Source organism: Gobio gobio, assembly GCF_949357685.1.
Source record: "Gobio gobio genome assembly, chromosome: 10".
Classification (NCBI taxonomy): domain Eukaryota; kingdom Metazoa; phylum Chordata; class Actinopteri; order Cypriniformes; family Gobionidae; genus Gobio; species Gobio gobio.
The window spans coordinates 22,567,362-22,639,450 of record NC_137116.1 but is presented as its reverse complement, the minus strand read 5'-3'; the positions used below and the strand labels follow the sequence as shown (position 1 = coordinate 22,639,450).

Sequence of the window (72,089 nt, the reverse complement as noted above, 5' to 3'; positions counted from 1 at the left end):
GTTACAAACACTAACGTTAAAATCTCAACAGCGAACTTGGCATTAGTGTAAATGATTCTTTGATTAGAGCTTTTATGTATTATGTATCTACAGGCATGCTAAACATGGTTCTGTGTGTGATTTGGCTACTATAGTAAAGCCAGTGTTTAGTGTTTTGGGTTAATAGTTCTTGCGACAGATATTTGGCTATAATCGTTCTAAAAATACAAAAGTAACAGTGCCATTCAGTAGCGATCACTATAGATCTGCAGTCTTTACTCATTAGGACTGAACAGGTTCTGCTCGATCATCTTCACTAAAATGTTCTGGGTCTGATTCGGGCTCAGATTGGTGTGGTTTTATTGACGCCATCGTTTCTAATACTGACCACAGTCTACCGGTAAGGTAAGGGGCGTGACATTTCCGACAAACATACACTGCGGTTAGCGAATCACAACACACTGGGCCAGCTAACCAATCTGAGCCCATTGCGTATTTTTGAGGGACTGGCTTCATACAACCCGGAAAGCATCAGACCGTTTTAAAAGGAGGGACAGAGCAGTGTAGAATAAATGTCAAATATATGAAAAATAATGATTTTTTTAAAAAAACGAAGCATTAACACGTTACAGTGCACCCCACAAACACAATCAAGCCTTCAAAACAATGTGTTTTACCACCCCTTTAACATGCTTGCGATGCGATAGAGGAGTGAGGGGCCCACAGAGGTGTACGCGGCGGGGAAGCCTCACTGTAATCCTCAGGTCACCCAGGCTTATCAGCCAAAATAGCCCCCCCTCTGGTGCACCAGAAAAGAGACTAGATTGGGGTATAAGTGAAGGGATGCAACCCCGTTTGAGGTATCATAGTCTCGACCGCGCATCGGAGGCACCGAGTGACGCGCGCTGAGTTGCCATGGCAACCCGCGCTGTCACCCAGCAGCTAGACGGCACACGGCGCGCTGAACACTCAAACCCTCATGCGGAAGGTGAGATGACCAGCGCATCGACGTGATCCCGTTCCCCTGAGAGAACACGGATCACCCACGAACACAGTCTCAACATGTTTATGCGAGAGGGATCGTGGCCGTCAGGACAGGAAACAACCGCATCCAGAAACGCACGAGTGGAATGACGTCTTGAAAAAGACGCAGTGTCACACCCGTGTTGCTCTTTTATGTGGAAACGCTCTTTCAACAGTGCTGAAGCACTAGGGAAGACCGCGGCAACACACAGGCGGTAAGTGCAGTCCTGTGTATGCACTTACTGAAACAAACGCCCTCACCAAACCGACAGTTGCTGTGAGAACAGCAGTTTGTTATGCTGATGCAGCGGTGAGCATGCGGTCACGCTGATTGTGTCTTTTCGCCAACAAACTTTACAGTAATGGATCTTCTCTGCAGAGGATTAGGCATTTACATTTGTGAGTTTCATATGAAGAGTATAAATCTATAGTAAATTCTGCATGTACACTACTGTAACACAACTCAATGCAAAAACAGAATCTATTGCACACAACAGTACTCTTGAAAACATGATCAGGGTGTGAAGTTTTTTTATTTACTTTATTCACACCACAATCACTGTGCGGCATCATGTCGCTGAGCTGCATCGGGCCACATCACCTCATCCACATCTCAGGCTATATTGTCTCTTGCCAGGCACCGCGGGAAAAACGCCCTGGAATGGCGAATCCATCCTTGGAAGGCCTCCACTGGGATGTCAACACAGGCCAGCTCCATTGCCCTTAGGAGGTTCTCTCTAGTGTATGGTTGTCTGTCGTAAACCTTCCATCTCCACGATGAGAAGAACTCCTCTATAGGGTTCAGGAAAGGGGAGTAGGGTGGCAGACAGACATTTAAAAAGTGGTTACTGTGGACCACTCTCTGATTTGGTTTGTTCTGTGGAAGCGTACATTGTCCCAAATGATTACATAAATGTGATGTGCGGGCCCAGGATGGTGTTGTTGGCGGTCCAGGAGGATGTCTTTTAGCTCCTCTAGGAAGGTGAGGAGACGTTGGGTGTTGTAAGACCCAAGGACAGCATGCCGGTGGACAAGCCCCTCCAAACCCATGGCCGCACAAAGAGTAATATTACCCCCCCGTTGGCCAGGAACCTCCGTGATGGCTCTTTGGCCAATGATGTTACGGCCTCTTTGCCTTCGTTTCTGCAGGTTGAAGGCATCCTCATCCAGGAAGAGGTACTCATGAGGTCTGGCCATCGCATCCAACTGTAATATCCTCTGTGAAATGTGAAAGTGCACAGGTGTTCAGAACAACAGTCAATCAGGTAGCACAGTATTGTCCAGAAGTAATGTAGGCCACTGAGCAACACAGTATGTCCACTAACTGTACTGTGAACATGGATGTATACTTACTTGCACATACTTGTAACGTAGGTCTTTGTGTCGCACAGAGTTCTGCTCAAAAGGTTATCAGGAAATTTTCATTTTGGGCTGAAGTAATCCTTTAAGGTTTTGCAGAAAGAGGGATTTATTTGACAGATTGGTTTAGGCTGTTGAGAATTTGGATCAAAGAATGGGGTTTATTGTTTTAGCAATTCAGAAAAACTGTAACTTTGAGGACAAAATGTTCCCTTGCCTAATATATCCCACCCTCTAACAGGTGCTGTGATGAAGAGATAATCAGTGTCATTCACTTAACCTCAAGTCAAGTCAACTTTATTTATATAGCGCTTTTTACAATGCAGATTGTTTCAAAGCAGCTTCACAGTGTTACAGTTTTTCTCAATTGTTTACACAGAAATACTGGTACTTGAGACACAATGACCATAACATGTAACTCATGCACCAACCTCCTGAACCAATTCTGCTAAACTACAAGCACAATTCCTGCTTTACACTCAAATTGCAGTTCTAAAACACAATTTTTTAAAAACACTACACACAATTCTCTGCATTTGGCACAATTTCAATGCAGAACATCTCTTGTTTTCACAAGGAACACACTGCCATTCAAATATGCACACTGACTCATCACATGGGCAAACACCTGTCACACAGTTTTACAATTAGCAAACAGAGCTTTAGCATAAAAGGGCAACAGGTGAGCTCTTCTGTTTTGGAGCAGCATAGTTTTTATTTATTTTTGTTACTGTAACTGTGCAGTAAATTCTTCTGTAGTTTTGTATGTAGACCACTCTATGAATAGAATAAGAAATGCTTTGATGCATTTTTTATTAATTTCAAACCGTGTCTGAAAACTGAAATACTGTAAATATTCCAGAGAATACATGTAAACCAAAATACAGGAAAGTCTATTGGAGTATAAGACATAGCCACTACTGATACTCAGTCTCTTCTGTCGTGATGATGGGGCCTCATCCACATCACATTCAATATCCTTTCTTGCAATGCACCCAGGGAAAAATCTTCTTGCATGCCTTATCCAACCTTGACATTCCTCTTCACCTATTTCTTGGGCAGCAGCAGTCATTGCATTCAGCAAGGGCATTTGCTCATAGGGATGGTGATCATAAACCTTCCACCTCCAAGCACTGAAGAACTCTTCTATGGGATTAAAAATGGGGAATATGTCATCCACCTCGCACACAGACTCCTCTTCCTCTGACCCCTCTACCTCTTCCTCTCACTCTCATCCGCCTTAGACCTCCTCCATCCATGCTGGTAAAGAACAACACAGACGTGGCACCTTTTTTTTTTTATAAGGCCTGCAGACTGATTGCTAATTGAAGATTTTTGTAAAGGAGTGTCAAACAGGTGCTTCAGTGATTTCATACTGATCTAGGTAGTTTCTAATAGTTAGGAATAAATGGTTTCTATTTGGTTACCATAACTAAAACAATGGAGTTTGGACTGCTTGAATGACATCCGTGTTAACTGTTTTGCAAAAGAGTGGGGAAAATGTGTTAATCCAAAGAGAAAGGGTGAACACATTTGCAAGACGTGTCTTCTGCTCTGCTGAGATAGTGATGATGAAAACTGAGTGGATCCTAGTTTCTTTAACCAGGTCAAAGCAATCAAGAAAAACTGTAATTATGGTGGAATAATTAGAACCATTTAAATTACACTGGGTTACCATAGTGGAGAAGAGCGGAGCGATTGCTTAGGCTGTGGACTGACTCAGCAAATGTCATTGAAGAGCGTTTCATACTTAGCATGTATATGTTGTGCAATTGCTGGCAAATATGATGAAGGCTACTGAGTACATTGTTATAAATCAGTCAAATGACAACAAAAATAAGCTTGTGTGTTTTGATTAAAGAGGCAGGGTTTCAAAGCCCCCGTGTGCACCCCTGATGTTAAGGAGCCTTAATAAAATCATTGTGAGACTACTCAATTCAGTTACTTAAAGTTACTTTATTCCATTATGTTGGAATTATGTGAACAAATGCTGTTCCCTTTCAAAAGCTACACTCAATGCTGCATAAGCTTATGCAAATGGGGATGTCTTTGACATAACCAGCTGTGAAAATAGTGTGAAAACACGTCAATGAAATTGACCCGGGAGGTATTTATAGCCTCGGCTGGTGACGTCATAGGCGCACCTGCTGCACGAGGCTATAAATAGATGAGCTTCAGCTGGAGCAAACCAGGTCTTTTTGTTTTCAGACCAACTCTGTGTTATGGTGTGTTACAAAGTCTCTGAAAAAAAAAAAAAAAAATATCTCTCTCTTTCAAGACTCAACTCGAGATCTTTGTTAGGAGTTAGTTTTCAACATGGCAGTGTGCAGATTTCTCTCTCTTTCTCATCTCTGTTACAAAGAAACATTAGTGGAAAGAGTTCTAGTTAAATCTGATCAGTTGGAAACGAGTCAGCAGAGTAAAACGCTGTATATCCATGTTCTCTTTCAAATAACAGAACTGGATGCACACGTTTATTGCTGTGTGTGTTTGGGGAAGAGCATGCGATTGCTGCATTGAGTCAGACGAGTGCGAGCATTGCAAGCCTTTGCAGTTAGAATGCTTTATGCTCGTCTGGGCTACTTTCAGTCCGCACCAGTTTTAGGAGCTCTCGAATGGGTTTGTTGACGAGCAAGAGACGGGTCCGTCCCTTTCGCTTGCTCGCTCAACAAATGCATGTTTCCCCGCGTGATCCCGAAGCGCGCTCCGGCGTTTCTTCGGCTCGCGCGGGGAATGATGATGAATCTCTGGGTCCGCGGACCTCGAGCAGCTGCCTGCGATCGTTCCTCACATGATAGACGAGGAATTTATCGAGGTGGTTGTTCGCGCGGTGGCCAGGGCAGTTTGTCTGGTACCGTGAATGAGAGATCCCCGAACGCAGTGAGCTTGAGGTTTCTGTCTAGAAAAAACATTTACTTCACGTGTTTTTGTACCCTTGACGTCGACATTTTCGACTATCATGGGTGCGAAATCGCGTTGATATGTGAGAATACCCCAGGTGGGAGACGCTCACGAGCTATCTCTCGCCTGGGTCTGCATTTTCATTAAAGAGACATACCTCCCCACGAAGCCATGTAGAAAATAAACGTCGGCTGTCGTGGGCAAAGCTTATATATGTATGAATTATATATTGTATATTATTTTATATGGAATATATATATATAATATATATTGTATATGATTTATATAAGAATTATAAATATAAGGGGACAGGCTGGTGCTGTGCTGCACACAATGGCTGTCTTGCAGGCATATCAGTCTGACCTTCTGAAGGATTTGAGTGGTTCATTTGGTGACTCAGTTAACTCTGTAGTGGCCAGATTTAAAGGAGTGGAAGAAACATGAGGAAGTGTTCCCTCAGTTTCTTCCTCAATGCACTCAATGGGAGGGGCTGTCAGCCACATAACCTCTCTTCGGTCCTTCAAGATTCAGGGGGGTAATAAGCAGAGTGTGGCGAGTCGTGCTCTCCCTCGTAAAGACTGGGGACCAGCTCGTCATCCTCAACAACCTCTCAGGGCAGACCTCGGGACTGTCATCAATATAAGAAGTCCGGTGGTCAGGTGCCCAGTCTGCCCCCACGGGACAGGGCATGTCAAACATTTGCTTGCCCCACCCCGTTATCCTCAAAACCACTCCATCCCCGCCGCCTCTGGTGATTCGGGGGGGCAGTGGTTTCCAGTGAAATGTTAGACGTTCAGTGTTTAAATCCTGCTATCATCCAGGACATAGAACGTCTAACATCCCCTCAACAGGAAGTGTTAAAATTGTCACTCTCAGAGTCTCAGGCAGCGTGTGAACTTCTGCCAGGCGTTTCTGCATGGGTGTTAAGCACGGTAAAAATTAGTAAACTAATTTATTTGTCGTCCTCCGTGTTTGAACGGCGTGGTCTCCACTTCCGTGAAGGCGGAGTTGGCGTTCGTACTGTCACAAGTGACAGCAGTTACTTCCTGGTCCCCAGTAGGGTGGGGGGGGTGTCCAATCTTAGATCTTCGAGTCTTAAACCGTGAAGCAGTTAAAGTACTCAAGGTTAAGATGTTACAGTGAAGGCGGTCGTGTCGCATATTCAACATTGTGATTGGATTCGGCACGATTGATCCGAAGGACGCATGTATTCACATATAAAGACTGCCACAACACAGGAAGTTCCTGAGTTTCGCTCTTGGGGGCAAAAGCTTACCAATTTCGGGTCTTCCATTCGGCTAGCCTTGTAACCGCACGTAAACGAAATGTATGGATGTATTACCGGCTCCATTGGGATTCCGGGGCATTCAAATTTTGAATTACAGAGGCGATTGCTAAAATTAGCACAATCACATGAGATGGTGCTTCAACACAGTGTGTTAGCTCATCTAGTTTCTCTAGGGTTGAGACTCAACACCAAGAAAAGTGTTCTTTCTCCTGCCCAGAGAACGACTTATCTAGGGTTTGTTCGGTTTTTGGTCACCAACGTGACTTGAATCAAGACCATTCAGTATTCCCTGAGCAAAGTCAGGCTAGACCAAGATCTTACTGATCATCAGCACCAGAGTGTTAGGTCTAATGGCATCAGCATCCACGTGTTTCCCTTTGGGGTTGTTGCACATAAGATCGTTTCAGTTGTGGCTCAAAGCCAGAGGACTTAGGGCCAATCCTCAGGCAAATAAAGTGGCGCGCCATGTGGCTTCGTACACTAACTATGTGGTTCAGACCCCGGTTTTTGCCTTGGGTCCCACTCTAGGCGTACCTTGTCGTCGCAAGTTGCTAACGACGGACGCTTCCCTGACGGACTGGGGTGCGGCCTTAAGTGGTCGTCCAGCCCAACGGGAATGGGAGGGTCATCAACTCAGTTGGCACATCATCTGCCTTGAGTTGACGGCTGTATTTCTGGCCCTGAAATACTTTCTCCCCCAATTGAGGGGCTGTCATGTCCTAGTGCGGGTGGACAGTACAGCTAAATATCTCATATATAATCACCAGGGGGGTCTGTGCTCACGCTATCAGAATAGCGAGACAGATTTTTCTCTGGGCTCAGAACAAGTTCCTGTCACTCGAGCAGTGTACATTCAAGGGCGGTTGAATGTGGGAGCAGATTTACTGTCCAGACAGAGTTACAGATGGGGGGGTGGAAACTCCACCCAGAAGTAGTCAAGCAGATCTGGATCAGATTTTACAGAACTGACCACAGGGAGTGGACCTCTTCGCCTCTTCTCAGACAGCGCAATGTCCCTGCTTCTCTCTGTCACCCAGCCCCGCTGGGTCTGGATGTGATGGTTCATACATGGCCCAAAATGCGTCTGTATGCCCTCCTTCCAGTCGCTCTGCTCCTGGGAGTTCTAGCCGGGGTTCGCCAACAAGGGTCTTGCTTCTTATCAATAGCGCTGCGTTGGTCGAACAGGGTTTGGTTCTCGGAGATAGTGTCTCTCCTCAACGGCTCGCCTTGGGCGATTCCGGCGAGGAGGGACCTTCTGTCTCAGGCAGAGGGCACGATATTCCATTCCAGGCCCGACCTGTGAAACCTTCATGTTTGGCCCCTGAAGGGCACCAACTGAGGGACACGGGGCTTTCGCCTGCAGTTATTGAGACCATCCTAAGTGCTAGAGCTTCCTCCACTCGGAAAGTTTATGCTAATAAATGTGGTGTCTTTGAAAGGTGGTGTACGACACAATGTAGATTCAGTCAACTGCCAGGTAACTTCAGTTCTGGATTTTCTGCAAGAAAAGTTGTCATCAGGCACCTGCCCCTCCACTCTCAGGGTTCATGTGGCCGCTCTTTCGGCTTGCCACGCCTTGGTGGATGGGGTGCCGCTCGGGAGACATCCTCTACTCGCTCGCTTCATTCGTGGGGTAGGCGGTTGAGGCCACCTGTTAGAACCAAGATCCCTTCATGGGACTTAGCTTTAGTCCTCGAGGGTCTGGTTGAGACCCCCTTTGAAACATTAGCTTTCCCCTCCACTCTCAGGGTTTATGTGGCCGCTCTTTTGGCTTGCCATGCCCTGGTGGATGGGGTGCCGCTTGGGAGGCATCTTCTGCCTGCTCACTTTGTTGTGCCAGGCAGTTGTGGCCTCCATTAAGAGCCAAGATCCCTTCATGGGACTTAGTTTTAGCCCTCGAGGGTCTGGTTGAGACCCCCTTTGAACCTCTAGAATCAGCGTCTGACGAACTTCTGACTCTAAAGATGGTTTTTCTTATGGCTATAACTTCTCTGAAAAGAATTGGGGACATGCAGGCTCTGTCAATATCGCCATCCTGCTTAGACTTTGCCCCAGGTTTGGTGAAAGTGATTTTGCATCCCCACCCTGACTACCTGCCTAAGGTTCCTTTGTCGACTGTACATCCTGTCACTCTTGAAACCTTCTGCCCTCTGCCGTTCACAACGCCGGATCAGGAGAAACTTCATAGACTGTGTCCAGTCCATGCTCTTCAGGCCTACGTCCACCGCACTAGCCAGTGGCGTAAGTCAGAGTAACTGTTTGTTTGCCATGGGGGCCGTAACAGAGGTTCTGCCACCATCAAACAATGTCACATTGGGTCAGGGATGCTACTGCTCTTGCCTATGAGGCGCGCGGTCAAGCTTCACCTATAGGATTAAGGGCTCACTCCACCAGGGGAGTCGCCTCTTCTACTGCGTTAGCAAGGGGTGCTCCCTTACAAAGTGTTTGTGATGCGGCAGGTTGGTCCTCTCCGCACACATTCTTAAGACTTTATAGCTTGGATGCTCATGCCACTCTGGGCTCTCATGTCCTTGAGTCGACATCACAGGCTAATGCCTGAGGCTTCTTGCGTTCTTGTGCACACCTACACAACCGTAAGGGGTCCAGGCACCATCAAGCACGGCGGCGTGGGTATTCTCGTTCCCATTTGCATAAGCTTATGCAGCATTGAGTGTAGCTTTTGAAAGGGAACACTTGGGGTTACTTGACTGTAACCCTGTTCCCTGATAAAGCGGAACGAGATGCTGCATTGCTAGGCCGTGCTGATGATGCTTCAGGACTGGTCTTCAAACAAAGAAGATCTGGTTTGCTCCAGCTGAAGCTCATCTATTTATAGCCTCGTGCAGCAGGTGCGCCTATGACGTCACCAGCCGAGGCTATAAATACCTCCCGGGTCAATTTCATTGACGTGTTTTCACACTATTTTCACAGCTGGTTATGTCAAAGACATCCCCATTTGCATAAGCTTATGCAGCATCTCGTTCCGCTTTATCAGGGAACAGGGTTACAGTCAAGTAACCCCAAGTGTTTGTTTAACTTAATTGATTCAAGTGGAACCGATGTACATGATTAAATCATGTAAATCCAACACACCATTTTTTTCAGTGATGAATGGAGAAGAAGTGTTTTCCATTCATCATAGTGTTTTACATTGAGCACATCAGTGTTCAACTGGTTCTTATAAATGTCTAGTCATATAATGGTTTGTGTGTGTCATTTGAAAACAAAATACCATTTTGAGAAGAAATAACATTGTTTTGAATGTAAATTTTCATTTTGCAGGAGAATTGAGGGGTTTTGCCCATTGTGTGTGTGTTTTTTGATTTGTGTGTAGAGTTCTGAGAGTATGAGGCATGCTTTCAGAAAATGTGTGTAAACAATCGAGAAAAACTGTAAACAGGAAAATAATGCAACAGAATTTTATTTGGCCGTACAGCCAATCCGGAGAAAACGGTGATGTCATCTAGCTCATTTCAACTATCATACAGTGACAATGACAGTGACAAATCTTAATTAGATTTATTTGGATATTTAGTTGAACAGTTGGATATTTAGTGTCCCAAACTAAGCAAGCCAAGCCAAAGGCAACAGTGGCAAGGGACCTTGCAACATTATATTATGTTATCATAATGTTATGCCTGTTCGGTGTGTGTGTGTGCGTGTGTGTGCGTGCGCGTGTGTGTGTGTGTGTGTGTGTGTGCATGCGTGCATGCGTGCGTGTGTATGTATATATATGTAATTAAACACAAGAACTGTTAGTTTTGAGTAATGTGTCTAATGTAGAGAAATGTGTTTAGAGTTTTGCAAAATGTTTGTTTTACAATAGCAAACTGAGTTTAAAGCATGTAATGTGCTTATAGTTTTGCAGACTTGGTCTAAAGATTAGGTACATGAGTGAATGGTTTCACTAAGTGGGCCTCAAGTTCCACTTTTAGTGTTTAAGCACTTTGAAAAAACTGTAAACCAACAATATAGTTTCCTTTCAATATATTAAATGATTCCTGTCAGAACTGATTGAATGATAAATCCTTTCTGAATGTGTGTATTGGTTTGTATGTTATGGGGACCAAATGTCCCCACAAGGATAGTAATACCAGTCAATTTTGACCCTGTGGCGTGGGGACTTATAAATCATACAAAATTATGTTTTTGAAATTTACAGTTTTTTACAATCGTATGACATTTTTTTCAATACTTTTAACAAATTTCCTAAACTCTTAACGCACCAACACAACTACATCACGCAATTGCCAAAACGGTTAATTTTATGCTCAAAATCACACATTGTAAACTAAACTCCAAAACAAATTTCCATAATACAATAATTCACTAAAACCCTAACACATGTTCTCTTCCAACAGGAACATTTAGTCAATCATAGCACAATGTTATAAAAACATTAACAAGATGAAATTACAGAAACTGCATTATTTTATGTGTCAGGTCTGCCTTTATACAATAGACAGTATATTTTATTGATCATATAAAACCATTATGTCTATGGAGAGTCCCCACAGTAAACCTGTGTGTGTGTGTGTGCGTGCATGTGCGTGTGTGTGCGTGTGTGCTGAACATAGGGCAGGTGCTGGAAGATCACCCATCCATCTTCAAACCCTCAGGCTGCTTTACAAAAGCAAGCCATGTTCAGATAGACAGAGCAGCAGCAGACTCCAAGCCCTCAGGCATAAGCACATTCTTAACTCTTTTGTTCATGTCAGTGTTATTTTAGTATCATTAATATATATTATAGTTTTTGTTACAGTTCTTTTTATTCACTTTGGTACTATTTTCACAAGCAAGGTGTACATTTTCAAAACTCATAGTGCTAATATCACAACAGATCACCAAAAGTGCACTTTTTTCAAACATTTCAGCATATTTTAAATTGTGTTAGTACAATACACAAAACCACAAAGTATCCTTTTCACTACACAAAATAAGTGTTTTATCTTTATAAATGTTTCATTCACAGAAACTGCCTTTCATAAAGCTCTTACAATCAAACTTTTGATTTGCATCTCTTCTCTTTCAGTTTAATACATTTGTCTGTTATTTAATCCACTGATCTTAAAGGTTAATTAATCAATCATTCGGTACACCAATAGATTTCCATAGATAATGGATATCATATGAAAGGAATTATTTTTACATTACAGTTTTTTTTTACAGTTTTTTTTATTCGCTTTAGTACTATTTTCACAAGTAAGGTGTACATTTTCAAAACTCTTAGTGCAAAAATCCAAACTGATCACACTTGTAACACAGCTAGTCATTCTTTCAAAATCTGATCTCATGCTTTCATTCAGTTGCACATATTTTCAGTCCATGTAATCATTGTTTCAAACACAAGATTATTATAATATATAATGAGAACATTTGGTTTAATCACCGAAACACAACAGTGTGATCTTCTTTCAGTTTAGTACTTTTAACAATCAGTTCATCCAACAGAAAACAATATAAGATACATGTTTCAAATCTCCCTCGTTGCTGAATTATCTACTGTAACAGAGGCTACATTTGCCTCATTAGAAAATACACTAACATTACCTAACTTATGTCATTGAATCCATAATGTTTGTAATAGCATTATTCAGTGTTATCAAAAGGTGTGATGAAGTTATTACACAGCCATGATGCTCTGTGCTATAACAGAGTTTGCTGCCAATACAGTAAATGTTCTCACTGTACCATATTACTCGAATCTAAAGTTGAGCTTTATAAAGGTGAGTTACGGTATTGTGGCAGACTCTACCATGGTAATCTGTTTACAGTATCACATGGCATACATACTGTAATGTAAAATGTTATATTTGATGCCATCTGTCGCCCTTCTTCTGATTTCTGATCAGTCTGATGTTACACCGTCATTGACTATTTCCTCTCCCTTATACTCTTATAATCTGTCTGGGTATACGTAGGCATAATGGTTACAAGCTATACAAACTGTATATTCTCTCCCCTTACACTAACACTAACCCTAACCCCTAAACCTACCCATCACACAAAACTTTCTGCATTTTTACATTTTCAACAAAAAAAAAAACATTCTGTATCTATACGTTTCCTCATGGCCATGGGGACAAAAAAAATGTCCCCGCAAGGACAAGGATTTAGGATATTGCCATTTTTATGGGGACATTTTGTCCCCATAATGTAGAGTTTACCAGGCCCCACACACACACACACACACTTTGACAAAGTAGTTATAATCTAAGATAAATCGCTTGTAATGTAAAAAGAATTCATTACATATGGTTATCCATATCGGAAATTGCAAACAAAGTAGAAACTATGTCTATATAATCAATATCTATAGAAATCTATAGGTGTACCAAATGATTCATTGATTAACCATTAAGATCAGTTGGATTAAATAATAGACAAATGTTTTAAAGTGAACGAGAAGAGATGCAAATCAAAAGTTTGATTGTAAGAGCTTTATGAAAGGCAGTTACTGTGAATGAAACATTTATAAAGAGGAAACACTTATTTTGTGTAGTGAAAAGGATACTTTGTGGTTTTGTGTATTGTATTAACACATTTGAAAATATGCTGAAATGTTTGAAAAAAGTCCACTTTTGATGATCTGTTGTGATATTAGCACTATGAGTTTTGAAAATGTACACCTTGGTTGTGAAAATAGTACCAAAGCGAATAAAAAAAAATGTAATTCGCTTTGGTACTATTTTCACAAGTAAGGTGTACATTTTCAAAACTCATAGTACAAAAATCCAAACTGATCACACTTGTGACATAGCTAGTCATTCTTTCAAAACCTGATGTATTTTGTCTGTCTAAATGGGGAAAAATCAAAGATAACGTCAGTAGACTATGGGGTGCTGCAAGGATCCGTGCTAGGCCCTCTGCTATTCTCAATATATATGCTGCCACTTGGTAATATTATAAGAAAACATGGAATTAATTCCCACTGTTATGCTGATGACACTCAATTATATATTTCATCACGACCAGATGAAAACGCTAAATTATCTAAACTGACAGCATGTGTTGATGATATTAAATACTGGATGACGTGTAATTTTCTGCAATTAAATTCAGATAAAACGGAGGTATTACTTATTGGTCCAAAAAACTGCCCACAAAACCTCTCACAATACAACTTTAACTTGGAAGGATGTCCTGTCACTTTATCCACTACAGTAAAAGACCTGGGTGTTATATTAGACCGCAACTTGTCTTTCGAAAATCATATTTCATATGTTACAAGAACGGCATTTTTCCACCTTAGGAACATTGCTAAGCTACGTAACATGCTATCTATTTCTGATGCAGAAAAGAGACTAGATTACTGTAATGCTTTATTAGCTGGTTGTCCTGCATCCTCAATAAACAAGCTACAGTCAGTCCAAAACGCAGCTGCTAGAGTTCTTACTAGATCAAGAAAATATGATCATATAACACCAATTTTATCATCTCTACACTGGTTACCTATTAAGTTCCGTATCAATTACAAAGTATTGCTACTGACCTATAAAGCCCTAAATGGTTTGGCTCCAGTGTATTTAACGGATCTTCTATCGTCCTACAATCCATCGCGCTCTTTAAGATCACTAAACTCAAGGCTTCTGGTCATTCCTAGGATATCTAAGTCCACTAAAGGAGGGAGGGCATTTTCACATTTAGCTCCTAAACTCTGGAATAGTCTTCCTGATATTGTTCGAGGTTCAGACTCGCTGTCTAGATTAAAGACGCATCTCTTTAGCCAAGCATTCACATTATAAATACGTTTTATACTACAGTTAAATCGGATCAAAAGCATTAATATTCTGAACATGCTAATTATTTCCCATCTGCTTTTCTGTTGTTATCTCGGGACACTAGTCCCGAGGTAACTAGTTCGTCAGCTCCAGTTTGTATCCAGCCTCTCATGGAGACTTCAGATGCCCCAACACCTGTGATGAGACGACTCGACGCCTGTGAAGAGACGACTCAACGCCAGCGTTGTTATGGCCTAAATTAATACATGATTGATTAACTTATTCTAACATTTTTCTTTAACATTCTCTTTCTAACATTTTTCAATGTACATTTATGAAATGCACTTTCTGTAAAGCTGCTTTGAAACAATGTGTATTGTGAAAAGCGCTATACAAATAAATTTGAATTGAATTGAATTGAATTGAATGTAAGGCTTTCATTCAGTTGCACATATTTTCAATTTTCCACATAATCATTGTTTCAAACACAAGATTATTGTAATATGTAATGAGAACATTTGGATCACTGAAACACAACAGTGTGATCTTTTTTCAATTTAGTACTTTTAACAATCAGTTCACGAGTTCACACTTACATATAATTTATGGAGAGTAGTTTAAATGCGTATTTGGCGTGCTGTCCGGGGGGAGGGCTTCGAGCTCGGAATTTGGCCCGAACCCAGAGTACCCCCCGTGTATGTAAGTGGTTGATAAAATAAAAGTGTGGAGAAGGGGTGGTGGAGGAATGCTGGAAACTGTCAATGAATGGAGGTAAGACTGCTGCGTGTGTATATATACCTCTATTGTTGATTAGCTGAGTGCTCTCCACCTGTGTCAATTATCTGAACGTGCTCCTCCCGAACTTTGTTCATAAAACATCATTTCATTCAACAGCAAACAATGAAAGATACATGTTTCAAATCTCCCTCGTTGCTGAATTATCTACAGTATACAGTAACTCAGGCTACATATGCCTCATTAGAAAATACACTTACAGTTTTTTTCGATTGCTAAACGACAGTGGGCACAACTGGAGTCACATGTGCAAAACTCTAAATACAGTCTGCACAGCAGCAGTTCATGTGGACCAAACTCTAGTTCGTTTTTCATTGCTTGAACACAGTTTTCAAAACTCTACACACTTATCCCATGACTTTAACCACAACCTGCACAACACTGTGGATTTACAGCACTTTGTTCAAATGCTAACACTGCTGTCAAAACTGTGAACCACACATTCAAAACATAATAGATTTCAGCCTTGTGCCTTTCAAACACTGCTGATTGCAATTTCAGCTGAAAGGCTAAGCAGGTGTCTTGTTTTAGACTTTTTAGTGAACACACACACACACACACACACACACACACACACACACACACACACACACACACACACACACACACACACACACACACACACACACACACACACACACACACACACACACACACACACACACACACACACACACACACACACACACACACACACACACACACACACACATATATATATTGTTTATCTCATTACTGTAATTCCGTAAATTACTACAGACTATTGAAGCAAACTGCTAATTTTCATTTACCTTAAAGAATTGTTATGTTCTAAAAAATTTAATAAATCATGTGAAAGAATGTCACTCTGTTCTTTGAAGAAAATATTACTTTGTATGAAGTCACAGAAATTGTTCAAACTGTAGTCAAGTCAAGTCAACTTTATTTATTTTAGAAAAATTTAGAGTCCCCAACTAAGCACGCCAAGCCAGAGGCAACAGTGGCAAGGAAACCAAAACCCCATTAGGTGACCTAATGGAGAAAAATAAACCTTGGCAGAAACCAGGCTCAGTCGGGGTGCCAGTTCTCCTTTGGCCAATTAACAAGCAGTGTATGATTATTATTCTGGAAACTTTACAGGTCAGAGGTCATAATAGATCGGAATATTCGATGGATCGGAGGCAACACGCCAGAGACGGGTTTATTGAGGATGATGTGTTGATTAAATACTTATTAAAGTGCAATATTCGAAAGATCGGAGGCAACACGCTGGAGACGGGTTTATTGAGGATGACATATCGATTTAAGTATTATTAAATTGTAATATTCGAACAATCGGTGTCATCACGCCGGAGACGGGTTTATTGAGGATGCTGTGTCGACGATGCAATTTCAGGGGAGTCTAATTGACACGGTCTCTGCAGACACTTCAGGGTCCTGTGTTGGTCTTCTCTGGGCGCAGGTCCACCATCTGATCTGGATACGGCCCGGATCCGGCTGACTGCAGTAAACCTCTGGATAAAACAGAGAGACTATCATTAGCGTAGATGCCATTCTTCTGATGATGTAACGAGTACATCAGGTGTTATGGGAAGTGTTCCCGGTTCCGGCTGACCTAGTTAATGCAGCCTAACAATCATTTCATTGAAAAAGTGTTTTATGTGTATGCCATAGTAAAGAGATGTGTTTTTAGTCTAGATTTGATGACAGAGTGTGTCTGCTTCCCGTACAATGTTAGGAAGACTGTTCCAGAGTTTAGGTGCTAAATAGGAAAAGGATCGACCGCCTGCAGTTGATTTGGATATTCTCTGTATTATCAACTGGCCAGAATTTTGAGGCCGCAGTAGACGTAATGGAGTATAATATGTATAGAGCTCGCTCAAGTATTGTGGAGCTAAACCATTTAGTGCTTTGTAAGTAATAAGCAAGATTTTAAAATGTATGCGATGTTTAATAGGCAGCCAGTGCAGTGTTGACAGAACTGGGGTAATATGGTCATACTTCCTGGTACTAGTAAGAACTCGAGCTGCTGCATTTTGAAGAAGCACATTCTTAACTCTTTTGTTCATGTCAGTGTTATTTTAGTATCATTAATATATATTATAGTTTTTGTTACAGTTCTTTTTATTCGCTTTGGTACTATTTTCACAAGCAAGGTGTACATTTTCAAAACTCATAGTGCTAATATCACAACAGATCACCAAAAGTGCACTTTTTTCAAACATTTCAGCATATTTTAAATTGTATTAGTACAATACACAAAACCACAAAGTATCCTTTTCACTACACAAAATAAGTGTTTTATCTTTATAAATGTTTCATTCACAGAAACTGCCTTTCATAAAGCTCTTACAATCATACTTCTGATTTGCATCTCTTCTCTTTCAGTTTAATACATTTGTCTGTTATTTAATCCACTGATCTTAAAGGTTAATTAATCAATCATTTGGTACACCAATAGATTTCCATAGATAATGGATAACCATATGAAATGAGTTATTTTTACATTACAGTTTTTTTTAATTCGCTTTGGTACTATTTTCACAAGTAAGGTGTACATTTTCAAAACTCATTGTACAAAAATCCAAACTGATCACACTTGTGACATAGCTAGTCATTCTTTCAAAACCTGATGTATTTTGTCTGTCTAAATGGGGAAAACTGGCCAGAATTTTGAGGCCGCAGTAGACGTAATGGAGTATAATATGTTAAGAGCTCGCTCAAGTATTGGGGAGCTAAACCATTTAGTGCTTTGTAAGTAATAAGCAAGTAAATAAGCATTTTAAAATGTATGCGATGTTTAATAGGCAGCCAGTGCAGTGTTGACAGAACTGGGCTAATATGGTCATACTTCCTGGTTCTAGTAAGAACTCGAGCTGCTGCATTTTGGACCAGCTGGAGATTATTTATTAAGCGAGCAGGGCAACCACCCAGTAGAGCATTACAATAATATAACCTTGAGGTCATGAACGCATGAACTAACTGTTCAGTATTTTGCATTGAGAGCATGTGCCATAATTTAGATATATTTTTAAGATGGTAGAATGCAGTTTTACAGATGCTAGAAATGTGCCTTTCAAACGAAAGATTGGTATCAAAGAGCACACCCAGGTTCCTCACTGACGACGAGGACTTGACAGAGCAGCCATCAAGTGTTAGACAGTATTCTAGGTTACTATTTGTGGAGCTTTTTTGTCCAATTATTAAAAATGCATTTTTTTTCTGAATTGAGTTGCAGGAAATTACTGGTCATCCAATGTGTTATATCAGCTATGCATTCCGTTAATTTTGTGAATTGGTAAGTTTCTTCAGGGCGTGAAGAAATATAGAGCTGAGTATTGTCAGCATAACAATGAAAACTAACGCCATGCTTCCTAATCAGGGCTCGACATTAAAGCTTGTCCGCTTTTTTCCAGGACAAGTGGATTTTTTGAAGGGGCAAGTGAAAAAGAATTTTACTTGCCCGACGGACAAGTATCCTGGTTAAAACAAAAAATAACCAGGGAATCACCAAAGTGATATAATGATTCTGCATTCAGTTAGTGCAAGTGGAGATTGATAGTGAATAATAATATAAAACGAACTGACGCTAACAAGGTTATGCTGTTGAGGCTTGCGCAGCCTCTCGATGAGAAAATTGAAAACAAATGAGCGCCGCTCATACAAAGAAACTCAGTTAACATACACGGTTCAAATTGTGTAGTTTTTATATTTATAACATATGATGCAGTTAAGCAACATCACACAAACAAGAGTGTTGTTTTCCTGAATACCATCACGATGACGCTGATTTCATATGACAGTTCCATAAACAATTAAATAACATTAAGTCGCTTACATTTTAGATGCAATATGGACTGTTTTTGTTCTATTTCAGCAGCGAAAATAGTTCCAAACAAATATCACAATAGAAACGTAACGCCCGTTTCACACATACTCCGTCTGCAGTGCGTATGCGGTGCGTGTTGCGGTGTGTATGTGGTGCAGGAGCAGCACGCGCTGTTGTGCTTTCATATATGCTGCGTTTGCAGCGCGCAACTGATCCGCGCTTGTATACCACAAACACAGCATTTATTCATTATTTTTTTATTTAAAATCCAAAAGTTGTTACTGAACATGGCTTGTCAGAATTGCAATTCTCTTTGTTTACACTTTCATAGATGTCACGTTTTAACCTAGTACATTTAAACAACGTTTTATTCAATTAATTACTTTATATTTATATAGCCTATACTTTAGATTTCGCTCAAACAAGTGGCAAAACATTTAAATATAACTTATAGCCTATAAACATTTTAAATTAGAAACTTACAATAGGCTATATACAAAAACAGCTCTCGTCTTTTCTTTCGTTTTTAAACCCTTTTAAAAGCAGGTCATAAAGACCTTTGTTCCCTTTCGTTCAGTCACTACGACGTAACGTTAGTGACTAACGAATGGGGGTTTCGCTTAGAAGCCTATCATCTTCGAGCTTAGAGAAAACGCCCAATGGCGTGCCAATTCCATAGGGCATGCGGAATTTGCATACGTAACTCCGCCTCACCGCGTGAGTATATAAGGAAGTACGTGGCAATATTGCATTATGTTTCTGCTTTCGGAGCCAAGAGAACCTACCTCTTCACTCCTACAGCCTTCTGAGACTCTGTCAGCTTCTTCGAGACGAGCAGCTTTCCAGTCGGTGTTGGTGTAACGGCGCGTTCCAGTGATCGCATACTTCCTGCCTGCTGATCTGCGCAGTGGTCCGTTTGACAGCTGGTGTGTGTTTCCCAGGGCGCTTCGGCATCGACTGCGAGGCTTTCCTCTCACAAAAAGAGCTTGCGCGTGGCACGTCTTTTTCAAGACGGCTCGCCCGTGCACTTCCGGGTGCGATCGATTTCCGCTGCTGTCTATGGGCGCATTCACTGCTCGAGCGTGTTTGGGCTTCAGCACGTTCGGGCAGTGTTTGCGGATGTGTCACGTTTCCATTGCGGGAACGTGACCATCGCGATGTCACGGTCGAGACTCAATGATCTCCGTGAGGAGAGAGAGTCCCCTCTGCCACACCCCAATCTACCGTTCCCGAGTGAGATGGTACTTTGGCTGGTGGCCAGGGTGACCTGAGGGCGGTGCTGTGGTATTAAGAACCCCGACGTTCATTCCTCGGGCCACGCCCCCCTCTTACACATCGCTTCCCGCGAGTGTTGGACTGAATCAACGGCCCGTCTCTGACGCCCCGTTCGTTCAGTTCACGCTCCGGATAGCAGTGAGATGTCGATCGCCGCATCCCAAGGTGGGCTGGAGTCCTTTGGGGATGACGATTAGGTTGTGCTCCGCCTCCGGGTGTGTCAGCACTGCCTGATCCGACCTAAAGTTGACAGCCATGTTATCTCGGGCAGCCGCGAGTCTCGTGGGTGCTCGTGGTTGCGCGATTGGTTTTTGGGGGCGGCACCCGACAGCTGTTGGGCCCCGCCCCCAATGCCTTTCGCTCCCGGGGTGCATGAGAAGATCACGCGGTCCCGGAAGTCCCCGTGCTTCCCGCGACCGTTTGGTGGCCTCCTCCGCCTTCTCTGTCCTTGATGGGGCCGCGGCCTAGGGTACACTGGGGCCCCTCCCCCCCACTGTTGAACTCTCTGTTGCGCACTACGGTGTCCACAGAGGGCTTTGACGTGGCATGGTGTGGCTGTCCTAAGCACCCTCCCAAAGCCTGTGGGCTCGTCTACTTCGGTGGCGTGGTCCTGCAGAGCTACGGGCAGGCCGCCGCCCCTTTGTACATGCACAAGGGTGGAGCCGACCCAGGGCTCTTCATTGAGCTGCGTGCCGCAACTGATCCCGCCCCCGGGCGGTGAAGGTGGCCACACGCCCCCGGGCGGTGAAGGTGGCCACACGCCCCCTGGGTCGGGCGATGTCCACAGCTGTGGTCCGGGAGAACACCTGGCCTTACCTGGTGATGTGGAGGACGTTGAGCGGGCCCGCCTCCTCAACTCACCCATATCCCAGACTGGCCTCTTCGGCGGCGCGGCTGAGAACTGCGCCCAATGGTTCTCGGCCGCCCCAGAGCAGACTGAGGCTGTAACACGTACTGCCCCGGCGGCCAGCTGCTGCACCAGCCGCCGGCTCAGTCGCCTCAGTCGGAGTCCGCCATACCGTGACCGGGGCCCATGCCCCCGTCATGCGTGCGGAGATTGCCACCTTGCTGGCGAAGGGTGCGATCGAGCCTGTCCCTCCAGCCGAAATGAAGTCGGGGTTCTACAGCCCCTACTTCATTGTACCCAATAAGACCGGTGGGTTAAGACCAATCCTGGACCTGCGCATCTTGAACCGTTACCCACACAGGTTTCCGTTCGAGATGTTGACAGCCTACGCCTTTTCGAATGCGTTCGTCCGGTCGATTGGTTGCAGCGATCGACCTGAAGGACGCCTACTTCCATGTCTCCTCCTACCTCGACCCAGACCGTTCCTACGGTTTGCTTTCGAGGGGCGGGCATGTCAGTACGCGGTCCTCCCATTCGGGCTATCTCTGTCCCCTCGCGTCTTTACGAAGATTGTCGAGGCAGCCCTTGCGCCCCTCCGGCAGCACGGGGTTCGCATCCTGAGTTCCTTGACGACTGGCTCTTATTGAGTCACTCTCGAGAGCAGGTTCGCGGACACAGAGATCTGGTTCTCCACCACTTAGCCTGTCTGGGCCTTCGGGTCAACTGGGAAAAGAGTACTTTGCCCCGTGCAGAGGATCTCTTTTCTCGGGTTGGAGTTTGACTCGGTCGCCATGTGCGCGCAGCTTACGAGCGAGCGCGCGCAGTCTCTGCTGACTTGCCTCCGTCAAATCAAGAGCAAGAGTGCGGTTCCACGGAACTATTCAGAGGCTCCTGGGGCATATGGCATCTGCAGCCGCGGTGATGCTGCTCGGATTGCTTCATATGAGACCGCTTCAGCACTGGCTTCGCGATCGAGTCCCGAGATGGGCATGGCAGTCTGGCACGCTCCGGGTCCAAGTGACTCGGGCCTGCTTACAGACGCTCACCCCGTGGTCGAACCTCAGTTTTCTACGGGCCGGTGTGCCCTTAGAACGAGTTTCCAGGCATGTTGTTGTATCAACGGATGCCTCTGCCACGGGCTGGGGTGCCATGTGCAATGGACAAGCAGCCGCGGGCTCATTGAAAAGGACCCCAGCGCCTTCTGCATGTCAATTGCCTCGAGTTGCTGGCAGTACGGTTCGCCCTGCACCGCTTCCGAGCGTTGCTTATGGGTCAACACGTGCTTGTCCGGACAGACAACACAGCCGTAGTAGCGTACATCAACCACCTGGGCGGTCTACGCTCCCGCCGTATGTCTCAAACTCGCCCGCCATCTCGTTCTATGGAGTCAGAAGCGCCTGAGGTCCCTTCATGCTGTCCATATTCCGGGAGTCCTGAACCACGCAGCCGACGAGCTCTCGCGGGTTTCAGCCTCTCCCGGGAGAATGGAGACTCCATCCCCAGACGGTCCAGCTGATTTGGGAACAGTTCGGGGACGCGCAGGTAGATCTGTTTGCCTCCCACGACTCTTCCCACTGCAGCCTGTTCTATTCCCTGACCGAGGGCACGCTCGGCTCGGATGCACTGGCGCACAGCTGGCCGCGGGGCCTACGCAATTATGCGTCCCCCCCAGTGAGCCTACTCGCACAGCTTGTGCAAGATCAGGGAGGACAAGGAGCAGGTCCTTTTGGTCGCCCTGTACTGGCACGGCCGGACCTGGTTCCCCGAACTCATACTCCTTGCGACAGCCCCTCCCTGGCCTATTCCTCTGAGACTCCTTACTCAGAGACGGGGCACCCTATGGCACCCGCGTCCCGACCTGTGCGTGTGGCTCCTGGCCGGGACGCGGCAGGTTTGAGTGGCCTGCCACCTACGGTGGTCGCCACCATCACTTCCGCTAGGGCAGAGTCCACTCGGCATGCCTATGCGTTGAAGTGGAACCTCTTCGTCACCTGGTGCTCTTCCTGCCAAGAAGACCCCTGGAAATGCCCGATCGGGTCCGTGCTTGAGTTTCTCCAGGAGGGGTTGGAGCGAAGGCTGTCTCCCTCCACCCTCAAAGTTTATGTGGCCGCAATATCTGCCCACCACGATCTCTTGGAGAACAAAAAGGTAAGTCAGCACGACCTGGTCATCAGGTTCCTGAGGGGGGCGAGGAGACTGAATCCTCCTCGCTCTCCTCTCGTACCCTCTTGGGACCTCGCAGTAGTTTTAAGTGCTCTGCAGAGGCCTCCCTTTGAGCCTTTGCGGTCGGTTGATATTAAGTTCCTGTCTATGAAGGCGGCTCTGCTGACCGCATTGGCCTCAGTTAAGAGGGTCGGGGACCTGCAGGCATTTTCGGTTGACGAAGCGTGCCTGGAGTTCGGGCCGGCTAACTCTCACGTGATCCTGAGACCCCGGCCTGGATATGTGCCCAAGGTTCCCACCACTCCGTTTAAGGACCAGGTGGTGAACCTGCAAGCGCTGCCTTTGGAGGAGGCAGACCCAGCCTTGGCATTGCTCTGTCCAGTACGCGCTCTCCGCGCCTACGTAGACATGACGCAGTGTTTCAGGACCTCAGACCAGCTCTTTGTCTGTTATGGTGGAGAGCGGAAGGGAAGTGCTCTCTCAAAGCAAAGCACTATCTCACTGGATAGTGGACACCATTGTTTTGGCTTACCAGCAGCAAGGTCGACCATGTCCCCTTGGTGTGAGGGCACACTCCACTCGGAGTGTGGCCTCCTCTTGGGCTCTAGCGCATGGCGCCTCGCTAACAGACATCTGCAGAGCTGCAGGCTGGGCGACACCTAACACATTCGCCAGATTCTACAATCTCCGGGTGGAGCCAGTGTCTGACTATGTACTCGCCCCCCCGAGGGGCCGGTAATGGACCAGGCTCAGGTGTCTTTGCTTGCTCGCCATTCCACTCCATGGACTGGATACGTGCGATTATTCCTCAGGTGAGCTCCCCGAGAGCCCTGAGCTCCTCCAGCACTGTCGACGCCGACATCAGTTCAGTCTGCCCTTTCGAGCCCAGACCCTCATGTCTGGCCAGGTGCCCCGTGTGCATGGTTCCCCTCCGGCGACCCCCACACGTGTATTTCACCGTAAGTCTCCGCAGTGAGCGGGTTTCTTCCCTTGGCGTGTCCCCACCACCCCTAGGGTTAAAAATCCACCTTCGGCTGGTACCCTAGAGTTTTCCCATATGCAGCCCTTAGCGGGTCATATGTGTACTCTCTAAGTCCTCCCTACGGGTAGGCATCTTGGCATTTCCTCACTGGAATATGCATCCCAGTGTACCTTGGTATTCCTGTGATAAGTGGGAGTCCTTCGTCCGTACTAGTCTTACGACAGGGTACTCACACTTACGAAGGGCACTGGAAGACAGCTGAGTGGCGGGATTATATTGGGACGCCCATTCGTTAGTCACTAACGTTACGTCGTAGTGACTGAACGAAAGGGAACGTCTCGGTTACGGATGTAACCCTCGTTCCCTGAGGAGGGAACGGAGACGTAACGTCCCGTTGCCACATCAGCTGTGCTACCTGGAACGCAGGAGTTCAGTCTTGGCTCCTCAAGCAGGTAACATAATGCGATATTGCCACGTACTTCCTTATATATTCACGCGGTGAGGCGGAGTTACGTATGCAAATTCCGCATGCCCTATGGCATTGGCACGCCATTGGGTGTTTTCTCTAAGCTCGAAGATGATAGGCTTCTAAGCGAAACCCCCATTCGTTAGTCACTAACGTTACGTCTCCGTTCCCTCCTCAGGGAACGAGGGTTACATCCGTAACCGAGACGTTTTTCCACTTCCAGGAACGTACGTGCTCTCCATTATTTAAATTTTTTTAAACCTAAATGCCAGGTAAGGTGTCGTTTCCTTGCTTTACCCGAGAAAAAAAGCCATGTGTTGACTTTGAAACAGAGTATATTTTAAATTATATGCATCTGAGCTAAAATTACTAGATTTTCGCGTCTGTACATGTTTATTTTAAAGCGAACAATATGCTGTCACTTTAATTCCGCAGTGCAGCACAGCAAAAAATAGACTCGGTACGGAAACGATCGCCGGACTGCTGCAGACGCACCGCACCTGGAACAGACTGACGGACAGTATCCGTGCGCAGTGTGAAAGCTGTAATCCGTTAACATGGGTAAAGGAAAAAAATACGCACCGCATACGCACTGCAAACGGAGTATGTGTGAAACGGGCGTAACGCATCTCACAGCAACACGTGTTAGTGAATGATTCAGCGTTTTAATTAATCTATTCTATATAATTAATGACCAATACATAAACGACCGCCTAATTCTGGAATGAATCAGCTGTTTGAACGAATCGACTCAATGACTCGCTCATTGAGATGGTCACATGCTGCCACCTACTGGTGGTTTAGTTTCATCTTTCCAACATTTCTTATTTGTATATTCAAAACAATTTAAAATAATCTCAAAACATTATTTAATGCAGTTGTAATTTTTCAGTGTAAATTATTTAATTTGATTGGTAACAGCCTATAGTGTCTTATTCTAATTTAATTTATAGATCAAATTTAAAAATATAAAATGAAAGCTGAAGCATAGCCTATATTTAATAAGATTATTGAAAAATGCCTTTTATAAAAATGTAAAAATATCACAAATATGCATAATTAAATATGTCAAAGCTGATTGAACACTGGTGAGAATAATGCTTCAGAATAGATTATATTTAAAAAAAAAAAAGAAGGAAAAATCCGGACAAGCAAATGTTTTACTCGGACAAGTGAATGACAGATTTTCTTGTCCGAAGGACAAGCATGTGAACAGGCTTAATGTCGAGCCCTGCTAATGATATATCCCAGTGGTAGCATGTACAGGGTGGAGAGCAGCGGTCCTAGCACTGAGCCCTGCGGTACTCCATACTGAAATGGAAGCTTCAGCTTAAGTTCTGCCAGGAAGACTTAATCACTTCGTCACTTATTAATTTCATCTATATCCAATCACGTCTTCATATTTTCTGTATAAAGGTCGTACTTACACATGTTTGAGTTCGCAGATGCCGATGCGACAACAATATCCACCCTCCCCACCACCACCAGGATGGTTCCGTCCATACCTCTAAAGGGGGGTCGGCTGCGCCCCTGCCTTCATCTTCAGGCAGGGATATGCTGATCCGCTACCCTCGGATTACTAACTATGGACAGGGCCTATGCCAAAACTTTATTATGCTTGCTGGGCTGTTAATAAATGTATGCTTCATTCATCATCTATCTCAGAGTCTTTCTGGTAGAACTTGTGATCGGTGTGACATCTCTTCATTTACTGCTACAAAATGATAACGGTCACATAGGTATGATTTAAACCATGACAAAGCAATTCCACTAATACCTACATAATTTTCGAGTCTATTTAAAAGAATGTTGTGGTCGATAGTATCAAATGCAGCGCTAAGATCGAGTAACACTAATAGAGAGATACAGCCACGATCGGATGATAAGAGTAAATCATTTGTAACTCTGATGAGAGCAGTCTCAGTACTATGATACGGTCTAAATCCTGACTGGAAATCCTCACAGATACCATTTCTTTCTAAAAAGGAACATAATTGTGAAGACACTGCCTTTTCAAGTATTTTTGACAGAAAGGGTAGATTTGAGATTGGTGTATAATTGACTAATTCTGTTGGATCAAGTTGCGTTTTTTTAATAAGTGGTTTAATAATAGCCAACTTAAATGTTTTCGGTACATATCCTAATGACAAAGATGAATTAATGATATTAAGAAGAGGATCTATGACCTTTGGTAGCATCTCTTTTAATAGCCTAGTCGGTATAGGGTTTGAGCATACATGTTGTTGATTTTGATGATTTAACGAGTTTAGCCAATTCTTCTTCTCCTATAGCAGTGAATGAGTGTAATTTTTCCTCAGTGACACTACAATGCTCTGTCTGATGTGATACTGTAGTAGACGGCTGCATGGTTAAAATTTTCTTCCTAATATTATCAATCTTACATGTAAAGAAGTTCATAAAGTCATTACTGCTGTGCTGTTTACAAACATCAGAAGTTGAAGCTTTATTTTTGGTTAATTTAGCCACTGTATCGAATAAATACCTAGGGTTGTGTTTGTTTTCTTCCAAGAGTGTTGAGAAACAAGCAGATCTAGCAGTTTTTACGGCCTTTCTGTATGCGATCATGTGCTCTTTCCGCGAATTACGAAAGACCTCTAGTTTTGTTTTCTTCCAGCTGCGCTCCATTTTTCTGGCTGCTGTTTTAAGGGCCCGAGTGTGCTCGTTGTACCACGGCGTTGGACTATTATCTTTAATCTTCTTTAAGCGCAGGGGAGCAACTGTGTCTAAAGTACTGGAACAGAGAGAGTCAATAGTTTCTGTTGCAACATCGAGTTCTTCTAAGCTATCTGGGATACTGAGGAGATGATACTGATGAGGAAGATTATTTAAAAAGCAATCTTTAGTGGCGGTAGTGATTGTCTTGCCATTTTTGAAGCGAGGAGGCGGCTTTGCAACCTTAGCTAAAATAAGTATACATGATACTAGGTAATGATCTGAGATGTCATCGTTCTGCTGCAGAATTTCAACGGTATCAACATTTATTCCATGTGACAATATTAGGTCTAAAGTATGATTATGGCGATGAGTGGGTCCTGACACGTGTTGCCTAACTCCAAAAGAGTTTACAGTTTTTTACAATCGCTATGACAATTTTTCCAACACTTTTAACATATTTCCTAAACTCTTAAACGGTCAAAACGGTTAATTTCATGTTCAAAATCACAGATTTTAAACTAAACTCTAACACTTATTTTCTAAATAAAATAACACACTAACATAATACACTAACACATGTTCTCTTCCAACAGGAACATTTAGTCAATCATAGCACAATGTTATAAAAACACTAACACTAGATGGAATTACAGAAACTGCATTATTTTTTTGTCAGGTCTGTCTTTATACAATAGACTGTATATTTTATTGATCATAGATTGTGTGTTGTTTGAAGACTCTCCACATTTGTGTTTTGTTGGGTTTAGTAAATGCATGCATTTTGTTTCTTTTGCTGCAGAAATTCTATACAAAAAATGAATAACCAATCTCAGGGTAGCTTTATAGAATGCCCTTCAGTTTTATTTTATTATCAGCAATCACCATGTTGACAATATCAAGTTCCATGTTCTTCATTTAGGAGCTTTCCTCTGCCCCCTGAGGGAGGTAGATGTTGAATCCTTAGAGGGACAAAATACAGTTACATATTAGAGACCAGAGACATACAGTCACTGAAATACATGGTAAAAGTATTTACACTTTGCAGAAGGAGAAGCCCTTATACAATATCATACCTGTTGGTTTCTGGAAAAAAATCTGGAAAATGGATGCCACTGTGTCCCGGCTGAGATTTGGCTGTTCTCGTTCACCAGCCCCTCTGATAGCCAGTGGTTTATGACATTGTCTATGATAGTAGGTCTTATTTAATCAGTTACCCTAATTCTGGCCCTTCTTTGAATGTCACCATGCATTCACCCTCCTCAATCTCTACCTTGCCCTTGCCCAGGCCTTCCTCTCCCTTGCTCTTGTGCCATTCCTCTCCCTTGTCCTGGTACTCATCTTCCTCTCCCTCATAAAGGCATTTTTCTTACTTTCTTTGTGTTGCTCTATATTCCTTTTCCACACAAGATCAGCCCAAAGATGTCCTCTTTTACTGTATACCATATGGTCATGAGATTGAAAGAACATCAACACCTGAACAATTCCTAGATGGGAATCAGCTGGGATTTATATATTTGCATAACTTCCCTCAGCTGTTTCTCAGTAACAATGGAATAAAATACAGGGGATGTATTCGTGTTTCAATTCTCAATATAAACAGCTGTTCACTTTTACTTTAGTCTATAAGGTTAGGGTTTAGAACATGGTGTTATCTGTTCTGACATACCGTGTTAAAGCATTGGTAAATTTGGCAGTGCAAATCTATTGTTTTGGTATTGGTTGAGCTTGTGTGTATAAGAAGTTCAAGCATTTTAAATTTGTATGCATTTTGTGTAAAAGCAACAATAAATGTGTTCATTGTATAGCCTACACAGACAGATGTTGTGCTAACTGCGTTAAGAGTTTAGGAAATTTGTTAAAAGTATTGAAAAAATTGTCATAGCGACTGTAAAAAACTGTAAAATGTCTTTAAATGCTAATCCCAATGCGTCTTTTTCGTTGTCTACATGGATATTAAAATCACCAACAATTAGTACTTTATCTAAGGCCAGTACTAACTCAGTACTAAATCAGCAAATTCTTTGATAAAGTCTGTATTATGCCCTGGTGGCCTGTATACAGTAGCTAACACAAATGTTAATCTGGGTTTATCATGTACACTACATAACGTTACATAAAGCACCAAAACTTCTAAGGAATTATATTTGAAACTAGACTTCTGAGTAATATTAAGATATTTTTATAAATTACAGCAACCCCTCCCCCTTTACCTTTCAGACGCAAGCCATGTTTATAACAATAATATTGGGGGGTGGACTCATTTAAAGTAATGTAGTCGTCAGGTTTTAGCCAGCTTTCTGTCAAACACAGCACATCTACATTATTATCTGTAATGATATCATTAACAATAAGCGCTTTTGGGGAAAGGGATCGAATATTCAGCAACCCAAGCTTTATCAATTGTTCATCTGTATTATATCTGTTGTTTATTTTTTGGACATCAATACATTTTTTACTGTTGAATGGTTTTGATGTTTTTTTGTATTTACTAATTCGGGGAACAGACACAGTCTCTATATGATAATATCTAGGTGAAAGAGTCTCTATGTGCTGGGATTTATCTGACTCCGGTGACGTGAAATAGCTAGCAGATGGTCGGTTTAGCCAGTTTGTCTGCTTCCTGACCTGGGCCCTAGTGAGTCAAGGTTTAGCTCTAAGACTATGTGCCAAATTACTAGAGGGAAGAGCGGAACCACCCCAGGAGGGATGGATGCCATCCTTCTTCAACAGGTCAGGTCTGCCCCAAAAACTTTTCCAATTGTCTATGAACCCTATGTTATTTTGCGGACACCACATAGACAACCAGCCATTGAGTGATGATAGTCTGCTAACTATCTCATCACTCCTTTTAACAGGGAGCGGTCCAGAACAATAAACTACGGTGACCGAGAAGTGCAAAACAAAATAACAAATTATAAACGCAATGACAAGTCCAAAAACAAATTAACAAGTTAGAAAACACAATAACATTTCCAGAAACAAAATAACAAATCAGAAAACACAATGACAAATCTGAAAACAAAATTGCAAGTCAGAAAACACAACGACAAGTCGGACAAAACGGAAAAGGTAGGTATATGTGGTGAATGGAATACTGACCGCTTATTGGAAGAGACATCTGTCAATCAAGTCATGCAGAACGTAGCTATGGCTACAGCAGGCTGCGGCAGGAGAAAGTTGATTCGCAAGCGCATGTATAAATATAAGAGCGTCTCTTTTTTAAAGGCTAATTTAGTGCGATTAATTATGGAAAAAGAAAAACTTTCATATTAAATATGCCTACCACTGTCTGGTTGAACCCGATCTGATAAGTGAGAGAGCAAGCAAGTTCGAGTCTCCCTTTTCCCATCCCTTTATCTTTCATATACCCATCGCTTATCAGCTTGGAGAGGGCGAGGGGCATTTCATTTTAAATAAAAATAAAGTGTCTAACAGGTAGCCTACTTAATAGACCTACAATATGATAATCTATTTGCACTAAATGGCATCTAGAATCTAGAATGACATCTAGAATAGCCTATTCCGGCCGCGGGTTCGAGCCCCGCTCAGAACAGGATTCTAACATGATGATAAATAAGCCTACATTACATTATATAGTTAATGCTAAATAGATTTCATTGCGGGTATAATTAGTATGTACATTAGTATGTTTGTACTGTTATTTGTCTATTGTTATCATAATTACACATTATTCTTGTGTACTGCTATTATTCTTGTGTATTGTTATTTACTATTTTTTTATGTATATTTTCAGAACCACAAACTTGCACCATTTATAGTGGAGAATAGGAAGAAACATCAGAGTCCTTATTGCATTCTAACTGGATGTGCCATAGTGATTGCAATCAATTACAACGAGCCAAACTACACTCCAGAATATATAAATCATGAAATGTTTCCATTGGCAAGGAAAGGGAATTTACACAATGCATGTACACTGCATGCTATAAGAGTAATGTTTTGTTTTGTTTTATTGAGTATTGATATGTGAAATTATAAAAACGGAATGACACAAACGTCCATAAACGATACTTTGATTATATCAACATGCAATATCGTTGAGGAAAAAAGACGAGACGAAACGATCTTAGATCAAACGTAGTTATAAATGAGACCCCTGGAATGTTGGGACATTATAACTGCTTTCTAATAGTGTTTGTGTTTGTTTTTTGCAAAGTGAGTGACATAATAATTTTAGCTTGCAGCTTTGCAGATCATAAAAAAACTATTATTATCGTGACAATTTATCTCTAAAATTTACACATGCACACGCAAACTTTCTCCTGCCGCAGCCTGCTGTAGCTACGTTCTGCATGACTTGATTGACAGATGTCTCGTCCAATCAGCGGTCAGTATTCCATTCGCCACATATACCTACCTTTTCCGTTTTTGTCCGACTTATCGTTGTGTTTTCTGACTTGTAATTTTGTTTTCAGAAATGTCATTGTTTTTTCTGATTTGTTATTTCGTTTTTAGATTTGTCATTGTGTTTTCTGATTTGTTATTTTGTTTCCGGAAATGTTATTGTGTTTTCTAACTTGTTAATTTGTTTTTGGACTTGTCATTGCGTTTATAATTTGTTATTTTGTTTTTGGAATTGTGATTTGTTTTGCACTTCTCGGCCACCGTAATAAACAGCCTCTGACATCGTACTAGCGAGTTCACACACCTCTTTAATGTTAATTTTGGTGATCTCCGACTGGCGAAGTCAAACATCATTAGTGCCGATGTGAATAATAATATTAGAGAATTTACGATTAGCTTTAGCCAACACTTTTAAATTTGCTTTGATGTCAGGCGCTCTGGCTCCCGGTAAACATGTGACTATGGTGGCTGGTGTCTCTATTTTCACGTTCCGTGTAATAGAATCACCAATGACTAGGACACTTTCAACAGGATACTCAGTGAGTGCTTCACTGAGAGGGGAGAACCTGTTTGATGTTCTAACAGGAACGGAAAAGTGTTTTTTTGATCCGCGACTATGCCGTCTCACCGTTACCCAGTTTCCCTGCTGCGGGGGCCCTGCAGCCGGAACCGAAGAATGTACAGAGTTCACTAAGATAATTTGCATCCAAATCAGTATCTAAAGCAGTTACATCCTCACTACTCTCAGATAAAGTATGGATGCGTGTTTCTAATTCTGAAATCTTCTCCGTCAGCCTAACTATCTCCTTACATTTATCACATGTGAAGCCCTGTTCGCCAGCGGAGAAGCGATACTGAACATGCAGCAATGCAGTGCAAGTGACAATGACAGGAGATGACATGACTTACCGTGTTTGTTGATTAATCCAACTTACCACAATTGTTTGCTGGACACTATTTACTAATCCAACTAATGAACTCAGAAAACAGGAGCCCGGGTGCAGAGATGATAAGCTAACAGGCTAGCGAAATGCTAACGTGTGATGGTGATTTAGATTCAAAGCTAGCGATGTCAAATTTAACGTGATAGGCAATATTTAAACAATGTATGGTGATGAGTAAGTTATATTTAGCAGTAGAACAAAGAAGATATATCAAAATAGAGATTCAAACGCAAGCAAGGCTGTACAGAGCTACAAACAAGGCAGGAGGCAAACAGGAGACAGGAGCAATCGATCAGGAGAAAAGATGTAAAGATGAAAAGTTTGTATTTTATGTATTGGTGTTTGATGCTAGTGTTTTTACTCTCAGTGTGTTCTGAGTGACAGTGTGTGTTATCTCAGTGAGGGTTGTGCATAGTGTTTGGCTGCACTGAGCCTGTTTTGAGCCATGTGTTAAGAGTTGTGTTGCTTGGAATGAGTTTTGCAGGTGATGTGAACTGTTTAGCTCAGGTTACTGTTGGTAGTGCAGACTGTAGTTAGAGTTTTGCACATGTAGCTCCAGTTGTGCTCACAGTCGTTTAGCAATCGAAAAAAACTGTAAATTACCTAACTTATGTAATTGAATCCATGATGTTTGTAATAGTATTTAGTGTAAGTAGTAAAATGTATTTGTATAGCACATTTCACAGATAAAAATCACAAAGTGCTTCACAACAGTACAGTACCTAATCAAACAAGTGTAATAAGCCTCGTAGAAATCCCTGCACGTATGTCACAGAATCTCAACAACAACCAGTTGTCTTGGAATTATTATTTTATTTCCAGAAGAACAATCAAGTTAATACTATAGGCACAGGTAACGTTCAATATGCAGGCGGGGAAAAGAAACACGGGACAACCGGCAATACACCACAACAATTCATCGGCACACCGTGAGTTTCATGCTCCATGCATCAAATGTCTCATACTCAAAACAGCACGTCAGCCTACAGTACACAGCACACAGTGAATAATTCAGGCGGGTGTCTCCGTTAACTATTCCCCGACATCCCTCCCACACCTGCTGCCGTCATACAATCTACAGTACAAATACTACATGAATGAATCAATGTGAAGGTAATGAATGAATTAAAACACTTCCCTCTCCCAAAGGCGAGGAGACCCATCCGTAGATGGTTAGGAGTGTCACACAGTATCGTTGGCACGGGAGCGCACATCCACGATGAGGCCGCACTTGAATCAGCAGTTCATTGAAAGTCCGGCAGGCAAAGAAGTTAGTGGCCTGGCAGGGGCAGTTTATAGGCACCAACAGAGCTGTCCTCACTAGATGTAACTTCTCTATCCAGCTAGACAGACAGTGAAAAGGCGAGATGTTGGTTCAAGGCTGTTAATCTTCCAGTAGATTGAATCATATCTTGTTTAATTTTAATATTGTAAAACTGTAAACAAACAGAAAATACAGCAATTAGATTGTTCTCAACTTATATTCAAAGTGCAAAGTACATATTCAACTGAGCAGTATTTACTGCCAAAATAGGCATTCAAAGAAACATTAAATCTACACATTATGCACTAAACGTCACATTGTCATATGCATGTGGTAATTATATTCGTATATTGTACAATTTTTAAGTAATTGCTCGACATCACAACTCCAAATTAGCCTAATAATCATAACAAAAGACCGCTAGCATATGGCGCTACCTAATGCTCATACTTTGCACTTTACATTTAGTTTTTAGCAACATTAATAATCTCTAGATAGATACATTTACTGTCAAACATCTTAAACATCTTAAACCTACTAAACGTCATGTTTATGTGACAAATAATAGTGACTTACAGCCTTATGAGGCCACGACTTCACCGCACGAGCCGCTCTTCAGCCATGACGCATACATAATGAAGTGAACTCAACTCAACACGAGTCATAGGCTGCGGAAGTTACCATACACAATCTTTGCCACAAGAGGGCGCTTGAAGGTCAGCATATAACCACAATCACCTTTTTACAATTAAAATGAACCGTTACAGCGGTGTTCCGAGGGATTGGTGACACTAAAGTAAATTCCCCCCTCTAACTCCACTCTCTCACACAAGGTCAACTACCGGACTATCTGTCTTCATCTCCGGAGAGCCTATTGCCCCCGGGAGACCGTTAAGCATACCCCACAAGTCACCACCTCTGAAAAACCCACACGCTCTCCACTGCGCCCCTTTTTAAAATCTCTCTGTGCGCTCCTCCACAGGTGGATGCAATCAAAGTCATGTGATCACCCAGTGACTACACTACAGTATTCCCCCTCTAATTCAGAAGAACTCGTCCTCGAGTCGAGGTGATAATCTTTAGCCCACACTGGTAACTTCCTCTGTCGTGGATGTCGAGCCATCTCCGCAGAAGAAGTTAAGGCATTTCGCATAGGACCTCCATCATCAGCAGCCGATTCAGACACTGACCCAGGACTATACTCCAAATTGGCTCTGGCTGCTGCACTGAAGGAACTGATGACTGATGATCCAAGATTGTCCCTCTGTATCATCTTGTCTCTCAGGTACGACAGGGGGCATTCGTTGAAGGGTCGGCTGATCGACCAATCGCTGTACCGGCGGTTGTTCAGACTCATTGCTTCCCTCCTGTCTCTCTGAAAAAGATTGAGAAACATCAAGGTTTTAAGCGATTGTAATGAACCACTACAGTAGCACCACTGTCGACTGACTGTAACTGATACAGTACATCAGACAGTCGCTCAACCACCTTGAAGGGACCCTTGTAATTTCTCTGCAATTTAAAACAAACTCCTTTCTTCCGAGCCTTGTTTCGAACCCAGACTAGCTCTCCAACCGAATAATACTGTACCTGGGCCCGAAAATCAAAATACTTTTTCTGCTGAGAAGAAGCATGTAACTGATGTTGCTGTACTGCCCCCACCACAGTGGACAAAGTCTCAGACATACGCTGCACAAATACACTTGGAGATTCGAAAGCCTCCTCCAAGTTTACATTCAACATAACATCCACGGGCAATACCATCTCCCTCCCAAACACAACTTTATACGGGGTAAAGCCAGTAGTGGCGTGGACACTACTACGATACGCCATCATCACATAAGGTAACAATGAATCCCAATTCTGTTGGTTCTTATCCACAAAAAGTGCCAGCATAGAAAGCAAGGTCCTATTAAAACGCTCAATGAGCCCATCTGACTGAGGGTGGTAAGGAGTGGTATGCGTTTTATTGATCTCTAATAACCGGCATAGTTCCTGAAAAAGAGAAGACTCAAAATTTCGGCCTTGATCAGAATGCAGGCTCCGAGGGACACCATAACGGCAAACCCACTGCTCAACTAAAACTCTTGCAACTGATCGCGCTTCTTGATTGGGCAATGCAAACGCTTCGGTCCACTTAGAAAAATAATCTCCCACAACCAAAATATAGCGATTTTTATCCATGGTTTCTGGAAGCGGACCCAAAATATCCAGAGCAACACGCTCATATGGGCGAGACATAACAGAAGGACATAACGGAGCCTTAGGGTTGCGAGCTGGAAGCTTCCTTGAGGCACAATCTGAGCATTCTGTACACGACCTCCTCACATTTTATCCTCACACCAATAAGCGAGACACGATAGACATAGACACGATAGAGAGAGGGGCGGGCTCGGTAGACCAGGAGCCCGCCCCTCTCTCTATCGTGTCTATGTCTATGTCTAACCTCCCGTTTCCCGACACATATGGACAATCTTTCTTAAAATGACGAGTACACCCACACTCCCAAAGGCGAGGAGACCCATCGGTAGATGGTTAGGAGTGTCACACAGTATCGTTGGCACGGGAGCGCACATCCACGATGAGGCCGCACTTGAATCAGCAGTTCATTGAAAGTCCGACAGGCAAAGAAGTTAGTGGCCTGGCAGGGGCAGTTTATAGGCACCAACAGAGCGGTGTTCCGAGGGATTGGTGACACTAAAGTAAATTCCCCCCTCTAACTCCACTCTCTCACACAAGGTCAAGGTCTACCTGACTATCTGTCTTCATCTCCGGAGAGCCTATTGCCCCCGGGAGACCGTTAAGCGTACCCCACAAGTCACCACCTCCGAAAAACCCACACGCTCTCCACTGCGCCCCTTTTTAAAATCTCTCTGTGCGCTCCTCCACAGGTGGATGCAATCAAAGTCATGTGATCACCCAGTGACTACACTACACAAGTAACAAAAACAATAAATTGATAAGAAAAATAAACAGAAATACACAAAAGACCGACCTAACCACCCTACAGTCTAGGTGAAAGCCTCTTTAAATAGAAGAGTTTTCAACTGTGTTTTAAAATTTTCCACTGAGTCGAGGCAGCGTAAGGAAGGTGGCAATGCATTCCACAGCCTAGGTTCCATAGCTTGAAATGAACGGTCCCTAAAGTTATGACACAGCCATGAGGTTCTGTAGTATATCAGAGTTTGCTGCCAATAAATGTTCTCACTGTACCATATGACTGAATCTACTGTAGTTGAGCTTTATAAGGGTGAGTTACAGTAATGTGACATTCTCTACCATGGTAATCTGTTTTCAGTATCACATGGCATATATACTGTAATGTAAAATGCTATATTTGATACCATCGGTCTCCCTTCTTCTAATTTCTGATCAGTCTGATGTTACACCGTCATTGACTATTTCCACTCCCTTTTACTCTATTCTGCTCTATTCACAAATTGCAAAGTCCTTAACCCCCCCCCCCCCCCCCCCAACACACACACACACACCTTATAATCTAAGATAAATCACTTATAAATGTAAAAGTAATTCATTTCATATGGTTATCCATTTCGGAAATTGCAAACAAAATATAAACTATGTCTATATAATCAATAATTATAGAAATCTATTGGTGTACCAAATGATTGATTGATTAACCATTAAGATCAGTGGATTAAATAACAGACAAATGTATTAAACTGAACAAGAAGAGATGCAAATCAAAAGTTTGATTGTAAGAGCTTTACGAAACGCAGTCTCTGTGAATGAAACATTTATAAAGATGAAACAGTTATTTTGTGTAGTGAAAAGGATGCTTTGTGGTTTTGTGTATTGTAACACAATTTAAAATATGCTGAAATGTTTGAAAAAAGTGCACTTTTGATGATCTGTTGTGACATTAGCACTATGACTTTTGAAAATGTACATCTTGCTTGTGAAAATAGTACCAAAGCGAATAAAAAAAACTGTATAAGTGATTTATCTTAGATTATAAGGTGTGTGTGTGTGTGTGGCCTGGTAAACTCTACATTATGGGGACAAAATGTCCCCATAAAGATGGCAATATCCTACGTAATATCCCTTGCGGGGATATTTTATGGTCAAGCTTATAAATCATACAGAATGAGTTTTTTTGAAAATGTAAAAATGCTGAAATTTTTCTGTGATGGGTAGGTTTAGTGTAAGGGGAGAGAATATAGTGTTTGTACAGTATAAAAATCATAATGTCTATGGAGAGTCTATGGACTGTGTGTGTTTAGGGGGGGGGGGTGTATGGAAGGTAGGTAAGACAAAAATATTTGCAATTTGTGAATAGAGCAGAATAGAGTAAGGGAGGGGAAATAGTCAATGACGGTGTAACATAAGACTGATCAGAAATCAGAAGAAGGGAGAAAGATGGTATCAAATATAGCATTTTACATTACAGCCATGTGATACTGAAAACAGATTACCATGGTAGAGACAGTCACATTACTGTAACTCACCCTTATAAAGCTTAACTACAGTAGATTCAGTCATATGGTACAGTGAGAACATTTATTGGCAGCAAACTCTGATATAGCACAGAACCTCATGGCTGTGTCATAACTTTATCACATCAGATAACACACTGAATACTATTACAAACATTATGGATTCAATTACATAAATTAGGTAATTTAAGTGTATTTTCTAATGAGGCATATATAGTCTGTGTTACTGTAGATACTGTAGCTAATTCAGCAACGAGGGAGATTTGAAACATGTATCTTTTATTGTTTGCTGTTGGATGAACTGATTGTTAACTGAAAGAAGATCACACTGTTGTGTTTCGGTGATTAAACCAAATGTTCTCATTACAAATTACAATAATCTTGTGCTTGAAACAATGATTATGTTGACTGAAGATATGTGCAACTGAATGAAAGCATTACATCAGGTTTTGAAAGAATGACTAGCTGTGTTACAAGTGTGATCAGTTTGGATGTTTGTACTAAGAGTTTTGAAAATGTACACCTTACTTGTGAAAATAGTACCAAAGAGAATAAAAAGACCTGTAATATTTAGATTTTTATTTGTATATTTTGTTATTTTTAAATTGTGTTGTGTTTTATTATTAAGAAAATATAGAATATACAGTTTGTACAGTATACAAATCAATATGTCAATGCATAGTCTTCATAATGATATAAAAATAAGTGTGTGTGTGTGTGTGTGTGTGTGTGTGTGTGTGTGTGCGCGCGCGTGTGTGTGTGTGTGTGTGTGTGTGTGTGTGTGTTTTCAGATATTTGAATTACCACAGATGGCATAGGGCAAAGGTGAAATCTATTGAGTCATTTAACATTTTCCATAGATCTTCAGTGGCTGAATACATTAACATTACACAGGAAATTAAACTGACAGGTTACAATGGATCTGTAACAGGAAATGCATTGTCACTCTATTACATATACAGACTTTTGATATTATTGTGAAGACCTTTGTGTGGCAAATAATGAGCAATCACTGTTGGTTTCATATTCCAACAATTAGGTCGCCGTTGTAACCTGACTGTGCAGTATTCACAACTGAAAAGTAGCAGTGGCTGCTGATTGTGTGTGTTGAGGCTGGATGAGAGATCACAGATAAAGGCTCATTGTGTTGAAAAGAAGCCTGCAGGTCATTCACCTACCCAATAAAGAGCAGCAGATGCACACAATTACTTGTTATGACGCAGTGTTTGTTTGTGTGTGCGTGTACATGTACATGTCTGTATATTTCCCTCAACAAATTACATGCGGCAGTGGACACAGCCACCTCCCTTCCTTTAGCAACACCCACAAATCCAACAACTGACCCCTGCATCACGCACACCTGCACTGAATACACTCCTGCACTGAAGAGAATGCATCCAAAGGTAAAACTATCTTTAAAAGTAATGATTAATATATTTAATTTATATTAGGGAGTGATCAGAAACAGATTATGGATTACATGTTTTATTTTAATTGTGTTTTGTGTTTTATGATGGATCTTCATATATTATATTGTTTACATTTTGTTTTATAATGTCAGAAAAGTGTTTTATTATGGATTGTCTTGTCTTGCTTTTCAGCAAGTATTAAAAAACATGGTTGGTAGTTACCAAAATACTAATAGGTTAATGGTCAAGTTAAAACACACAGAAACCCCTCTCTTTAAGAAGTGTTGAAAGTTTGGGAACACAAAATGGAAATAATGTGGAATGGTAATGTGGCTAATGTTGTAAACACATCGCAAAGCATAGTCTCAGTTAACAAGTAGGGCACATCGCAAACATTTTCTCGGTTAACAAGCTGGACAAAGGTGTTGACTTGTGGATCTGCTCTTTGTTTTATGCGCTTATGCCTGTGAACAGGAACAGAGTGAAAGTCTTATGTTGACCATTTATTTGACCAAAACTACAACAAAAACAGTAATATTGTAAAATAGTGCTGCAATTTAAAATACCCTTTTTATTTATTTTATGTATTTCATAATGTAATTTATTCTTGTGATGGCAAAGCTGAATTTTCAGCATCATTACTCATATTACGTTTTCACTGTCAAATAATGTTTCATAAATCAATTTAAGATGCTGATTTTCAGATGCATTAGATTGTTTTAGGATTAATTGATGAATAGAAGGTTCAAAAGAACCCGCATTTATTTTAAAATATATATATATTTTCTTTTTTGTTTTTGTTTTGTAATATTATAGATGTCTTTACAGTCACTTTTGATAAGTTTATTGTCTCCTTGCTAAGTGTATTACATTACTTAAATTAAAATTGTTTATACATTTGTTTTTAAAAAACGTACTATTTTTGAAGAAGAGTAGTGTATTAATACAATGTTAGCATTAGCATTCGTCACACCATATGACATAGGCATATAATACATTATCTTTATGTTATGTACACAAGACAAGAAAATCGTAACCAGTCACAAATTACTGTCCATTTTTCCAAGTGCAAAATAGATAAGACATTGACAGTCAACGATAAAAGGAGCGTTTTGAAACAGTGATGCTGTTCCTCATGTGCCCTACAGCAGCGGTAATCATATTGTTGAAACTCAATCACACAGCACGTAATTCCTGCCCTGCCAAAAGAGCCTATCAAGACTAAACCTCTCTCCTCAAGACATCCCAGAAGACTGTAAAGAGACCTGCTCTATTTTGAATCCCTGTTGGATGTTAGATGGATGTGAATTACCTGTTGTACCTGAATCATTTAAAATGTATAGCCTACAAATATTCCATGTTGTCTCTTAATTAATATGAGGTCATCATTGCTAGTATGATAATTAACAATTGTGAAAATACACGCCGTGCTAATTGGACCAATAATTGTGTGTCCAGTGACAGAGGTCAATTATGGCTATGCTGAACCCTATGGACTGGATCAGCGAGAGCAGGGGCTCTCCTCGTCTGGTGCTTGTAGTTGTATGTGTGGCCCTGCTACTGGATAACATGCTACTAACAGTTGTTGGTAAGTAAACAGCCATACTAAACAAATGATAGATGTTGGATCATGGATGAAGGGATTTGCTGCCATTTAGACACATTAAATGTAGCCTATATTTTATGTACCTGTATGTGTAGCTGATCTTTCTGATTACAAGGTGTCCACATACTTTTGACCATGTACATCATTGGTTTCCCTTTGAGTCTATTCTGTATATGCAAAAAGTCAAAACATTAGAGGAAATGTACAGCAGGATGAGTGTATGCTGGACAAGCGACTCTGCTCTCAACAAGCCCATGACATTTACCTGCTTGCATCGGCTTGACCTCTGCCGAAAACAGACTGCAGAAGGCATAGGGGAAGGGCTATTTGCAAACACGCACTCTGGCACAGGTACCGGCTCTTCCTCTTCCCATCCTCACGTCACCTCTCATTCTCCCCAGTTCCCATCATCCCAACCTTCCTATATGCCATCGAGCACCAGACACAAGAGCGCCTGTCTTCTGAGGCTCAGCCCACCTATACCTCCATCCTCTCTCTGTACGACAATACCACCTACACCATCACAGTCACCACTGCCAACTTCACCATTTCCTCCAGTGAACTAAGCACTAATGGAAGTGCAGGGGTCAACAGAAGTTCTGCAGACCGACATGGGTGTGAAGAGGACAGTGAGTTTTTGGAAGAGGAGAATGTGAGGGTTGGGCTGCTGTTTGCTTCCAAAGCCCTGGTGCAACTCATGGTCAACCCATTTGTAGGCCCACTCACTAACAGGTACATACACGACATGCTTAGATCAAATAATCTAAAGTGACTGTTATTTATCTGAAGTTATGATAATAGAGGACTGAATAGATTAATTAAACTGACGTCTGACACTTGTCTTTTATAGGATTGGATATCACATACCAATGTTTGCTGGGTTTATCATCATGTTTGTCTCCACAATATGTAAGTCATATGATGTAAGTAATAAATTATGACAGGTGGTGCAATGGTTCTCAGGCCCAGGATCATGAACAGACAGAACCGGGCTAATATGTTCATACTTTCTGGTTATAGTAAGAACTCTAGGTGCTGCATTTTGCACCAGCTGGCGTTTGTTTATTAAAGGTGGGGTAGGTAAGAATGATCTAAAACACTTTTGTCCAAATTTGTTTAAACTTTCTTTATATGTCAATACATAATTAAAATTTAAGTACTCTGAAAAAGAGAGTATAAAAATCGAGTGACTCTAGACTTTTTAATCTGCAATAAACACCGCTCATTATTTTCGTTCGGGCCGAAACAAGTGATTGGCTTGGGCGACTGTCACTCTCTCTCGCTACCATGGCTACCACCGCTTTTGCTCCAGGATCTGCTCACATGCGCGCGTCCCAGTGTTGCCAAGTCGGGCTACTTCAAACACTGTTGCCGCGGGCTGTTTTTCATGTCCGCGGGTTGAAGCGACCCCAATTATGTGATATTTTGCCCCGGGATTTGCGAATTTTAGCAGGCAGTCCTACCAAAAAGACACATATTTTACCCCCCAAACGCGTTTTTTACCGGAGAAACACGATTGGGCTTGTTTTGGGCTAGTTTTGAGTAGCAATTGGGCCGATTTTGTTGTGAAAACATGGCAACCCTGGCGCACCCGTTTGATTTGAGTTCAAGAGGCTGTATTTCTGCTGGACAGGTAATCTTTCATTTTGATTATACATTTTTTTGGTTTATGTTTTCATGAAGCATGTCTCACTAGCACACGTAGCTGCCTAATATAGCTAACATAACATTACTTAGCATAAAGTTACAATGTTATACACTTAGCGAACCATTAGTAGAGATGATAAATACTCAATATGCCTAGCTCAAGTTGATCGCTGTCGTGTTGAATTTCGCAAAATATAACTTTAGATAACAAAATGCATGTGTAAAAGCTAGTACACCGCATCCAGGAACTTTTTTTTAGAACTAAGTTAGCTTTAGCTACTACCCTCTGTCTAAACTCTTTTACCATGTTCACCGGGAACTTTACCTGCACGTTTATTTCGGCCCTTGGTTTGTTTTTATATACTCTACCAATGTTTATGTTGATGTTTTTATCTTGTATCTGTGTGTGTCGAAGACACTGTGTTGTGTGTGTATTTTAAACTTTACCAGTATCGTTATTCTAGCTTGATAGTGAGTACTAAAAGACATCTTATTTGTTTATATTCATAATGATAAAGTTTGATTTTTTATTACATGTGATTCTGACATGATGTCACTACATGCACGTCTTCTCCGCTCGCCTCAGGTAAATAATGCGTCTTTCAGCTGAGCTGATCGTGGTCGGCGTAGCGCGTTCATGTGTTTTGGGGGCGTGGCTTTGGAAAGAGCCCAGAAGGGAGAAGGTGGAGTGAATGGAAATAATGAGCTGTCTTTCAAACAGTCGTGAGAGGTCTACAGACACTCAATTTTTATACTTTCTTTTTTTGAGTACTTACATTTTAATTATGTATTGATATATAAAGAAAGTTTAAACAAATTTGGAAAAAAAAGTTTTTTAACCAAATCCTACCTACCCTACCTTTAAGCGTGCAGGGCAACCAGTATTACAATAATCTAGCCCTGAGGTCATGAACGCATGAACTATAAAGGCCAATTTATACTTCTGCGTCGAGTGCACGCAGAGGGTACGGCGTACCCTACGCATAGACGCGTTGGATACGCCGTACCCTACGCCGTAGCCTGACGCGCACCTCTCCAAAAATGTAACAACGCGTCAATTCTACGCGGACCGCAAGCGCTGTGATTGGTCTGCCAGAACCCTTCCCTCAGGTCAATAAATAAATAAAAAATCTGCGATAGGAGTGTGTGTGTGTGTGTCCAGAAATTGGATGATAGTTCCTTACGTCTGCTATAACACACTATTTTGCAGTCCAGCGATTCTTTATGGTAGTAAATAAATACATAGATCCGCTGAATATAGTTTATTTATTTTCTCATTAAAACCAAAGATGTTAATCAGTAATTGTATATCAAGAACAGGGACACATTAGGGTATATTTCGTGAATGAAGTCTCCGCAACAACAATCGCTTGCTGAGCCACCGCTGCTGAAAACAGCGGCCACGAGCTCCGCATAGTTTCACAAATGCATTCCAGCACCAGATCTCCTTATTTAACTTTACTAATCAACTAGAGATGCTAAATTTGTATTAGATACAACAACTCAAGCTGCAAGAAAAGCCGCTCTCTCACTGCTGCTGATATTCCGACATGAATGTACAGATTCTACACATCAAGCTGCTTCTTCTAAAAAAAAAAAAAAAAAAAAACAAAAAAAAACCTGCTTCTTCTTCGGCTGTTGTCTTGATTACACCAACATGCCCGAGGACACTGCCTCCTAGCGTCTGCATGTGGAATTGCACATTGACGCAGACAACAGCGCAGATGCTTACACTCGACGCAGAAGTATAAATGGGCCTTAAACTGTTCCGCATTTTCCTGTGAAATGACAGACTTTTCTCTCCTATCATTTAGTCCAACTTAAACTGCCCCTATTTTACAATCATCTGCCTCCATCCAATCAACAAATGAATAGGACCAAGACCCCACCCAACATTTTTTTTTCTTTTCCAATAATCCGTTTGACATGGATATATATGGCACATTACAGAAGAAACAACCTGTCACTACATCATAATTTTAAGGTCTTTTAAGTCATATTACAAGTCATATTATTAGTTATGTTACTTAAATTATATTTACATAAAACATACATCATATATACATTAACATACATAAAACCGAATCAGAGTCTATTTGCCCTACTCTACGTAAGAGAAGCTGTGACAGTTGAGTGCAAAATTCTAAATTAATTAAATGCATCATCTGGGAATTTGAAGTACATTTCTTCGGTAACACTTTACAATAAGGTTCATTAGTAAACATGAACTAATAATGAACTGCACTTATAAAGCATTTATTTATCTTTGTTAATGTTAATTTCAACATTTACTAACACTTTATTAAAATATTGTTAACATTAGTTAATGCACCGTGAACTAACATGAACAAACCATGAAGAGCTGTATTTTTATTAACTATAACGTTAACCAAGATGAACAAATACAGTAACAAATGCAGCTATTGCTCATGGTTAGTTCATGTTTGTTAATACATCAACTAATGTTAACTAATGAAACCTTATTGTAAAGTGTTACCATTTCTTCTTGTTATTATAATATAGTTTCAATATAAATATTTATGACTTCAGTTCTTTAGTTTCAAACGTTCAAACCCTAAAGCTTTAACTTTACAAATCCTCAAGCTTTTATTCTGGGGGATTGGTTGTGAAATACTCAAATGACCTTCCTCGAAAATGATGGCAATTTTGTGAATGTAAATAAATTGAACCTAGGACACATTGCATTTCCAAATGTGCGTTAAACTCCCAGCGGTTACAGAGATGGAGTTCATGAGTTGAGGTTGTTTTACTCCCCATATTGTGAGGATCCCCCTGCCTCTCTGTGATCCTAAAATATATTTTTATGCACACACTGTAGGACTTACCTTTATTTCTCCACAACTAAATATCTTAATCAACATAATATAAACTGGCATAACATAAATATCTCAACTGAAAGTAGAAAAAGTTGATTTTTTTAATCAAAAATCATAGCAAATATTTTCTACTCATAATGCGACTGATTTATGCCTCAAACTTTGTTAAGTGCATTCACTTGTGGTTTAGCAGATCTTGCACCCACTGCCTCTAAGGATTTGTCAATTCAAGTCACCTTTATTTTGTAGTGCTTTATACAATACAGATTCAAAGCATCTTAACAATAATAAAAATAAATAATTATCATATCATGAATTATCAGTCATGCGTATTTTCGCATTCTCTATTGTGAATCGGCTCTGAAAAACCTGCAAATGATTACAGTGGTGCTCTTTACTCCCAAACCATTATATACCAATGGCAAGAGGTGACTTCTTTAACCGGGTATGCTGAGTGTAATATAGTAATTATTATATTATACTATAAGTATTATACTACTTACAGTATAATATAATACATATATTATACTTATAGGCCTTAATGAATATGTTATACTTGTGTAATAAATATAGTATAATATAATAAATATAAATATCAGTAGCCTATTATAAATAAAATATAAGCATTCTATAAGTAAAATAAGTTGAAATAATGCAAATATATGACTTTAACAAACATATATTATTGATTAACAACCTCGGACAGTTACAGTCTTTATTGGTTTATGTTAAGTTTCAGCTATGACTTTTTTAATTCAATTGCAGCCTTTTAAAAATTAAACATTTCTTAAAAGCCAACATTGACATTTGAATATGAACATTATTGTGAACTATGTAGGAGCAACAATATAAAAAATGATTGCTCATAAAGATGTTTGAAGAAGGCTGTGAGATTTTCCAAATGTTGTTTGTTGACATGGTTTATATGGTTTCACTTTGTATGGCTAGTGCAAACTACAAATGAAATGATGTAAACTCTGACTTTGAATGCTTTCTCCGCAGTGTTTGCCTTCTCAGGAACATATGCACTGCTGTTTTTTGCCCGCTCATTGCAGGGAATTGGATCATCTTTTTCCTCTGTGGCAGGTATAATGGTTTATGTGTGATATAATGTACCAAATATTGGATGTGTAAGTTAGCAAAGAATGCAAAGTTTTGGTTGAATGATTTTCAAGGGTGTATCTTATATCAGTGGTTCCCTTTCGAACGATCAGTTCATACTGCGTCGAAGACGCCATGGGAATTCTCCTATTCTCGAATATACTGAAGTAATTTTTTAAATCACGCAGTGCTACTGCCCAGTCAAAACAGTGTCGAGACATCTCGCACGCTATTGGCTGGCCAGTGGGAACTGCATGAACCAATGGCAGAACAGCATAATCTGAGCGAACCAATGGGCACAAAGCCTGTGAAGCTGAGCGCAAGAGCCCGCGAAAGGGGCATGTAAAATACGCTGTAACTGTCAAAATACGGTCCTCGCTGATAAACTCGATCTTCACCACCTTCACTGTGAATTGACGAGCCTGCAGCGGAATAACGAGCTAGCCAGCCCGGACGTCCTGCGAGAGTCAGCGGCCTGCTGTTTTTCAGCGCGCTCAAATCGCCAGCGATCCCGCGAGCTGTCACGCCATTCCCCTGCGCTCATTGGTGAAACACTACGGTGTATCCTTTCTGTACAATACTGAGAAAAACATATCGCTTGTGTGGCATGTGCAGTACTTACCTGCACTAGGAGGATAACCACGACGGGTGCGTGATCTGTCTGGGCAAGGCCCATGCTCTCGCCGGGTCCGGGTGCTCTCAATGCGAGGGTATGCCCATTTCCTCCCTCCGTTTGCAGATGGCTCTGTTTTCAAAGAGCGACCCCGGCCCTCACGCTCTCCCGTTCCCCTTTCCGTCCGAGCCTCGGCGGAAAAGAACGGCGGAGCCAGAGGGCTGAGTATACCGAGGCTAGCGAGTTCACGTCGGCCCAGTGCCCGCGTGCCTTGTCTTTGCCTCAGAGAGACGTTTCCCCTGTGACGTTCTCTCGATCGGACCTGCTCCCTCCGCTCGACGCAGAGGGCCTGGTCTCATTTGGCGGCAATGAGGAAGACGAATCCGCACGATTACCAACGTCTCGCTCTTCCTTTTCTCTTACTTGGGCCGCGCTAAGAAGCGCAGCGGACAGAGAATGCCAGAGTGGACGAGCGAACTAATGCCGGAGCTTCCCGCATTACTTTCTCTCAGACTGCTGAAGATATTGAGAGCGCGGCTTACGTTACAGACTGTTGTCACTGCAGCTCGCGCTTTCTACAGCGGCAGCGCGTGCGCCCCTCTCTCTCCCAGCGCGCGCTCACTGTCGAGAGTGCGACTTACGTCATTGCTGCCTCGCTGTCTAGCGCATAATGGCGGCCAAGCCCTGCGCCTTTGTCACTCTCTATCACTTCTCTCAGTCCTATTCAGGCAACTGGAGAGATTCAACAGTGTAGTAAACGAGCCTGTTATGAAGCACGCACGCCCTACACAACAAAACACCGTCGAGAGCGCGCCTTACGTCATAGCGTCACCAGCTCTCTGCTGGTACGGTGCACTTTCGCACACAGGGTTGCCAGTTCGAGCCCCGCTCTCACAGGTTTCTCAGTGAGTCTCAATTTAGTGAATGGCGGCCAAGCCCTCCACCACTTCTCTCAGTCCCCTATTCAGGCGACCGGAGAGGTTCACCATTACAGTAAACGAGCCTGTTATAAAACATGCATGCCTGTACACAAAACGCTGTATTAATGGCAATTCTAATAAACAATTAAGAGTTCTTTCCTCTGTTATGACTGCAGGCAGTGTGTCCCCTACATAGGGTGTACCCCTATATATAAGCACTGTTAATTCAGTGCTATAGAACCACTCAAATGTCCTGCTGTGGCTGGATTACCACCACAGACTTCCTTTACATTCTCTCAATCCCCTCGGTTCAGGCGACTGGAGATGTAAATATTGCAGTCAACTAGCCTGTTGTCAAACGCGCTCGCCTGCACACCAACGCTGTTTTTAACAACGACCTTACTAAAATACGTACACCTTGCACATAAGCACTGTTCTCACAGATTATCGCTCTTTAGCTAGCGCGGAGAGCGCTCTATATGTAGTGTCACAAACCAACCGGCGGACATCTGAACAGGGCCCTTATCAAACGGCTTTCAGAATGCTGACAAAACTGAACACAGAAAGCAGCCTTGACAGGCTGATCAGGAAGAGAGGAGGGTTGAGTCCCGCTCAGGCCGGTCCGCCTCCCAAAAGACTCTGAGTTCTCTCCCCACGGCCCGTTTTTGTTCCGGTCAGGGAGAAAAATACTGTTCTGAATGTTTTTCATGCAATGAATGTAAACTACGAGTCCGCTTTAATGCGTGCTCCCCTGCATTCTACCGCCATAAAGGCGAGTTCAATAAATACAATTTTTTAATTTTTTTATTTAAACAAATGAGTCTTCTTTCTCTTCTGCACCACACGGAAGTCGGTGCCCTGCACAGCGTGCCGCCTTCGGACACTATAAAACCCCTGTGCGATCGGGCAGAGGCTTGGAAAGCCATCCCCGGTGTGTCACAGTGCGTATAAAAACAATTCAACAAGGATACTTGCTCCAATTCGCTGGCAACCCCCCGTTTCGCGGGCATAACGCACACTTCGGTGGAGAGCAACGTGACTCACATTACATTACAACCACTCGTTTTTCTACAAGAGATGTTGGATGCAGGACACACTCCATCCACACTCAATTTCTACTCAATATCCGCGAACAGAGGGAGAAAATGGGCATACCCTCGCAGTGAGAGCAGCCGGATCCGGCGAGAGCAGCGTCCGCGTGGGCCCTTCCCAGACAGATCACGCACCCGTCGTGGTTATCCTCCTAGTGCATGTAAGTACTGCACATGCCACACAAGCGATGTGTTTTTCTCAGTATTGTACAGAAAGGATACACTGTAGTGTTTCACCAAAGAGCGCAGGGGAATGGCGTGACAGCACGCGGGATCGCTGGCGATTTGAGCACACTGAAATACAGCAGGCCGCTGACTCTCGCAGGATGTCCGGGCTGGCTAGCTCGCTATTCCACCTGTAGGCTCGTCAATTCGCGGTGAAAGGTGGTGTAGTTCGAGTTTATCAGCGAGGACCGTAGATCGTCGCTGAAGGAGATTAATCTGACGTTTTTGACAGTTACAGCGTATTTTATATGCCCCTATCGCGGGCTCTTGCGCTCAGCTTCGCGGGCTTTGTGCCCATTGGTTCGCTCAGATTACGCTGTTCTGCCATTGGTTCATGCAGTTCCCACTGGCCAGCCAATAGCGTGCGAGATGTCTTAACACTGTTTTGACTGGGCAGTAGCACTGCGTGATTTTACAAATTACTTCAGTATATTCGAGAATAGGAGAAATCCCATAGGGTCTTAAACGCAGTACGAACTGGGAACAGAAAATAACCTGCATACATTGGAGTGCTCGAGGCGCAGTGCGCACATCCAATGCAGAGAGTTCAACAGGGAGCCCGCAGCTCTTAAAGGGGCCACACCATATTCCTACTTGTTACAATTTGTTGTGGAGTGAGGGGAACTAAAATAACCTATAGCTATGTTTGTAGAGTTTATAATGTTTGTAGTACATTATAACATTTCGCTTTATTTACCGGTACAATTTCTGGATGCAATCAAATGACTTACCTGTTTTTTTCAATCAAACGATTGGTTAAAATTCTTGTTGGTCAACCAGTTAATTAACGTCCCATATATATAGGCCTTGCTATCAAATTAGTGCAGAATCAACTTTGCGTTGCGAATGCATTAATAATCAAAAGCGATTGTGTGGTAAAGTGCTGAGCGGAATTTTTGTGCCATCTATCCGCCTGTTAAGACATGACGTAAGGAACGCCATTTCTGAGTCCAAGCCTCAACTTGTTTCACTTGAGAATGCCATCGACGACCGTTTATGAGTGCTATTTTTTCACATTAAACGTCATCAAACATTTAAAAAAGTTCAACATTTGAAATACTTACAGTCTACACAACAGTCTCTGTGCTCACAGCGTCGCAGACATTAATATGTGATGTGATCTACGAAAACCCAACACATGGTGAAATTTTACCTTTTACTGCTTTTGATATCCTATGAAAGCTGGGGCCAAGCCCTTTTCAAATATATTTTCATTTCTTTCAAGGCTTGTCTGAAACAAAAGTTATGGTTGTCTAAAGTCGGCTGATCGCTATGATTTTTAGGAACGGAATTTTGAGAAAAACAGGTTTAAATAACTGCCACCCCTTTTTTCGCATAGACATGAAAATACACTATATAAACTTAAATGGCTGTAATTCAAGCATGCTTTGGAATATAGACTTAAGGTTGGTCTTGTTTTAAAGAATACACTTGGCAGATTATTGTAGATGTCAAATAAATTATGAAAGTAAAATAGAAAAAAGTTATTAAAGTTTAAGTTTAGGAAAATGTAAAAATATATATTTTATAATATGTATTTTACAAAATATGTTTTACTCTAAAACTACAAGACAATCAAAGCCAGAAATCTGAACAAGTTGTGTTCAAAGGTTTAGGTTGATATGTCAGAAAATTTGCTTTCAGTAAGACTTTGTTTGGGCGCAGTACCAAACTTTTCCTCTAGATGACATCCAAGCTCCATTACTAACCATATAAGGGCGCCTCCATTTCCATATGGTTTGAGTGATCTGAACCATATATTTCCATAATTTTCATACATTTTATGAAGTAGACATCCTATTCAGAAGTATATAGGCAGTTTATCAGTATTTGATTTGAATTCAACCTCTAATAAATATAAAAGAGCATGTGCATTATAGCTCACTGCTGCATCTCAAATGTAAAATCTAATTAACCTTAATTGTTCCCTTTTTATTTAAAACATTTCCAGAACTTTTTATCTAAAAAAATTGACTGTATGTTATATTTTGAACTCTTGGCATGAAAACAAATTGGTTGTCTACAAATCTTAATTTTTTTCCGTGTTTATCGCTATTTCAAAATAAAGGTCTGAACTGAATATGAAAATATGAAAACGTGCAGCATAGCTAAACTAACTCCTCTTCAGTAATTTCCTCATCCGATCCTTCATCTCTGGATGTGAAATAATCCATTATATTATGATCGTTTAGGGCACTGACATCACCAGGATTAAGCAGATTGAGGCGAGCAAGATCACAAAAGCGATCAGTTACTTCACACTCCGTTGTTCTCTTGTGCTCTGCCATCTCACGATACGATAACGTATTGAAAAACTTTGTCGTATGTTTACATACGACAAAGGACTAGTATAGGACTGGAGGGAAATGTGCTTTGATACACCAATGTGCTTTGATACACCTTTATTCTACATGTAATGGGTTTATTTTGATGGGTGAACTGTCTTTGTGGTGTTAAGAGAGCGAAAACTATGGCCGGGCATGATCTAAATAAACATTAGAGAAAGATGCAGTCTTTTTAGCTTGCCGCTATAAATCGCTATTTTTCTGCACTAAACAAGTGAATTTTGCCATGATATTTTTTAGAAATGATAGACAAGATGTTATAGAATAATTATTTAATGAAAACCCAATTTTGACGAAAAATGGACATTCAACCTATTCCTCGACTTTGCTGAAAATGTTCCAGCGCCATATCCGACGGGTTTTCCCAGATCGCATCACGTATTTTAACGATTTATAAAAGATGAATCACTGTCCGGCCATCTGGAATTTTGGTATGGAGATAAAGGTTATGATTATATATATATATTTTGTAGTATTACACCACATTGTGTGTGTATATTAGCACCGTTCCCTTTCGTTCAGTCACTACGACGTATGTTAGTGACTAACGAATGGGGGTTTCGCTTAGAAGCCAATCATCTTCGAGTATTCAACAGCGCCCAATGGCAGTGCCAATGCCATGGGCATGCGGAATTTGCATGCGTAACTCCGCCCCACCTCGTAGGTATATAAGGAAGTACGCTGGCAACATCGCATTATGTTTCTGCTTTGGAGCCAAGAGGATCTCTTCACTCCTACAAGCCTGAATTCTGAAGTCTTCTCTTCAGTCTTCGAGACCAGCGGTTCTCCAGGGTGTTGGTGTTACGGCGCGTTCCAGCGATCTCATGCTGCCTGCCTGCTGATCTGTGCAGTGATCTGCAACAGCTGTGTGTGTGTTTCCCTGGGCGCTTCGGCACTCTGCAGAGCTTTCCTCTCACAAAAAGAGCTTGCGCGTGGCACGTCTTTTTCAAGACGGTTCGCCCGTGCATTTCCGGGTGCGATCGATCTCCGTTGCTGTCTATGGGCACATTCACTGCTCGATGTGTTTGGGCTTCAGCACGTTCGGGCAGTGTTTGTGGATGCGTCATGTTCCCACTGCGGGAACGTGACCATCGCGATGTTGCGGTCAAGACTCAGTGATCTCCGTGAGGAGAGAGAGTCCCCTCTGCCACACCCCAATCTACCGTCTCCGAGAGAGGTGGTACTTTGGCTGGTGGCCAGGGTGACCTGAGTCCGGTGCCGTGGTATTAAGAACCCCGACGATCATTCCTCGGGCCACGCCCCCTCTCGCACATTGCTTAAACCCGCGAGTGTTGGACTGAAACAGCGGCCCGTCTCTGACGCCTCGTTCGTTTCGTTCACGCTCCAGATAGCAGTGAGATGTCGATCGCCGCATCCCAAGGTGGGCTGGAGTCCTTTGGGGATGACGATTAGGAGTTGTGCTCCGCCTCCGGGTGTGTCAGCGCTGCCTGATCCGACCTAAAGTTGACAGCCATGTTATCTCGGGCAGCCGCGAGTCTCGCGCTGGTGTGGAACTCCGCCCAGTCGCGAGTGCTCGTGGTTGCGCGATTGGTTTTTGGGGACGGCACCCGACAGCTGTTGGGCCCCGCCCCCAATACCTTTCGCTCCCGAGGTGCATGAGGAGATCACGCGGTCCCGGAAGTCCCCGTGCTTCCCGCGATCGTTTGGTGGCCTCCTCCACCTTCTCTGCCCTTGATGGGGCCGCGGCCTAGGGTACACTGGGGCCCCCTCACCCCCACTGTTGAACTCTCTGTTGCGCACTACGGTGTCCACAGAGGGCTTGACGTGGCGTGGTGTGGCTGTCCTAAGCACCCTCCCAAAGCCTGTGGGCTCGTCTACTTCGGTGGCGTGGTCCTGCAGAGCTACGGGCAGGCCGCCGCCCCTTTGCACATGCACAAGGGTGGAGCCGACCCACGGCTCTTCATTGAGCTGCGTGCCGCAACTGATCCCGCCCCCGGGCGGTGAAGGTGGCCACACGCTCCCTGGGTCGGGAGATGTCCACAGCTGTGGTCCGGGAGAACACCTGGCCTTACCTGGTGATGTGGAGGACGTTGAGCGGGCCCGCCTCCTCAACTCACCCATATCCCAGGCTGGCCTCTTCGGCGGCGCGGCTGAGAACTGCGCCCAACGGTTCTCGGCCGCCCCAGAGCAGACTGAGGCTGTAACACGTACTGCCCCGGCGGCCAGCTGCTGCACCAGCCGCCGGCTCAGTCGCCTCAGTCCGCTCGCCGCCCAGGGCGCCCTCCCTCCTCCCGCCCGGCCCCAGCAGCAGCCTTCACCCGGGCCGCGCCGTGGAGGTGGTTGAGGATGACGCCCAGTCCGCTCCCCAGCCTGGTTAAACGCCAGGCTGGAGGTGGACAACTCAGAGATGGGTTCCAGTTCTTCCCAGGGGATGGTAGCAGGACCTCTCCTTCCCCCGGTGGAGGGCCGGGGGAAAAATCCTTCCGCTGCTGGCCCCCGGGCTAGCAGCGCTTGGGAAGAACTCATGTCCCTGTCTCTGAGGACCCAGAGACCGGTGATGACAGTGCGCGCCACCCACGGGTCCCGCCACTCGCATCCCTCTCTGTCGCCAGCCTCCTGGCAGAGCAGACCCCAGTGGAACGCGCGTCCTTCCCTGGTCTCCTCTGTCAGGACGCAGCCGTTAACCGCACCCCCACACCGGGACGCCCAACAGCCTCCCTTGTCCGGGTCGGTAACGCTGCATCGCTGCCCCACACCGGGTACACCTGTAGTCCGATTGACCCCGCTGGTGCAGTTCCTGGGAGCCTGGCTTCAGATTCCAGGGCTGTCCCGCTGGGTCGCGAAGACAGTCAGGTGCGGCTACGCGATTCAGTTCGCGCAGGTTCCTCCCTGCTTCCGGGGAGTCTGTTCCACTATGATCGGGGCCAATGCCCCCGTCATGCGAGCGGAGGTTGCCACCCTACTGGCGAAGGGTGCGATCGAACCTGTCCCTCCAGCCGAGATGAATTCCGGGTTTTACAGCCCGTACTTCATTGTACCCCAAAAGACCGGTGGGCTTTGACCGATCCTGGACCTGCGCGTCTTGAACCGTTACCTTCACCGGTTTCCGTTCAAGATGTTGACAGCGAAACGCCTTTTCGAATGCGTTCGTCCAGACGATTGGTTGGCAGCGATCGACCTGAAGGACGCCTACTTCCATGTCTCCATTCTACCTCGACACAGACCGTTCCTACGGTTTGCTTTCGAGGGGCGGGCATATCAGTACGCAGTTCTACCATTCGGGCTATCTCTGTCCCCTCGCGTCTTTACGAAGATTGCCGAGGCAGCCCTTGCGCCTCTTCGGCAGCACGGGGTTCGCATCCTGAACTACCTCGACGACTGGCTCATACTGGGTCACTCTCGAGAGCAGGTTTGCGGACACAGAGATTTGGTGCTCCATCACCTAGCCCGTCTGGGCCTTCGGGTCAACTGGGAGAAGAGCAAACTTTGCCCCACGCAGAGGATCTCTTTTCTCGGTATGGATATCGACTCGGTCGCCATGTGCGCGCAGCTTTCGAGCGAGCGCGCGCAGTCTCTGCTGACTTCCCTTCGTCAAATCGAGGGCAAGAGTGCGGTTCCACTGAAACTATTCAGAGGCTCCTGGGGCATATGGCATCTGCAGCCGCGGTGACGCCGCTCGGATTGCTTCATATGAGACCGCTTCAGCACGGGCTACGCGATCGAGTCCCGAGATGGGCATGACGGTCTGGCACGCTCCGGGTATAAGTGACTCGGGCCTGCTTACAGACTCTCACCCCGTGGTCGAACCTCAGTTTTCTACGGACCGGAGTGTCCTTAGAACGAGTTTCCAGGCATCTTGTTGTATCAACAGATGCATCATCCACGGGCTGGGGTGCCATGTGCAATGGACAAGCAGCCGCGGGCTCCTGGATAGGACCCCAGCGCCTTCTGCATGTCAATTGCCTCGAGTTGCTGGCAGTACGGTTCGCCCTGCACCACTTCCGAGCGTTGCTGAGGGGTCAACATGTACTAGTCAGGACAGACAACACGGCCGTAGTAGCGTACATCAACCACCAGGGCGGTCTACGCTCCCGCCGTATGTCTCAACTCGCCCGCCATCTCGTTTTGTGGAGTCAGAAGCGCCTGAGGTCCCTTCGTGCTGTCCACATCCCAGGAGACCTGAACCGTGCAGCCTACGAGCTCTCACGGATTCAGCCTCTCCCCGGAGAGTGGAGACTCCACCCCCAGACGGTTCAGCTGATATGGGAACGGTTCGGCGACGCACAGGTAGATCTGTTGCCTCCCAGGACTCTTCCCATTGCTCCCTGTATTATTCCCTGACCAAGGGCACCCTTGGCACGGATGCACTGGCGCACAGCTGGCCGCCAGGGCTACGCAAGCATGCGTTTCCCCCAGTGAGCCTCCTTGCACGGGTACTGTGCAAGATCAGGGAGGACAAGGAGCAGGTCATGTTGGTCGCCCCGTATTGGCACGGCCAGGCCTGGTTCTCAGAACTTTTACTCCTTGCGACAGCCCCTCCCTGGCCTATTCCTCTGAGCCTCCTCACTCAGAGATGGGGCACCTTTTGGCACCCGCGTCCAGCGTTCTGGAAGCTCCACGTGTGGCTTCTGGACGGGACGCGGCAGGTTTGAGTAGTCTTCCACCTGCGGTGGTCGCTACCATCACTTCCGCTAGAGCTATGTCTACGCGACGTCTCTATGCGTTGAAGTGGAACCTCTTCGTCACATGGTGTTCTTCCCGCCTAGAAGACCCCTGGAAATGCCCGATCGGGTCCGTGCTATCGTTTCTCCAGGAGGGGGTGGAGCGAAGGCTGTCTCCTTCCACCCTTAAAGTGTATGTGGCCGCAATATCTGCCTACCACGATCTCCTGGGAGACAAAAAGGTAAGTAAGCAGCACGACCTGATCATCAGGTTCCTGAGGGGGGCGAGGAGACTGAATCCTCCTCGCTCTCCTCTCGTTCCCTCTTGGGACCTCTCAGTAGTCTTAAGTGCTCTGCAGAGGCCTCCCTTTGAGCCTTTGCGGTCGGCTGAGATTAAGTTCTTGTCTATGAAGACGGCTCTGCTGACCGCATTGGCCTCGCTTAAGAGGGTCGGGGACCTGCAAGCATTTTCGGTTGACGAAGCGTGCCTTGAGTTCGGGCCGGCTAACTCTCACGTGATCCTGAGACCCCGGCCCGGATATGTGCCCAAGGTTCCCACCACTCCGTTCCGAGATCAGGGGGTGAACCTGCAAGCGCTGCCTTTGGAGGAGGCAGACCCAGCCTTGGCATTGCTCTGTCCAGTACGCGCTCTCCGCGCCTATGTAGACAGTACGCGATGTTTCAGGACCTCAGACCAGCTCTTTGTCTGTTATGGTGGAGAGCGGAAGGGAAGTGCTCTCTCAAAGCAGAGGTTGTCTCACTGGATAGTGGACACCATTGTTTTGGCTTACCAGCAGCAAGGTCGACCATGTCCCCTTGGTGTGAGGGCACACTCCACTCGGAGTGTTGCCTCCTCTTGGGCTCTAGCGCATGGCGCCTCGCTAACAGACATCTGCAGAGCTGCAGGCTGGGCGACACCCAACACATTCGCCAGATTCTACAATCTCCGAGTGGAGCCAGTGTCCGACTATGTACTCGCCCCTACGGGTGGCCGGTAATGGGCCAGGCTCAGGTGTCTTCGCTTGCTCGCCATTCCACTCCAAGGACTGGATACGTGCGATATTTTTCCTCAGGTGAGCTCCCCGAGAGCCCTGAGCTCCTCCAGCACTGCTTACGCCGACATCAGTTCAGTCTGCCCTTTCGAGCCCAGACCCTCATGTCCGGCCAGGTGCTCCGTGTGCATGGTTCCCCTCCGGCGACCCCCACACGAGTATTTCCACCGTAAGCCTCCTCAGTGAGCAGGTGTCTTTCCCTTGGCAAGTCCCTGCCACCCCTAGGGTTAAAAATCCACCTTCGGCTGGTACCCTAGAGATCTTCCATATGCAGCCCTCAGCGGGTCATATGTGTTTTCTCTAAGTCTTCCCCACGGGTAGGCATCTTGGCATTCCCTCACTGGGATATGCTTCCCAGTGTACCTTGGTAATCCTGTGATAAGTGGGAGTCCTTCGTCCGTACTAGTCTTACGACAGGGTACTCACACTTACGCAGGGCACTGGATGACAGCTGAGTGGCGTTGTTGTATTGGAACCCCCATTCGTTAGTCACTAACGTATGTCGTAGTGACTGAACGAAAGGGAACGTCTCGGTTACGTATGTAACCCTCGTTCCCTGAGGAGGGAACGGAGACGTACGTTTCCTTTGCCACGTCAGCTGTGCTGCCTGGAACGCGGAGTTCAGTCTTGGCTCCTGCAGCAGTAACATAATGCGATGTTGCCAGCGTACTTCCTTATATACCCACGAGGTGGGGCGGAGTTACGCATGCAAATTCCGCATGCCCATGGCATTGGCACTGCCATTGGGCGCTGTTGAATACTCGAAGATGATTGGCTTCTAAGCGAAACCCCCATTCGTTAGTCACTAACGTACGTCTCCGTTCCCTCCTCAGGGAACGAGGGTTACATACGTAACCGAGACGTTTGTTGTTTTCTTGTGGTATGAAAGAGAGCGTTTGGACCCGGAAGCGCTGCCGCGTGAGGTCAGACTTAACAACCGGATTGGTTTAATAGAGGATACCGTCAAAGTATTCTTATGATTGGCTTGACTTGTTTGAATGTAAACGGTTGTAGGCATTTGGGTCGCGAAAAAAAAAAAAAGGGTCGCTCTTAAAAAAGTTTGAAAACCACTGTCTTATATTCTCACAAAGGCTGCATTTATTTGACCAAAAATACAGTAAAAAATGTAATATTGTAAATACCATTACAATTTAAAATAACTTTCTATTGTAATATATAATGTAGGTAATGTATTCTTGTGATGACAAAGCCAATTTTTCAGAATTGTTTGATGAATAGAAAGTGTAAAAGATCAGTTTATTTGAAATAAATAAAATCGTTTATAACATTATATATGTCTGTACTGTCACTTTTGATCCTTTTAATGCATCCTTGCTGAATAAAAGTTTATAAAACACTTGTAATAACTAACTGCATACGTGTGCACAGTCTTGGACTAGTTGAAGCACCCTTTGACTTTATTACAGCACACAGACTATTTGGATTCTTAGCACATCTAGATTTGGGAATATTTTCACTTAGGCCTTTTTTATTTTTAGCTTTTGAGTAGACGCCAAAGGGTTCTATGCCAAACTCGACTGATAGTTGGAGCTATTCATGATTCCCTCCACCTTCACTAAAATCCTAGTTCCAGCTGAAGAAAAGCAAGCCAATTGATGCTGTCAACACCACCATGCAATGGTGACGTGCTGTGTTGTTTTTGCTCCAAACATACCTTTAACAATTTGTTCACTCTTGGTCTCATCAGACCATAACACATTTTCCACATGGTTTTGGGATGTTTTTGCACAAGTTTTTTTAGTCAGAAAAGGCTTGCGTCTAGGGATGTCCCGATCCAATAGCTACTCAGTATCGGCTCCGATCCGCCATTATTTTCCGGATCGGGTATCGATCAGACAGGACCCACCCAAATCCTATACTGTGCGTATAATATTCAGTGCCCCACAAAATGCACACAAAAAAAATGCTCATAAAGCATCATCAACGCTTCGTGCACTATATTAAGTGTTCTGAAGCCATTCCATAGTTTAATGTGAAGTAGGCTACAGATGAATATTTAAGTTCACGTGAATAATTCCCTCCGCTGCGTCCGTCAGACATTCTCCATTCTGCTTTACTGTGTCGCGTTCAGTTACGACAGACAGTCAACACGATGACACACTCTACTAGATGATTCAGTGTTCCTGTTATTATGCTTGATCTGTAGATAACGCTCTATGGTTTCGCCATCCCTTGACTTGAGTTTATTGCTGTAAACGTGTTAACATTACTTTCTAGCGGGTGTCTGTTTAGATCACAACACTGGACTAGAGATTGTGTTGTTCTTCACGCACGATAACTAAAATGTTAAACTGTTCAAAGTAACGGCTCGATAAAATATAGCATAGATAGATACACAACGCATCGATGTATCTTCATTTTGTGTTGAACTTTTCAATGCGGGCGGAGCGGCGCGCTGTGTATGGAGTGAATTTTGTGCCATTATTTAACAAACAAATCCAGCATTTTGCAAACAAACACGATCTGCTTTGCAAAGGAAAACTCGACAGACAAACAAACAGAAAGCGATTTGCAAATACAAAGGTCAGTTTGAGTGAAAACGCAGAGGAGTAACACATTATGTACTGTGTTTTGCAAATAATAAATGAGTGAGTAAATTACATCATATTTCACAAATAAATACAAACGATCCTACAAATTGCATGTAACCTTTGAACAAATACCAAATCTAGTCCATACAAATACCTGTCAATTACAATCTCTCAGCTTAATTTTCTCACAAATGCAGTTTGCACAGATTTTCTCACAAATGCAGTTGAGCAATGTCCTCTTCCAAAACAGCAGATTTCAGGCATATAATAATTTATTAATCTCAAAATTGAGTTTGATACACAATAGTGATCTTCCAATACAGTACAATACACCCTCAATACTTTGAACAAATCCAAAATAGTTCAAATGGTAGGCTATAGTTTTTAATTATTACTTTTAACACAGTTCATTTAAATGCTAAATTTGATATTGCATCAGATGTGAACTTATAGGCTGGGCTTGGTCCTTCTCCCCCGGGAAATGGTGACAGCAGACAATAAATATTCATAATTCTGCTTATAATATAGCCTCCTCTGCTTAAAATATATTTTATTTTTAATTTATCGCTTTCTGTTTGTTTGCGAGTCGAGTTTTCCTTTGCAAAGCAGATCGTGTTTGTTTGCAAAATGCTGGATTTGTTTGTTTAATTATGGCACAGAATTCATTCCATAGCTGTGACTCTGTGTTGCTTCAAGCGTATCATCCTGCGCACTGCTGCTTCAAGCCCATCATCCTGCGCAATCTGTGTTGCTTCAAGCGCATCATCCTGCGCACGGGATGCGCATACGGCTTAGTCCCGCTCTGTATTATAATACTTTTGCGCTATGAAAGATTATTAATAAGGTAAGGTTTAAAATGTGTGTCAATGTTATGTTATTTATTTGGAATGTTATACATTTCAGTGCCTTTTTGTTATTACTGCTGTGATTTGATCATAGCTGCACTGTGAGAGTTTACAATGCTGAATGCTGCAGTTTAAATTGTTTTAACTTTAAACCTGTTGGTAGCATTAAGTACCGAAGTACTTAAAGAGTGGCAGTCTTTTATAATTAACTGTTATTGTGGACTATATACTGGAGAAGTATTTGTTCTCCATTTGAATGAGATGTTTTTAGGTGGCTAATTGAGCAAACTGCTTCCATTTATTTTATTATTATTATTAGTATTGGTTCATAAAAATATCGGATTGATATCGGAATGGCAAATAGCCAAAGCTGCGGCATCTGTATCGGTATCGGGAATGAAAAAGTGGTATCGGGACATCCCTACTTGCGTCTTGCCACCCTGCCCCATAGTCCAGACAGATGGAGAAAACAGGAGATAGTTGTCACATGAAGGGAGCAACCAGTACTTGCCAGAAAGAGCTGCAACTGTTGCTGTAGGCCTCTTGACCAGTTTTCTCTTTGACTTTCCATCAATTTTGGAGAGACGCCCTGTTCTTGATAATGTCACTGTTGTGCCATACTTTCTCCACTTGTTTAAGACTGTCTTCACCGTGTTTCATATCTAATGCCTTGGAAGCTTCTATGTAGCACTCACCTAAGTGATACAATAGATCCTGTTGAGTACTACATTAGATATTGATGCTTTGTAAGCTCTTTGTGGCCCATGGCTCTTGTAGTAGCATGCAACCAAGAAGATGTCAGAAAAATCTTACTAGAACAGAGATTTATTTGGAGTTTATCAGAGTCACAGTGAAGAGTCCTATTTCACATAAGCCTGATTATTATTTAATTCTGAAAACAGCCACATACCCAATTATAAAAGGGTGTGCACACTTGAGCAGTTAACCTTTTTTCTCTGAAATGTGTCACTTTGGTTTTCAATTTATCTTGGTTTTTCAATTTAATTTATCTTTGTTTCATTTTCACATGACAAAAAACAGCTGTTTCAAAAGTGGTGTGTAGTCTTTTTATATCCACTGTATTTATGATTTAAAAAAATTAGTGTACTAAAAAACAGTGTACTTCTGTAGGTCTGGGGATGTTAGCTAGTGTTTACACAGATGACAATGAGAGAGGAATTGCCATGGGAGTTGCACTGGGAGGACTTGCCATGGGAGTGCTCAGTAAGTAGTATGTAGTACTGTATTTTTTTTTTCTTTTGTGCTTTTCACTATATAACAATGTAAAGTAACATCATGTAACACACAAAATTACAACAACTGAAAGTGACCAGCAATTATAATGCACCTAAATGAAGGTAACATAATTTGTGCCATAATTGACAATGCAAAATGTACTCGTTTCAGTTGGAGCACCATTTGGCAGTGTTATGTATGAGTTTGTTGGTAAAAGTTCTCCCTTCCTCGTCCTTGCCTTCCTGGCTGTGTTTGATGGAGGTAAGATACTAATACTAAAACTAATAATGAATATGCCCCTTTGGCCTGTTACATAATATTAAGTTGATTTATTGAATTGTTTTCAATACCCAAAACACCAGTCCTCCAGCTCTGCATCCTTCAGCCCTCAAAAATATCTCCAGGGGTGAGTAGCATTCATTTATTAAAATGAGTGTTATGAAAGTTGATAGATGAGAAATGTTTGCGTTAGTGTTACTATGATAAGTTTGATTTTTATGTCTTCTGTTCAGAGTGTGGAAGGAACACCATTACTTACCCTGCTGAAGGATCCCTACATACTCATTAGTGCAGGTGTGTGTGTAAATAAAATAAAATCAAATACATCCTCAAATACTGCCCACCAGTTTGAAAAGTTGTTGTGGAGGTGAGGTAGCTGTTTCTGTAATTACATGTATGCCTCCATAAAATCATGGCTGTATGTTTTGATGTGAGCAGCTAAAATGATTTGTAAATGAAGCGGATGAAGAGCTCTGCCGAGTGAATGATGAGTAAGATTATGGTTCCTGTATATAATTACAGGATCTTTGTGCTTTGCAAACATGGGGGTGGCTATTTTAGAGCCCACTCTTCCCATCTGGATGATGCAAACAATGTGCTCGCCAAAATGGCAGCTTGGTAAGAAACTCTATTATTCCAAGTCATTAAAATGTGATTGAAACATCTTCATTTCCTGCTTATTTAGTTCCTGTAAGTATGTAATTCCTGTTTGTTTCCTCTCTCACAAATTTAATGTTAAAGTAATTTTCTTGAAATAATACAGAACCAATTTATCATTAGAAACCTCCCTAGTGAGAAATAAGTGACACATGCCTTTTTGAGAAGATCAGTGTTTTTTTCTGTGTAGTTCAATCAACTAATAAGAATTAAAAGAGCCAGTCAGCAAGAGGGTTCTGATGGTTCTGATGACCCTGCTAAATATCCTGTCTGTGTTATTTTTCTTATACATTCTGTGGTTTTATTGACTAAATTAATCATAGCCACTGATATTGCAGGTATGGCTTTCCTACCAGCCAGTGTTTTTTACCTCATTGGAACCAATCTGTTTGGGATACTGGCCAATAAAATGGGAAGGTAATACTGTAAATTTTTTGTATGTCCAAGATTTACAAGAAAATAAATGAATTGATCAGCACATGTAAAAGTAATTGGGGGAGACATGTCTACAGAGGCAAGATCTGCAACATTTAGAAATGCTTCTCTGATTTTAGGTGGTTGTGCTCCATGATTGGCATGCTTATAGTTGGTATTAGTCTGCTCTGTGTGAGTATAACAAATGTTGCATTACACTTACGAACATCATGGCCCATGCATGCTTAAACTATGTAAAACAACTACACTAGTCAGTGCATTTTTTAAAGAACATTAACACTTGTATTCAGCAAGGATTCATTAAATTGATCAAAAGTGAGAGTAAAATAATTTATAATGTTACAAAAGATTTCTATTTTAATTAAATATGAAAGAATCCTGACAAAAATGTATCTTGATTTCCACAAACATATTATAAAAATATGATAATAAGAAATGCACCAAATTAGCATAATAGAATGATTTCTGAAGGCTCATGTGACACTGAAGACTGATGATGCTGAAAATTCAGCTTGAACATCACAGGAATAAATTACATTTTAAAATATATTTAAAAGAAAACCTATAAAGAAAATAGTTGTAATAATATTTCACAACATTTTAGTGTTTTACTGTATGTTTTATCAGATAAATTGAGCCTTGGTGCGAATAAGAGACTTCTTTCAGTAACAATACAAAAATCTTACTATCTTACTTTAAAAGCACTGTGGTGATTGTAACTTTCACACTGTGGTTAGCACACGAAGGAGGAGTGTCCAAAACAAAACACACTTTATTAACGAACAGACTTGGAACACACAGGAGTAATAATAATCGTAACAAAGATGACGCAGAATAATAAACAGACAAAACTAAGGGCTTAAATACATAGGGAGAGTAATCAAGGTAAAACAGAACAGGTGCATGAACTAATCAACCACCAGGGGCCGGTTGCATAAACCGTTAAGACTAGTCTTACAAGTTAGACATACATTTTTTTCTTTAAGACTGTTCATAATTTTTTTTTAAATCAGTTACATAAAAACATAGACTGGCTTAATTTGATACGAAAAGTAAGACTGAATGCCACTTGCCTAACTGCTAGTGACTCATACTAGATCTTAAGACACTGTCTTAACATAATGGCTTAGTTTATGCAACATACAACAATATAACAAACAACATACATGTTACAGTAACATAATGTGAATTTGTTGTAGGTTCCCTTTGCCAAAAACATCTATGGTCTTATTGGTCCCAATGGAGGGTTGGGATTTGCTATTGGTGAATATTATTTAATTATTTCTCAATTATTTAAAGAGAGAGTTTACCCAAAAATGCTAATTCTGTCATCATTTACTCATGACTTTCTTCTGTGGGGCACAAAAGTACACTCTAAAAAAAAGGTTCTATATGGCACCAAAAATGGTTCTTGGCTTGTAATCATAGGGGAACCTTTTTAAGTGCTATAGCACCAATTTTGGTGCTTCAGTGGTTTTTCAGCGGTTCTTCAGAGGTGCTTTATAGCGTAATTTATATAAAAAATGTTTAGAGTGTAGATACAGTTTTTAAAAAAATTCCCTGTGTTGTTGCCCAATGAAAATTTACTTTTAAATATCCTCTTTTGTGTTCCACAGAAGAAAGCATTAAAATGACAGAATTTAAATTTTTGTGTGAACTATGCCTTTAAGATACACAACTCTATTACATTGCATGAAATATGTAACTAAACACAAATTATTTTTGCTTGTAGGAATGGTTGATTCCTCTATGATGGCCATAATGGGTTACCTAGTGGATATCCGACATGTCTCTGTGTATGGAAGTGTGTATGCTATTGCTGATGTGGCACTCTGCATGGGATTTGCTGTTGGTAATAACACCTAAATGCAGCTGTATCTCTTATTTTATACGTTTACTTACTTTTGGGGGCCTGAAATCGTAAACTCTTGAAAACGGGTTTCAAAGTGCAAGTTTTTGAAAACATTATCGTTATCATCTCCGTTTAAACTACAAAAATGTGAATTTGTGAAATAGGTGACATCATGCGCATGCTACCTACGTGTTTCAGTCTATAGCAGGGGTGGCGAACTCCTGGAGAGCCTCAGTCCTGCAGAGTTCAGCTCCAACCCTGATAAAACTCACCTGCCTGTAGCTTTCTAGTAACCCTTCAGACCTTGATTAGCTTGTTGAGGTGTAGGGTTGAAGCAAAACTATGCAGGACTGTGGGTGCGTCTCATTCAGTTAGCGTCTCATTCCCTAGCTCCCGAGCTTGTGAATCAGTATATGGTGTACATGAGTTTGGGCACTGGTAATTACAGTAATGGACGCTGGCTCACTACACATTGGGACACTGATGACTCAATTTCCAGGGACATAACAACTTCCTCATTGCACAACATCATTACTGGTATTTATGAACAACAGCAGAGCTGATATCTTTCTGGCATTTCTTGTAATGTTATTTAAAGTACTTTATGATAAATACTTTGCTTATTACATATACGTGCAACATTTCAGCCTTAAATAAAATATAAATGCTAGCTGGATTGTGTTCATGACCTGTCTAACAATGTATGTTTATGCTGAAATATAATAAAATAATGGTGTCTATTTTTAAAAATACATATGGCATGTCATTATCGGTCATTATGTGTAGTGAGTTGGCTCAAGTGATTTAAGTTTCGTGCTTCAGAACTTCCGTTAAGGGAAGTGAGCATCGATGCACCCTGGGTTTTGCGGTGCATTGTGGGACTTTTTAGGGAGCGAACGTTTCAGTGCATGGGAAGGATTCTGCTATTGAGACAGCCCTTAAAATGGCAGACTCCCTGATCAGTGCCCTGACTACTGAACTAGGGAACTGATTGAGACGCACCCTGTGGCTCTCCAGGACCGACGTTCGCCACCCCTGGTCTATAGGTGCATAGTGTTTCTTTACAAAGTGACATCGTCAACTAGGTCTGGCATGCTTATGGTATGCAGTTTTTGCAGATCTGTGTGAACAGGGTTCATTTTGACAATGTTGTCGCCTGCATGTGAAAAATGCAGCAACAAAAAAAATCCGTTTTTAGTACATCGTTATCCGGTAAACATACCCTAGAGAGAAAAACCCCATCCCATTTAGATCTATTTTCTGCTCAAAATTTCTGTTGATCACATGTAGAATTTGCTCACCCTAAGAGCTCTGGGAGCCAAACTGACTCTTCCTTATTTTGGTGCGTTCATGCTGCAGGTCCATCTACCGGAGGGGCAATAGTAAGAGCTATCGGCTTCCCTAATCTCATGGTGATCATCGGCATTGTCAACATCCTGTATGCGCCCTTTTGCTTCTTCCTCAAAAATCCTTCTGTTCGGGAAGAGAAGATGGTGAGACACTATTCTTGCATGTCTTTATCAATATTCTTAAATATTTCATAATGAAGCATGATGCTTGTTTCTCTAGGCTATTATTAATCAGGAGTGTCCAATGCATGTGAAGAGCTACAATACACAGCGCGGGTACAGAGAATTCCCCCTGAGTGATGATAGTGAGGAGGACACTGAAGAGTGACGTGCACATAGCCTACTCATAAAGGAATGGGTCAACGAATCATCAAGGTTTAAAATGAACAATATTGTAACTTTCTCTATCCTTCACTATATGATTACATATTCAAGTACAAATATTTAGTGCAACATAAATATTGTTTTTTTTAACTGTATGCTTGTGTAATTGTTGTTTATCTTTTGTCTTTTGTTAGTTGGTTTGAATGAAATAAATGGCCCTACTTTGTCAACTTTTTAAAACATTTTTATTGTGATGTGTAATAGTGACCACAAGTCCCGAAATTGGGAGCATTGTCCAAGACGTAAGCAGTGTCCCAATTACGTCATAATTTTTTTCTACCACATTAAGAAATATGATAAAAATAATAGTAAATAGCCTAAATAAATTTAGTGTGAAAGTGAAACAAGTAAATGAATGATCAAGTAGTTAAATTAATAAAAGAGGAGCTACACAGTGGTTTGGAAGAGATTATCCATTTTACAACACAAACTGGAGGCGCAACAGTTTGCTAAATTTCTGCAGTTTGATATAGCTGCCTACAGAACTTAAAGATCTCACTCTTTTTGTTTTCTTTCTTGCTGCATTAAAGATTAAATTGGAATTATGTAATTTTGGTCGGACCTCGTGAGCTAATCGCACATCTGAAGCAGAGCTATGAACTTATTGTCCTATTTCCCCTCACCACGCCAACAGGGCAATCAGGTCGTAGCTCTGCTTCAGCTGTGCGATACCTGCATAAGGGGCCACCAGAATTAAAAACATGCCATAAATTCATCCGACTGTCGCCTCTCCTTTCTCCCTGTACACTGGACGAATATGGGATGATTTTAGAATCAAAATTATTAATCTGTGCGTGCAACGAGTAAGATATGCATTTGTGGATCCGTTGACAAGCATGCATTCATTGACTCGTTTGTGAGTTGATCCTATTGTCTCAAAATCCAAATGAATCAAATAGGATCCATATCTGGGATGCTTTTTACAATTAGATGCAAATGTATAGTTTAAATGTTTTTTAAATGCTTTATGCACTTAAGAACTTAATCACATTGTATATGTAGTTTCATAATTCTATTGTCTACTTCTATTGTCTTTGAAATATAGTTAAATTAAAGTGTAATGTTGAATGTACTGACAAGCATTAATGGAAACTAATGCTAGGGACACACTAACGACTAGCTGAAATGTTCTATGACTAAACTCAATACACTTAAACTCCATCGACTGAAACACATTTTAGTCTTTGACCGTCAGAGAGGAGCACAAACCTAACGACTGGTTCAGTCCACACTAACGATTGGTGAGCCAAGACGGGACACTCTGCTGAACTCAACTGAACTCTTGCAGAACGCTTGTAACGAAAACAAACATGGATGTCAACAGACAGCTGCCGCTACTTATTTGCGTTGCAATTTGTGCAGAAAAAATGGTAAAAACCATGGCGACAACACTGGTGGTTTTATTTATGAAACATTAAACAGAACTTATTACAATAAAACAATTCAAAATAATGTTTTCTTTTTGCTGTTATCACCTAGACACTTTTCATTATGCATTTCCTGATTCATTTAACAACATTTTAAGAGCTGTTTTTTTAAACTATAATCAAGCAATGTAGACTGTTATTCTCAAATCAGGCATTAAAAACGGAGGGGGGCAGAGATAAAACAAATAACACATACAATGTTAATCCAAAATGTATACATTTTGAAGCCCAAATAAAGCAGTCAGATATAAAATGCTAACGGTAGGCTATAAACGGACTACAGCACACCATGGTCGCGGATCAACGTCGTCATCAAGCTTCCTCAAACTTTATTTAAAAACACACTCGCTCATTATGATCTGCGCTGTGTATGAACACTTATCCACTTTTTCATGAGAAATATTGCCCATTCGTTTTTTCCAAAAATGTTAGAAACTAATTTTGTTTATGCGTGCCTCTCTGAGATTTATCTTTTGTTAATGTTTTTTCAGACAATATGATTATCACTGTGATAACATTAAATGACATGAAACACAACCCAGTCTCTTTTTGTTAAATGCAAGTTTATGTATGATCAATAATACAAAACTTATAATAAGCTACACATGAAATAAAGCAAACAATTCAGTCAAACATTCAAAGTCAGTGCTAGTCGGCTAACTTACAACGGTAACATACAGTTATAGCCTAAAAATAAACAAGTAATGAAACTTATCTTTGCACTCAGCCTAAACGATTTGCCAGGGAACAAATTATAGATCCATGAGAGCAAATATGGGCCGTTAAATCTCCACAAGACGAATTATAGCTGGAGACGCCACAGAGACATCAGAGCCAGTATATTAATGATATATTATATTATACTATATAAGTAAAGTCATGTTCTGTGGTGAAATTCGGGATACCTTTCCTCCTTTCATGTTTTTTTTTTATGGGGGGGGGGGGGGGGGGGGCACTTTCAAAAATGAAAATGCATTAAGGTGGAATGTAAAAATCTTAAAATAAATGGCGGCAGGAGAACAATGGACCAGGAGAAAACAAACGTGATGCAGGGAACAGCCAACAGGAACAAACGATATAACCGAACAGAACTGAAGACACAAGGAGATTAAATAGGGGACAAACAAGACAGGTAATGGAGAGGAACAGGTGGGGCAAATTAACCAATAATCAGATAACAAGAGGGGTGGGGTCAAGACAATAGACAGGAGACATGACATCACACCAAACATGACAAACACATGCACATGGTGGCCAGGGCGGCAACCTCAGTTCAAGAAGCCATGGCGGGGCACACAGTTCAGGAGGCCAGGGCGGCGCACAGAGTTCAGGAGGCCAAGGCGGCACACACAGTTCAGGAGGCCAGGGCGACGCACACAGTTCAGGAGGCCCGGGCGGCGCACACAGTTCAGGAGACCACCTCTCTGGACTCGAAAAAGGAAGTCCTCTCTGGACTCGAGACAAAAGGAGAAGGAGTCCTCTCCAAACATGACAAACACAAGCACATGCACAGAAAACAACAAAAACACAACATGTGCTAAACAAGACAAGACATGTGACAATTTGACAGACGAGCCGCAGAGATATTTAAGTAACTGTATTTCCTCAAATATATTAGATATAATTAAGTGTATATATAAAATAATTGTATTTATAAATGTTGTGTTTGAGATTTTTTTATTCGTTAGACTACCCTCATCCTCTCCTCCCGAAGCCGTAAAATTATACTTATTAATTTTTTTGTCCATTTTTTTTTTGTCCTTATATAATTTCACTTTTATAATTTTTAATGCAATTTTTTTTTAAATATTTTATTTACCTCTAAATTACTATATTTTATCAATAATTGAATTTAATAATATAATTTAAGCACATTTTTTTTATTTAAATACAAACATCTCCATTACATGCAAAGACTTAAAATAGCTCAAAAAGCTCATTGTGTGTCTCTGCCGACCTCTTGTGGAAAAAAATATATATAACGATGTTTCATGACTCATGACTCTTGCCCATGGCCTTATAACTCTATGGGCTGCAAATGAACTGTTGCCCTGGGTCTTAAAGTCAGTTTTTTTTTTCTTCAGTATGCATTCAGGTACATACTGAATGGTACCAAAAAATTATTTTATAATGTCTAAAATATATTTATAGGGGAATCACATTTATAGGGGAAATATATTTATAGGGGAAAAATTGTCCCTATTATATGACCCCCCCCCCCCCCCCCCCCTTTAATTTCAAAGGGAATTCTTAGGTGTGTGTGTGTGTGTGTGTGTGTTCTGCATTGGGGGGATGCCCCGGGCCCCACCTGCGTCTCACCAAAAGTAACTTCTGTGCATTGCGCTATGCTCTCCTGCACCATGCATTTAATCTTGGCCTGATGGATTTTAAGGCCTCACTTTTGCAGGCCTTGCCGCATGTAGCCTAGCTGACGCTGGTAGGTCAGCTGTGGTTTATGTATGATATATTGGTGATTTCAGGGGTTAAAGTTTATTTTTTATTTTCATGACTTTATAATTTAAATGTGTATTTGAGCCAATTTCATTATTTTTGGTATTGTATTTTGTTGTAGCCTACTCGGTTGTCTAAATCGTATGTCATGTGACTCTTCCTGGTTTATTTAAAGGTGCCCTAGAATGAAAAATTTAATTAACCGTGGCATAGTTGAATAACAAGAGTTCAGTACATGGACATCACATACAGTGAATCTCACTGAGAAACACCATTGCTTCCTCCTTCATATGTAAATCTCGTTTGTGAAAAACACCACTTAAAAACAGGCGAATCTCAACATAACACCGAGTGTGACGCAACCGTCGGAATCATTAATATGTACGCCCCCAACATTTGCATATGCCAGCACATGTTCAAGGCCAGGCGGAACTGCACAGCCGAAACATTGGGAGTTCTACAGGTAAACAAGCGTCACACGAGGTCGAAGATAGCGAAAATGGTAGATCATGGAAATAAATGTTAAGTTCCAGGCTGTGCAGGGGACGTGAGGACTTTTCATACCCTTCCCACAGAACAAAACTGTCAACAGGCATGGTTGATGTTTATCTATAACTGGATACCGCGGCTATTCAAACTAGTCTAAACAATTTCTGATTAAATCGAAAGTTTCTTAGTGAGACAACATTAACGATAATATCAACGCAAGATGCTAGTACAGTAGGAAACTCCAAGTAGCACACATAACAGTATGACAAATGTCAAATGACAAAGGTTATTATTTCCTGCAAGTGTTGTCATATGAATCTACAAAATACAACCGTAGATACATATGGCAATT

At 42.4% G+C, this 72,089-nt stretch overlaps 1 protein-coding gene across 1 annotated transcript; it reads left to right on the top strand.

Annotated features, from left to right (window-relative positions):
• Positions 1–39,667: 39,667 nt before the first annotated feature.
• On the top strand, positions 39,668–67,635 carry slc18a1 (solute carrier family 18 member A1). Its single transcript, XM_079826224.1, has 16 exons — positions 39,668–39,716; positions 41,181–41,310; positions 41,730–42,060; positions 42,179–42,237; positions 46,815–46,898; positions 62,310–62,402; positions 62,586–62,675; positions 62,777–62,820; positions 62,927–62,987; positions 63,216–63,311; positions 63,689–63,767; positions 63,905–63,956; positions 64,985–65,048; positions 65,518–65,637; positions 66,997–67,130; positions 67,207–67,635. Exons 2-16 carry the CDS (start codon positions 41,196–41,198, stop codon positions 67,312–67,314), a joined length of 1,530 nt encoding a protein of 509 aa, XP_079682350.1. The 5' UTR covers positions 39,668–39,716; positions 41,181–41,195; the 3' UTR covers positions 67,315–67,635.
• Positions 67,636–72,089: the final 4,454 nt, after the last annotated feature.

Bases quoted from the DNA above. Each gene is read 5' to 3' on its own strand.
- slc18a1 (XM_079826224.1), top strand. From the start codon at position 41,196: ATGGCTATGCTGAACCCTATGGACTGGATCAGCGAGAGCAGGGGCTCT. The intron at 42,061-42,178 runs GTACATACACGA...TGTCTTTTATAG, and splicing joins GTAGGCCCACTCACTAACAG to GATTGGATATCACATACCAA. The intron at 62,821-62,926 runs GTGAGTAGCATT...TCTTCTGTTCAG, and splicing joins CCTCAAAAATATCTCCAGGG to AGTGTGGAAGGAACACCATT.